This window comes from Neomonachus schauinslandi, chromosome 15 (genome assembly GCF_002201575.2).
Source record: "Neomonachus schauinslandi chromosome 15, ASM220157v2, whole genome shotgun sequence".
Classification (NCBI taxonomy): Eukaryota; Metazoa; Chordata; class Mammalia; order Carnivora; family Phocidae; genus Neomonachus; species Neomonachus schauinslandi.
This window is the reverse complement of record NC_058417.1, coordinates 23,065,536-23,137,624: the sequence shown is the minus strand read 5'-3', so window position 1 is coordinate 23,137,624 and position 72,089 is coordinate 23,065,536. Positions and strand designations below refer to the sequence as shown.

At 44.0% G+C, this 72,089-nt stretch overlaps 1 protein-coding gene across 1 annotated transcript; it reads right to left on the bottom strand.

Annotated features, from left to right (window-relative positions):
• Positions 1 to 20,600: 20,600 nt before the first annotated feature.
• On the bottom strand, positions 20,601 to 53,561 carry HEATR6 (HEAT repeat containing 6). Its single transcript, XM_021704000.1, has 20 exons — positions 53,355 to 53,561; positions 49,411 to 49,518; positions 47,145 to 47,285; positions 46,558 to 46,673; positions 45,394 to 45,508; positions 43,660 to 43,761; positions 42,614 to 42,751; positions 40,606 to 40,904; positions 39,583 to 39,760; positions 34,850 to 35,056; positions 34,321 to 34,420; positions 31,545 to 31,897; positions 30,574 to 30,696; positions 30,124 to 30,210; positions 27,639 to 27,773; positions 26,767 to 26,889; positions 25,941 to 26,065; positions 24,820 to 24,916; positions 23,549 to 23,753; positions 20,601 to 21,547 (listed from the first exon to the last, which is right to left on the bottom strand). Exons 1-20 carry the CDS (start codon positions 53,559 to 53,561, stop codon positions 20,976 to 20,978), a joined length of 3,531 nt encoding a protein of 1,176 aa, XP_021559675.1. The 3' UTR covers positions 20,601 to 20,975.
• Between the last annotated feature and the right edge of the window lie 18,528 nt (positions 53,562 to 72,089).

Here is a 72,089-nt window from a genome sequence, read left to right as displayed (position 1 = left end):
CCTTTCTCAAAGATGAGAGATCAGGGGATGCTGTGGGACATACCCAGGTTTGGTTTTACTCCAACTTGTTTGGAGTAAAAGGCCCAAGCTCCACCAGCACACCAGGGCCCTGCTCTGATTCAAACTTAGGATGTCGGCACAGACATCTCCAGCCGAGGCTGCACCTGCTTGGCTCCTGAGGGGTCCGGGCCGCCTTTCCTTCTCTTGTCTCCTAGTACTGTGCTTCTGGGGACAAGGAAGAGACAGCTCCCAACATTTCTTCTGTGACACTCTCCTACAGATTAGGCAACCGGGAGTTTTTCCTCAATATCCACTTCTCTAGTGAATTTCACCAAGCTGGAACTCTAAAAAACAAAACTCAACGTTTCCATGCCCTGTGAAGGGTGTAGGTAAATGGGGAAAGATAAATCCAAAAGGTGAGCGTTTCTAACTCCTGAGGGCATGTGCAGGAGTCCCGACCAGGCTGGGGGTGAGGAGACTTAGGTTTCGGTCCTCATTCCCTCCTGCTTCCTGTGTGATCCTGGGCAAGCTGATTAACCTCTCTGGGCCTCCATGCTTGCTAAGGCCTCTTTCAGGGCACACATTTCACTGTTATAAACATGGAAAGAAACCTCTCAGGAATGTGGTTCCTTTGTAGTGCTGAATTTTGCACATTCACCATGGCCAATGATACTTGAGGAGTTTAGAGTTTTCTCTTGGTGGGAACAGGGATAGGTGTTTAAAACAAAGACTTGAGTTCTTTCCAACTGTGGCCCCAAGTCTGTGGGTTTGGGAGGCCAATCAGGCTGTAGAGTCACATGTATTTTACATTGTAGAAATATATCCAATTTGCTTAGAATAAAATCCTGGAGATAAAGTGGTATTTCCAAACTCCATTGAGTTGCAGCCTCAGAACTAAGAGCCAGACCCTGTGGTCCAAACTCCTCAGCTGACAGGCGGGGAGGCCCTGAGTCCATAAAGGAAGGACCCCAGGACTCCTGGAGAATTTGAGACGGAACCGGAGCCAGAACCTAGCTGCCATCACGTCCAGTCTAACGCTTGCGTCCTCTCTGTTATGAATAAAAGCTGATCTGAAGAGTAAGGGATTATAAAAATCATCTTATTATCTTAAGAACAGCTTTAATATATGTAAATACAGGCCCAAAGATTTTTATTTTAGTTGCAATTTAACACGTGTCAAAACCCTGCACGTCTTCAGACACCACTATGGACGTTCGATTTGCATTTCCCGAAGCCACCCTGAGAGCAACTCTGAAATAAATTAAAAAGAATGGTCAAGCCTGAATGCACACTGAGGTTTCCATGTGCTCAACTCAGCAGATTCAGGTATGACCCCTACAGAGCTTGGACTCTGAACAGCCACTAACATTCTCTACGCTCAATGACCATTTCACACAATGAATTCATCTGTGTAATTGTGCTTAGCTGTCCCAAGATTAACTCCATGTTTGCATGAAGATCAAAATGCTTACTTTAAAAAGTTTGGTTTTCTTCCATTTCTGTCTTATCTGGGGAGGTAGTCATGCTTGGAATTTCCTGGGCTTTTCTTTTTTAAATCCCTTGGAGGGATTGAGAATGTGAGAGCAAGTAGTAGGCGGTGGGGTGCCTTACTGACCTTTTATTGTCTTTTTTTTTTTTTTTGAAACAACAGTAGGCACCCATTCTTCCTTGTGTTGATGTCTTCTTGTCAAATGCAATCCAGAAAATCGGGATCTTAAAGTGGGTAATGGCATCCTTGCTTGCCTCCACCCCTAAATCCTACACTAGTTAGAACGTGATCTAGAATTCTGCTTTTCCCAAAAGTTTTCTGTTGGGTTAGAGTTTACATGCAGTAAGAAGCACACATCCGAAGTGTACATCCTGATGGACTTTTATAAACGCATACCCTTCTGCATTTGTCATACTTCGTAGTGGAATATCTGTTCTGGGCTCTTCCAAGGCTGGCCGCTTCCTAGAGGGGGGGCAGAGGCCGACATCTGGAGCGCTGAAAGGGTGGTGGCGTGATTCGAGTCAGAAGGCCTTATTTTCTCCAGGTTCACCTCACTTGCACTCTAGCTGAAGCTCTGGGAGAAACGTTGGCCGACACACTGCACCTTCGCTCACAATGGGGATCGGCCGGGAAAGGGAGACGTTTGAATGGGGTGGGGTGTTTCCACTTAATCATTACCACTGCTGACATCAATGGAAACCTGCATGGGTACCCACAATAAGTGGAAAGGAGGCCAGACTCTCGGTGAGTATTGTGATGAGGTAGGGGACGCACAGAATACAACACCGAGCGCAGCTTGGATTGCGGCTTCGGTGCACGGTTGTTTTTTTGTGGTTGAAGGGTGCAAACTGCCTTGGCTATTTCAAAACAATGTCAGGAGAGGAATGGTTGTGTTTTCCGGCAGCCCAGTGGGTGCCCAGGACAGAGGCAGCCTTGAGAACAAATATGTCCTTTCCAGAAATAGGAAGTCAACTATTTACCTATGCAAAGCAATGCTATAAAAGGGCTTTATAAGTTGAGTTGCAGCTCCTGAGCTTTGGACTGAACCCTGGATTTGTCTCAAAAGGTTCCTTCCGGAGGAAGGAAGGTCCTGAAGCTCTGGCTCAAACAACAATTGAAGTCAAGTGGAACCTCCCCCATCTAACAAGCTGACGAGCCCAAGCAAAACACCCTCAAGACAGCTTTGGGACAAAGAAGACAATATCACCATTTCAACCTGAATCAGCATCGCAGCCAGGCTTCAAACTTCATTTTGTGAAGTTTAAAAAAAAAGTTTTTAAAAGAAGATTCACTTTTAAATCCTATGATTATTGCCTAACCCCTTCCTTGTGCACCCCCAACTCCCCGAACCCTTCACCTCATCACACTCTTTTGGCAAAGCCACAGCCTTGGTTAGATCTGACTCAGCTCACTTCACGCCTGACCCCGTGTAGCCGAGCCAGGTTCCAGAAAAGCGTGCAATCATGCTGGTGGCTCACACTTTAAATTCACAACCTCAAACCTCAAGAGGATCCTCCTTGATGCTGCCAGGCCATTATGCTATGTACCCCTGGTCAATGTATATTGGCATATCTCATTCAATCAGTATTTGTTGAATGAATGGATTGAATAAACGAATGTTATTTAGGGTCCTATTGGCACTATAGTTCTGCTTGCTCAAGTTTACAAATTAATTTTATTTTTTATTTTATTATTTATTTATTTATTAATATTTTATTTATTTATTTGACAGAGAGAGACACAGCGAGAGAGGGAACACAAGCAGGGAGGGTGGGAGAGGGAGAAGCAGGCTTCCCGCCGAGCAGGGAGCCCGATGCGGGGCTTGATCCCAGGATGCTGGGATCATGACCTGAGCCGAAGGCAGCCGCTTAACTGACTGAGCCACCCAGGCGCCCCAGTGAATTTTATTTTTAAAACTTTTTTTTTAAATGAGCACTGGCCTTGGACCCAGAGGACTCACATCCCAGTCTTAGCACTGCTGCTTCCTAGCTGGATGATCTCAAACGAGTTATGTTTCCTGCCTGGCACTCAGCCTTTTCTATAAAATGAGGTGGTTGGCCCAGGAACACTAGCAAATGGAGAGTCTCTTTAGATGTAGGTCAGATGAGTGATCTAAGGTCCCTACCTTCTGCTGAAGCTCACGGATCCGTGATTCTTCCTTGAGCCAAGCAAGCCCACAGCTGGGTGTCAGTCAGGAGAGGCGTGGGGTCGCTGGCATTTAAGGGACCCGAAGAGAAATGCTTGCCGGAAGACCTCTTCTCTTCTTTATTGGTCTCTGAATATAACTTCTGATCCTGCAGCTAGAAAGAGATTCCAGAGTAGGCAAACCTCTCCTGGTTCTGAGCAAACTTAAGGTGGAGTATAGTGGAAAGGTGACATTGGACTGGGATTCGGGTGCCTGGATGCTATCCCAATCCTGTCTCTGCTCATCAGCCCCTTCCTCCTGTTGGGTCTCTGTTTCCCGGTCTGTATAATGAGTGAATTTAAGTTCACTAAGCTTTTTTCTGTCCTCCACCACTTTCCAGCACTGATGGTATCTTTTTGCCCTTTTTATTTTTATTTATTTTTTTATTTATTTTTTAAAAGAATTTTTTATTTATTCATTTGAGACAGAGAGATACAGAGAGAGAGAGAGAGTAGGAGCAGTGGGGAGAGGTGGAGGGAGAGGGAGAAGCAGACTCCCCACTGAGCAGGGAGCCCGATGCGGGGCTCGATCCCAGGACCTGGAGATCATGACCTGAGCCGAAGGCAGACGCCCAACGACTGAGCCACCCAGGCCCTTTTTAACTTGCCCGGCCTGTTTCAGATCGGAACCAGCACAGCATCAGCAAGTTTAGGATGGAAACACCAAGGTCTTGAACAAGAGCAGGACTTTGGAATGGTAGGAGGAAAGGAAAGGCATCGATGGTAGAAACACCTGCCCTTGAGTCAAAAACCAGCTGGGCGAGTGACCACAGACACAGGAGACACCCCCCTGGTTCTAGAATACTGTACAGCACCTGCCCCCTGTGTGGGGTAGAGTGGACAGTTTGGGTGCTGCGTGGGCAAATCATTAAACATGAATCAAAACTTCTAGTGTGAAAATCATGTTCAATTAATTATCTTTTAATCTTTCTGATTCCTTTAAGGGGTCTGTTTGGGCTAGGACATTTTAATAACATTCAAACCTTTGCTAATCTGTCCCTTCTTCCCTGGCAACATTCTTCCCTGGCCTCCACTTTTTATTAAACAGAGAAGAAACAGGGCTGAGGCTCAGAAAGCTTTGCCAGTCTAGAATTTGGTAATGTTGTTTTGCTTTATTGCATTTATTTTTGTGGATAATTAATGGAAAGGGATACTACGTTCCCATGTAGAGTCGTGAAAAATTTACCTTAAAGTAATTTAAGTTAAAAAACTGAGTTGATTTCTATATAAATATTAAGTAATAATGTGTAAGGTAATGCCCTCCTTTATGACCACATGGAGCAGATACTTCCTGGGGTTTGAGAAACACTGGTGGGTGGCAGGTGGGTGGCATCCCCCAACATAAGATTGCGGGGGGAGGGGTTCTCTGGACATTACAATAGTGTTTCATTTAGTTCTAGTAGGTAACTCAGCTTCATGTCTCTCTGTGTCTCTTTCTAAGTAGACTCCATGCCCAGCATGGAGCCCAATGTAGGGCCCGAACTCACGACCCTGAGATCAAGACCCGAGCTGAGATCAAGTGTCAGATGTTTAACGGACTGAATCACCCAGGTGCCCCTCTTTTTTTGTTTTTAAATAAATGTTTACCTTTTCCTGATCACTATTGTATAAAACTTGGAAATACAGAAAAACATGTAGAACAAAAGGAGAAAATATAGAAAAGCCTATAGAATAGAATGAAAATTCGTTCATTCATTTATCCATTCATTCTCTGCTCAGAAATAACCACTCCTAACACACGGGTAAATTTTTCTTCCTCGGTGTACCAACACAGCTGTTATTATTATGGATGTATTTTATTTCTGTAGCCAATTTTATTTCCCTAATATTATAGTATAAATGTATCCCAATATCACTCAAAACCCTTTATACACATTATTTTAAATGGCTGTGAGGTATTTAACATGGAAAAGCCCGCAGTGGATTTAACCATTCCCCAGCCGTTGGGCCCCTGGGTTGTTTCCAGTTTGGGCCACGAAAATGTTGTGATGAGTATCTTTATGCATTATCAGTTTGTCTGCATTTTGGATGGTTTCCTTATAGTAATTCTGGAAGAGGCATTCCTAGGTGGGAAGATTTTTAAGGCTTTTGGGATATATTGCCAGACTTTTTTATGGGGCCTGAAAGTACTTAGATCTGAACCCATGTCCAGTGGGACGCACTCTGCTTTGCGTATGCAAGGTGGGGCTGTTCCTGGAAAGAGCTCTGCCTTTGCCCCTTTGGGCAAGTTACCCAACTTCACCACCTCCTGCTGGTACAGGTAGGACCAGTCACTCCCCAGGAACCCAGGAGCGAGCGTTCTTCATATCTAGGCTTGTGAGTGCCCGTATTTCAGCTGCAAAAGTACACACGTCATTAACTTATGTGTTTCTCCCTTTGTGTAAAGGGATCAACAACAGTTTTCTGGAAAATGACTTGTCGCAACAGCCTAAAAGGCTCTTTTGTAGCCGAGCTGGGCAAGGTTTGAATAAACATTGCTGACTTTCAGGGGAAGAGTGCAGACGGCGGCACTCATGCTCAGTGTCCTCTGTGTGGGAGCCCCAGCCGTGCGGGCAGCCAGGTGCTTAGCATCTCACTGAAGCCTCCACGACAGCTCTCCCCAAAGTGCATTACAGAGAAGGCTGGCTCCGCTGGAGGCTAGTACATGAGCCTTGCAAAAAATTTCTGTTGCTTGGAAAAGACTGTGTTGATCAAAGCTATACAGATTCTTTCACGGCTTTCTCAGAGCTTGTTTGATCTAATGTTTTTCACGAATCCCCCAGACGGGGACATGATAGTCCGCATTTGCCAGGCTCACCTGACAGCGAAACCCTTTCTCACACATCTCATCTGATGGGTGTTCCAAAGACCATGCTTTGAGAATCACTGCTGACAACAACTGTGCAAGAGAATGTTTGTCCTTGTAATGTACAAATGTACAAACTGAGGCTCAGATAAGTCGACCAGGGTGGCCCCGCTGGTGATTCCTGGACTCGGGATTTGAACCCAAGGCCACCTGACCTTAAGCCTGTGTTCTGCTCCACTGTCCCCTGCGGGGCCAGGGTGCAGGGTGCCTCTTAGCTAAGCATTGGGTGCATGAAACTGGAGGGTGAATATGAAATCAAGCTCGGAGCTTGGGAAGAGGATCCCATGCTGTGTGCATTGGTCATGGAGCCCGAGTCGATGGAAACTGATGCAATCTTAAGAAACCAAGGAAGTGGGAAACCCAGAAAGCTGAGATCAGGCAGTGGAAGACAGAGGGGTTGAATTCTGGGGGCCCTGCTATTAACACTTCATGGATTGCTTTCTTATGGGCTCGGCTGGTTTATGAGCGTGGAGGATTCATCTCTTGTGCCCAGTGTAAGGTGGAGAGTGAGAAAGGAGCATTATTCTGTTGTGCTGTGGTGTGGAAGAGCCCAGAAGGCTCTCACCTTACTACCTAGCAGCTCTTGACTGTGTTCATTGCTCCATGCCTCCCCTGATAGGCTTTTCCCTTGATTCCTGTCTCCTGCGGGGCCTCTGCTTGGACTGTTTCCTGCTAGGGTTCTGCTCTCTAGCAGCAGCAGGCCTACTATGTGTGCATTTCACTGGCTTCAGAGATGTGGAAGAGAGGAAACCTGGTAACCCAATAGCATAATAGCCAGAGCACTTCCATTCCATGCATTCAACGAAAATTCACACGCCGGCATTGTTCCAGGCTTCCGGCATGTATTAAGAAACCATCCAGACACAAACCCCCTCCCTAGAGGCATAGTCATTCTAGTGGGGGAGGGAGACAATAAACTAGATAAGAAACATGTTAGATAGTGATCAGCAATATGGAAGAAAAGGGGACATGAGCAAGGTGGGGATGGAACAGTGGGGGCTCACATTTTGGATAGGGATGGGCTGGGAGGCTTACTGAGAAGGGGCTTTTTACCCCCACACAACCCTTTGAGCAGGGAAGGGATCCCACATGTGTGGTACCTCTAGTAGATGCCCGGCATTGCCCATTTATACATGCCATGTGTATTTTTTTCCTTTTCAATGTACAGATGAGTAAAGTGAGGCTCAGAGAAGCCAAGTAATTTTTCCTAGGTCACACAGCCAGTGTATGGAAGAGCCCCCAGGACACTGGAAAGCCCATGCTTTCTCTGCAAACCCACACTTTCTCCCTGAAAGAGTTAGCCAGGCCAGGCACCACTGACTCACTTTATAGGGAAGGAAACAGATACCCGGAGAGTCTTAGGTAGAGATCAGGGATGCTGCTAAACAACCCACATGCAGAGAATTGTCTCCACAACAAGGAATTACCCTGCCCCACGGTCAAAAACATCGAGGCTGAGAAACCAGAGGTAGAGGGAGTCTTATACAAGGGAGGTAGCTCATGGCAATGCTCTGCTCACGACCCTCTCAGGCTGCCCATCTCGCTCACAGTGGGCCCAGAGTCCTCAGGGGCTGGGGGAGGACAAGGCCCTCCTGGCTCTGTTCCTGCTCTCTGTTCCACCTCCTGTTCCTCAGAGCCTTGCCCCTACTTGCCATCAAATGTCACCCTCGCAGGGAGGCTTCCCCACCGCCTCATCTAAAGCTGTAGCCTGGTCCAGCGTTCTCCATCCTCCTCCTGTGTTATAGGGGTCCCCACCTCACCGACGGCCTGACACACTAAGTTACTGTATTATTTTCTCTTCCCCACAGGGAAGGCATGTTTGTTTTGTTCACTGTTGTACCCCACTGCCTGGTGCTCAAAACACATTTGCCGAACGAATGAATACATCCACATCACACCGTCCCCGACTTGCTCCTCTCCTTGTGCCTGCGACCTGATTCCTGAGGCCACCATCTTGTCAGGAAACCAAGGATCATGCTTGAGCCTTCCCTTTCTCCTTCTGATAGCTTTATTGAGGTGTAATCCACATACCGTACAACTCATCCACTTCAAGTGTGCAATTCAGTAGCTCTTCCTAATCAGGTGGGTATTCATCATGTGACCATCAATTTTAGAACATTTTCCTTACCTCTCCCCTCAAAAACCCCATAGCCATTAGCCATCAGCTCCTAGTCTCCCCCGCACCCCAGGCCTAGGCAGCCAATAATCTACTTTCTGTCCGATACATGTGCCTATTCTGGACGTGTCATATATATGGAATCAGACAATACGTGGTCTTTTGTGACTTTTTCAGTTAGCATAATGTTTTCAAGGCTCCTTCATGTTGCAGTAGGTATTAGTACTTCATTCCTCTTTTTACTGAATGACACTCCATTGCATGAATTTCATCTTATTTATCCATTCATCAGTCGATGGACATTTGGATCGTTTTTGTGTGCATGTATGTTTTCATTTCTCTGGGGTATAGACCTAAGTTGCTGGGACATATGGTAACTCGATGTCCAACCTTTTGAAGAACTGCCAGGCTCTCCCTTTTCTCTAAGAAGTCATATCCAACCCTCCACCATGGGCTGGGGTTCTCCTTCTTGCATCTCCAGAAACCGCCCGGCCGCTTCTCACCTGGATGGCCACATGCTTCCTACCCGGGATGTCTCTCCAATAGGTCCCCCTCAGCTGCACATCGGACTCAGAGGGAGAAGGAGGTTCAACATCCCAGGGCCCAGGCCACCCCTCAGACCCATTACAGCAGCCTCTCTGGGCAGGCGGGGGTGGGGTGGACCCAGGTGTCCGCCTCTCCACGGCTCCCAGCTGATTACAAGCACAGCCATGGTACCTCTGTCTAACTCATCCTCCATGCTGCCACCTTAGTGCAAGTCTGGTGGTGTCACCCGCACTCTTCTTGAAAGCCCCTCATGGCTCCCTGTGGCCCTCCACAAAATCCCAACTCCCTGGGATGCACGCAGGTTTCTGTGACCTCCACCCACCTGCCTCCGTCCTGCCGCGTCCCCTCCCTGACTCGTGTGGCCCCTTGCCCCACCACTCCATGCCTTCAGACACACCGGTCCCCCTCCCCTGGCTGCTCTCTGCTCCCCCTGGGGGGCTGGCTGGGACCCCTCCTCCACACTGACTGTAACCTTATGTTTACTGGCCAGTCCATGAGCTCCTCCAGCCCAGGGCCAGTATACGATCCGTCTCTGGATCCTCAAGCTGCAGCTTGCCTGTGGGTTTGTCGGGTGGGTGGGGAAGGGTGATGAGTGAGGGAGAGAATGCCTGCTGGTCTCCGGAGGGACGGGAGCCAGGTAGGCAAGCCCAGCCGTTGCCAGACTGTCGTCTTCTGAGTCCCAGCACTAATCCTGGGGCGGCCAGCAGGCCCTGCCCGCCGCGCCTCCCGGACCAGTGAGGGTCAGGTGCGCGTCCACGCTGGTGGACTGGCCATGCCCCGCCGCGTTTCCCCACCTAGCCCCAACGTGCTTCATTCCCTAGCTGCGGCCCTGGAGCCGGCAGGTGTTGGCAGAAAAGGGGGCACTGTGAGTGACCGTCCTTCTGCAGCTAAAGGCAAAGGGCCCCAACCTAGACATCAATCATGTGAATCCACTTTCAAAGGGCCTGAGTGGAGTGGAATGTCCCTCGTCCCTTCTTCAGCCATAAATCTTCAGGCTGCGGAAGGTAATTGTCCTCCTCTTGAAGAAGCTATAAAGGGCATGGCCCATCAACAGTTGGCAGGGCAGAGACTATAACCGGCCCCCTGGGTGGGGCCCCGACTGTGCGCCCTCCACCCGCTGAGCTCTCCTCCCCCTCCACCCTGGCGTGGGCTGCGCCATCTCGGGAGGGCCTGTCGCGAAGCTCCACTGCTTGTTCTGGAGGCTCCCACGGAAGCCTTCCATTGCCCCGTAAATAACCGAGCCCCCTTCCACTGCTCAGCCATGCTGACGCCTCTTCACTTCCCGGGGTGAGAGGAGCACTGTAAAGGGAGTCCAGCTCTGCTGTGTGACTGTGGGTGACTGACTTCCCTCTCCGGGTCTTGGATTGCCTTGAGGTGAAGAGGTGAGGAGGGTGGACTGGCTGACGGAGAAGGGCCGCTGTCAGCTCTGACGTCGCAGCCCGCCCTCCTGACAGCAAGGCTGTAGGAAGGTCTTCCCATGAGGGCCTGAATTATCCCCGTAGGTGGGGAGACCAGGGTCAAACCCAGCAAAACATAACAAGCTGGAAAATCACTCCTCTCTGTATCTTCATTTCTTCTATATCTGGCCTCAGGGTAACAGCAGGGGAGAGGGACACAGCACTGGACGAAGGAGCCTCCAAGACCTGAATTCAATCCCCGCTCTGCCCCTTACTGACAAGCGTCACTTGGGGCAAGTAATTTTTCCCTCTGTGGGACTCAGTTTGCTCATCTGTGAAATAGGGATATTTCACACTTCATTCACACAGGCACTTGCCGAGCGCCTGCTCTGTGCCTGGTCCAGGGCTTGGTGGGGGAGAGAAAAAGGTGGGTAAGGCATGATGCTAACTCTCAAGTTGCTCACAGTCTGGTAGGAAGATGGCCAAGCAAAAGGGCAATTGTAATACAGTGTGGCGAGTGATATGATAAGGATCATAATAAACACCATGACAACAGCTAGCGTTCATTTATGTCTTGTTAGTGCTCGGCACTCTGCTAGGGGCTTGATCATTTCATTCCCTCCTGTAAAACCCTCTGGGCTGAGCATGGCAAACATCCCATGTCACCGGTGCTCAGGGAAGGCAGCCCGGAGGAAATGGTGTGTCTGCTGGGAACTGAAGCGGGTATGGGAGCTTTGGCAGGCAGAGACTGAAGGGCTGGGAGGGAGCATGGGGACTGACCAAAGGCCTGCACACGCCTGGAGCCCACATGGCTGGAGCCCACGCAGGAGCTGGGGTGGGGAAGGGGCTGGTAGGCAGCCAAGCCATGGGAAGGGCTCTGTGGAGCCCTGTGGAGAATGAGCCAAGCAGCCAGCGAGAAAGGCAAGAAGACCTACAGACCTGCTAGCGGTGGGACCCCCTTCTTTGGAGGCTGTCGTCATAGTCCCTAAGGGCCTGGGCTTAGGGACTTGTGGCCAGAGGGGACTGATGGCCATGTGCGTAGAGAGTGATGGAAGCTAATGAGATCCTGTATCCAGGCAGCCTGGCAGAGCCCTCCAGGTTGTCCCCGTTCTAGCATCAGTCTCGTTCCCAAAGTGACCACTGCCCCGCTCGCCATCTTGGCTGTCAATACACTGACTAGCACCAGGAGAGAGGGGCAGAATGGGGAAGAGACTGGGAAACCAACCACAGCCCTGAAAGAATATAAGCAGGTAGGATCTGAGCAAGGAGGCACGTCAAACCCAGGGGAAGGATGGTTTGATTATTAAAGCAGTGGTCCAGAGACGATCAGAAAGACATCAAGTTACATCTCTGCCTCATATCACACATCCAAATAAAATTTAACATCTGTTAAAGAGTCGCATGGAAGTCAACAATTGGAAAACAATGTCCAGCAAGAGAGAACTGGTTAAAATGTGATGTATTGCTATACTGTGGACAACTCTCGAGTCATTAAAATCGGTTTTAGGAAAATATTTAGTGCTCATGAGAGGTTATTAAGTAAAATAGCAGACTACCAAAAACGACACGGTTATGATCACAGTTTTGTAGACTGATTTCCCACAATATATATGGAAGAGTGCTCATGTGAGTCCACGTGGATGGCACATACTCATACTCACATGCGCACGTATCACCAAAAGTGTGACATGAAACATACCAAAATGATAATAGCAATCATCACAAGTCATTTTTACTTACACAGACTTACTGGGGTTTTTTGCAAAAATTCTACAGTGAAGACTCATTGCTTTTATAATATGGAAAAGAGATAAATGTTACTTAGAAAATTAATCTATGCTGGCTCTAATATTAAAATAATTTAAACACTTTGGTGAAAGAAAGTGAAAATAAATCTGGGGAGCCTACCTCATGAAGGCTGGAAATCCAGTCGCCCAAGGAGCTCAACATTTTCCTAATGCCCCTCCACAAAATGACCAGGTATGACTATTAATATTCCTGGAACCTGACAGAAACTTGTGCTTCTCTGGAGAGGAGACCTCTTCCTGCGTCCCACAAGATGGTCCCAGCTGACCCAGGGGAAAAATGAAGTCCATGATTAGCGTTTTTTTCAATTAAGATTTATCTCCTATAAGATTTTCTTAACATTTGATGCCTGAAGTTACTGATATATTAGAATCTAGTATGAGATGATATCAGATTCAGTCCTGATTATATATTTAACTCTATTAAGTTTAATATGTCACCATTTCAGTATGCACTGGTTCTCAAAAGAGTGAAGACTACAACAGCCTGAGTCTCTGGTTTTCACAAGTTCTCCAGGTGATTCTGAAACTCACCAGCTGGAAAGCCGCTGGTGTTGCTCGTGCTTAGGTAGGGGGTCTCAAACTTCGCTGTAATTAGAATCACTTGTGCAGATTTTAAACCTGCTCGTGGCAAGACGGCACCCCAGACCGCTAAACTCAGATTCTCTAGGTTTTAAAGTTCCTCAGGGGATTGCAATTCAGCCAGGTTTGCGAATCAGTGTTCTACTGAGAGCTATCTGAAATCCAGGTGCTAGGTGAGCCCGAGAAACAGCCTGGGGTCTAAATGACTTTGTGTGTTCTCTGTCTCCATCTGCTGGCCATTCTCCCGCACTGCCATATTTTACCGTAAAGGCGCGCGGCTGACTTCTACTTTTAAGAACGTTTGCCGCGTGAAAGAACCAAAAAGAACTGAAATTTTTAAGTAATAAAAATAGCCACAGAACGTATTATTGTATATAATCGGATGGTCTGAGTTATAAATGCAGTAGGATAACCCGTCTAGAATCTTTTCTGTCCTTAAAACTAAAAGCAGCCAGGGCGCCTGGGTGGCTCAGTTGGTTAAGCGACTGCCTTCGGCTCAGGTCATGATCCTGGAGTCCCTGGATCGAGTCTTGCATCAGGCTCCCTGCTCGGCAGGGAGTCTGCTTCTCCCTCTGACCCTCCCCCCTCTCATGTGCTCTCTCTCTCTCATTCTCTCTGTCTCAAATAAATAAATAAAATCTTAAAAAAAAAAAAAAAAACTAAACTAAAAGCAGCCAAAAATGGTTAGCCGTGACCATTACAATGAGGCATGTTGGACCCCATCTTCTGAGTACAGTGAGTCGTTTCTGAATGAATGGCTTTTCTCCATTTAAAAAATATATTTAGTGCTACTGTAGCTGGCCTCCTGTCAGCTGTGGGTACCTAATGGTAAACAGACACACTCTATACACTGAGAAAGACATCGAGAGAGAGAGAGAGAGAGAGAGAGAGACTGAGATTTTTAAAAACTATTATTATAGACTTTTGAGGGAGTATATGTTCCGTGAGTTTCCACATAGAGTTATGTAACCACCACCACAATAAGGATTCCAAACAGGTCCATCCACCCCAAAACACTCCCCCATGCTTCCCTGCTGTTGAATGCTTCCTCCATCCCAATCCTTAGCAAACACTGATTTGTTTTTCCTAACTATGGTTTTGCCTTTTCCATAATGCCATGTAAGTGGAATCATACGGTATGTAAGTTTGAGAGTGGCTTCCTTCACGCAGCACAATTTTCTTTCTTCTGCTTGCTTTAGGTTTCTCTTATTTTTCTAGAGCTTAAGTTTGGAATTGAGATTATTGATTTGAGACCTTTCTTCCTAATTTCTCATGCTACAAATTTCCATCAAAGCCCTGCTTTAGCTGCACTTATACGTTTTGACATGTTGTATGTTTGTTTTTGTTCAGTTTAGACTATGTTCTAATTTTTTAATATCTCCTGAGACTTCCCCTTCGATCCAGGGATTACTTAGAAGTATGTTCGTTTCCAAGTATTTAGAATTTTTATTTCCCAGTTATTGATTTCTGGCTTCATTCCTTTGTGGTCAGAGATCATATTGTATATAATTTTAATTCCTCGAAATTTGTCGAGATTGGTTTTATGATCCAGAATATGGTCTATTTACTCTATGATTGGTTATGAGGAAAGAGTAAGTGTTGAATCTCCAACTATAATTGTATGCTGATCCGCCATCTCTCTTTGCAATTCTACCAGTTTTTGCTTCATGTAGTTTGAATATTTGTTGTTAGGTATATAGCCATTTAGGATTACTATGTCTTCTTTGTGTGTTGACCTTGTCATTCTATAGTGTCCTTCTTCCGTGCTGGTAAATATCCTCGCTCTGGGGTCAGTTTTGTCTGATATTAATATAGCCACTCCAGCTTTCCTTTGATTAATATCTGCATGGTATTTTTTTGTTTTTTGTCCTTTTATTTTTAACTTACACTATTTACTTAAAATGGGTTTCTTATACACAGCAAATAGTTAGGTTTTAAGGGTTTTTTTTTGTGTTTAATTTTTTTTTTTAACATCCTGACAATCTCTTATAACTAGCATAATTTAGGTCTTTTGAATTTAATTGTTGACATGTTTAGATATAGGGCTACTGTTTTATTATTTGTTTTCTATTTGTTCCCTATGTTTTTCATTCCTGGTTTCTCTTTTCTTCTGGTTTAGCTGAGTATTTTTTTGTATTCCATTTTAAGTTACCTATTAGTTTTTTTACTGTATCTTTTGTGTAATTTTTAAATGTGGTTTCTCTAGGGATTTCAAAACACTTCACTTTTCATAGTCTGTTTAGGATTAATATTTTATCACTTCAAGTGAAGTATAGAAATCTTACTACCATACAGATCCCTATACCCTACCTCTTATAATTTTCATATGTACTGTATCTACATTCACTAAAACCTCATCAGACAATGTTGTGGAAGTGAAACTTACATTATACATGTTATAATGGGCTCAAGATGAGAAAATAATCGATTATATTTACCCAAATAGTTCCCATTTCTGTTGCTCTTCTTTCATTCCTGAAGTTTCAAATTTCCCTTTGGGGTCAACGTCCTATTAATAAAATATTATCATATCAAGAGGTTAAATAACAGGGCGCCTTGGGTGGCTCAGTTGGTTAAGCGACTGCCTTCGGCTCAGGTCATGATCCTGGAGTCCCAGGATTGAGTCCCGCATCGGGCTCCCTGCTCAGCGGGGAGTCTGCTTCTCCCTCTGGCCCTCTCCCTCTCATGTGCTCTCTCTCTCTCTCTCAAATAAATAAATAAAATCTTTAAAAAAAAAAAGAGGTTAAATAAGAAAAGCAAGAGGGAGAGAGAAAGCAATTGTCATCACTCTCTTGCTGCCGGGACCACACTTCCTCTGGACAGAGAGAAGAGTTTTCTCCCTGTAGTGTTAGGCACCGGCCTGGCTGCAAGAGCCCCTGCCCCAGTGGGCTTTCCAAGGGGCTGCTGTGGGGGAGGGGAGAAGCAATAACAAACGGAATTTCCCCCACTGTCTGACCTACAGGGCCCTCTTCGCTTTTCCTAAAGCAGGAAATAGCTTTTCTCTTTTGGTCTGCATCTGGTCTGCAGGTCCAGGTCTCTGTCTGCTTGGAGTCCAGGCCAGGAGAGACCAGAGGGGGGAAATGGCAAACTTAGTGCCAGGTTGGTGGTGCTCTGAGTTCTCCTGTCCCTCGCTCATGGTCCTGTTTACTCCTTCCCTTCATGACAGCTGCATCTGGAGTGGAGAGATAGGACCAGGACTGGAAGGAGAGATGGATTTGTATTTAACAGACAGGGGCGTGGATTTATAAAGGCTGGAAAAGTGCTTCCATGGGGCACGCTAATTTAGGGAGAAATTCTCTTTTCTTCTACAGTGTGGTGGCTAAAAGGCGGCTTCCTTGGTTTGAATTTTTGCATTCACTTTTGTAGATGAAATTTAGAATCATTTTGTCATTTAAAAAAATCTTATTTTGATATTGATGGAAATTTAAATTTATAGATTTGAAGAGAGGTGGTCTTTTTATAATAATTGAGTCCTTCCATCTAGAACATGGTATACCTTCTCTTTTTAATGTCTTCTTTTGTGACCATTGAAAAATTTTTAGTATTTTTTACAAAATATTTGCATTGGCTTTGTTTAAATTTATTCCTAAATATTTTATTTTCTTGTTACTCTTGTGAATGGAATCTTTTTTGACATAAAAAAAACACATTCGTTATTGCTGACATACAGAAGAGCCACTTGTTTGGGCATATTTGTAAACGGCTACCTTAAGAATTTTTTTTTTTTTTAAAGATTTTATTTGACAGAGAGAGACACAGCAAGAGAGGGAACACAAGCAGGGGGAGTGGGAGAGGGAGAAGAAGGCTTCCCGCCGAGCAGGGAGCCTGATGCGGGGCTCGATCCCAGGACCCTGGGATCATGACCTGAGCCAAAGGCAGTCCCTTAACAACTGAGCCACCCAGGCACCCCCTACCTTAAGAATTTAAGAACTTTTATGAGGTCTATTATTTTCTGAGTTGATTTTCTTGACTTTCGGCAAATAGTGATTTGTGAATTCAGTCTCTCAGACTGGTGTTCTACAAATAACGGTAATTCAGAAACTCTCTTCGAAAAAATTTCTTGGAAAATTCTGTCACTGGTTTAACCATCTCCTTGGCCATTAAATCTTGTATAGTGTTAGGTAATAATCCTGATGACTGGCTTGCTTGTGTCGATTCTGACTTTTTAAGCAAAGGCACTGATAGGTATATTTTATGCTGTTAACGAAGTATTTTTTATTTTTAAAAAAGAATTTTGATCAGAAAAGGACATTGAACTTTATCGAATGCTCTTTGGGCCTCCATAAAAATGACCATTTGGGTTTTCTTATTTGACATGTTAACGTGATAACATTTTGTTAATAGATCTGCTCGTTCTAAAAATGCCAGCATTCCTACAGTAAATCCTAGCTGGTCACAGAACCAACTGCAGAACAGTAGTTCACAAGGGAAGGCTTCTGCAAATGATCCAAGCTTCTGCAGCTTTGCCTTCTTTCTGCAGAGGGGTCTACCACCCCCACCCCCCGCTCCCCGCATTTGTGCCATGAGCTGTTGTTGCTGATGGCCTTGCTGTAGTCCTTGGGTGTGCTGGACAGGAAAGGCAAATGAATGCTGAGTATCCAAGACTTTGGCCCCAACCCGAATATAATGCCCTTGTCCACGGGAGCTGAGGATCCCTTTCGTTTCGACCTGAAGACTCAAGCTTTGTACTAAAAGCAGACAGAGGCTCCTTCCCCAAGATCCCACTCCAATCTCTCTCTAATGAGGAGACAGACATTCAAGCCCAGGAAAGACATCAAAGAAAAGCATTAACGAGGGCACCTTTTCTTACTGAGCGCCTGCTCTGTGCTCCAAGCCAGATGCTCCACTCATATCACGTGACCTACCCCTGACACTCTGAGGTACCGCTCTCCCCAGCTTCCAGAGGAGAGGTCAAGTAACTTGCCCACGGATGTCGTTATTAAGTTGCAGCTTTGTCCTTTAAAACTCAGGTGTAATTCCAAAGCTTGTGGAAACTGGATCGGTAATTTCTCACCGGCCCTCAGAGATAGGTCATGAAGCAGAACTAGGGAAGGGGTTACTGCTGCCCTGTTAAAACTGTGGCCTCCCACACATCTGGTCCTTTCCCTGGTCCATGGGGGACCTGTAGGGGCAACATGCACGGCAGGATACCAAGGTCCTGGGGCAGTGCCTCTCCCACACGGCTGGATTCAGCTTCCCGAGGCAGCCCAGGTAACACCTCACCTGAAGGAGCAGTCAGGACAACCCAGCTATTTGTCATCACGAAAGGTCATGGTGTGTTGAGAGTATTTCTGTCTAGCCCTCTGAAAATTCAAGGAAAATAAATATCTGACGTTTATTGAGTACCAGAAGCTATTCTAAGAACTTTCCACACATTAACTCATTTAATCATTGTAACATCCTTATGAGGTAGTCACTCTTATCCCCATTTTACAAGATGAGAAAACTAAGGCACAAAACGTTCACAGATAGAAAGCGGCAGAGCCAGGATCTAAGCTCAGGCTCTTGACCACTGCACTGTATTAAGGAAGTGAAGGCCAAGTGAACCAGAATAGCTAGAACTCACAGAGCTCTTATGTGGGGTTCTGCTCAGGGTCAGCATTCATGCACAAATGTCAGAATCAAGGAAGCCCTTGCCCTGGTATCCCATGGGAGGTTTCTGCTGCCCTGTAATCACCACAGGACCCCTGCTTTCCCATTAACTAATACCACAGGAGAGGTTACAACGTGTGCCTTCCTCAAGTTCTAAAAGTGGGTAAAAATTAGGGAGTTTCTTTTAGTGGTCACAGAAAAGGTTCAAAAGTAAGTGAGGTGTCCTAATGCAGTCAGTTTGTTAAAAACGAAGGCTCTAGCCATCTGTACCTGGATGACCCCTTCTCCAATTTTTTTAAATATCAAAAGACAGTTCAGAACTTAGCATTCTGAATGAGGATTCAGAAGTGGAGCTGAACTTTCTATTGTTTCTGCATCAGACTCAGTTCTAACTCTTCATTGTCTGCATGGCCTCCCTTCAGGATGGCAGCTTTCCTGAGGCCCCGGCCACGGGCGTCTGAGGGAGCTCCGGCCCCTGGGTTACCCCCGCAGTGCCACAGAGAGAAGTCAGCAGCCCATCCAGGCAGGAACTGTACCCTGATACCTAGAATTCCTAGCAGCTGACCGCTGGTCTTTCCCTGCATATGGACTCACTAACATCTGGAGACCTAGAAACCTTTACGGAAGGGAAAGGTTTTGTTTTTGTTTTGTTTTTAAATGAGATTTAAGATAAATAGCAAATCATCAAATCAAACCATTCAAAGTCTTTTCACAAATATTTTATCAAGAAACTCACCAGTGAGAGCCCCCCAAATAGTGGCTATCTACGCCACATTTTTGCTTTTATGGAAGTGACAAGTAAATGAGCTGCTACTAAGGATGTATCCCTTCAAGAGAAGGTTTTGAGATTCATCATCAGATCAGTACAGTTCAACTTGGGCCCCAGGCCTCTGTAACAATTCGTGTCCAGAACCATCCCCAAAGAAAAGCAAATTTAAAGAATGTTTTATAGGGGTGTTTTACTGTACCTGTGGTCTATTTCTTTGGAAACTGATTGGTATTCTACCAATAGAAAAGTGGGCCTTCAGTTGCCGGACTACTCTGTTTCCCAAACTGCCTGGGCAGCACTTCCTGAGCAACCAGCAACACAGTGGAGGGAAAAGAGCAACTTAGGGGCAAAGGAGAAATGCTGAGGACACATGTATGGCCTAAAATAGATATTTTAAGCTAAATAACAATAGTTAAATAATGTATCGCCAAAACCTTTTCAACGTATCTTGATTCTTATTTATCCCAGATCAAATATAAGTATGGAATAATTTTAATTGGTTCTTTTATGTATCTAAATTCTTACCTGAAATCAATTCTCACAAACTGTTGGAGGCTAAGAGATGAATGCAAAATTTAAATGTAAATAATTCTTCAGTGAGAAGTGACTTTTATAAGTGCTTAGACATGATCAAAATGTAATTTAAAGGGCGCCTGGGTGGCTCAGTTTGTTAAGCGACTGCCTTCGGCTCAGGTCATGATCCTGGAGTCCCGGGATCGAGTCCCACATCGGGCTCCCTGCTCAGCAGGGAGTCTGCTTCTCCCTCTGACCTTACCGCCTCTCGTGTTCTCTCTCTCATTCTCTCTCTCTCGCTCTCAAATAAATAAAATCTTTAAAAAAAAAAAAAAAATGTAATTTAAAAACCTTTCTTTCTAACCATCTAAATTAAATAATTCTTTTTTAAAGCACAAATTCAAAGGTGACAAAAACCACCATCAATTGAGGATAGGACCACACTTTCCCACGGGACATCAGGGAACAGAGACAGAAATAGGTGTTACAGCCAGGGTGAAACAGACACGGGCCTATTCAGGCAGCCTCTCTGTGCCGGGGGTCAACGCTTCTGTGAGTGGGTTGTGGGGAGGCGTGGAGAGGCTTCCAGGGTTGGTACTGGGGAGCTCAGTGCAGTGGCTATTTACCAATCTGTAAGGAACTTTTCAGTATTTTAGCAACTGAAGCAGCTACCCCAGTGCAAACTGGCTGAACTCAGCTCTGTGGGAAGCTTTCTATAAGTGCAACTTGATCTGAAAACAGAGGAGACTGCGGACACGCTATTTTTCATTACTTTATTATAAAAGAAAAACAATTCCCAGAGACACAATACACAACATTCTAATCCCTAAATTCCTTTGTTTTTTGTCTCTACCTTCTGAGGCTAAATGCCCTTCACGACCGCCCAGTCTGCTCGGCCCACACTCAACCCTGTCTCCCAGCTCCGGCTGCACAGGTCAGAGGCTCCAACAGTCTGGACTGTGGCCAATGCCGCGGAACCACTCTCTAAAGTGGTTGAGCCCTTGAGAAAAATTTAGATAGACACTAACCTATTCTAAAAAAAAGTGAACGGGTTGTTTCTGCCCCTAAAATTAAATCCTGATACTCAAGCTTGGGTCTTTCTATTACCACTCGACACTTGGAAGTATGGCGGACTATTCACCGACTTGTTAATTCTGGGAGCGCTATTTGGGATCCAGACGAGTCAAAATAAATGGTGAGGATATCTTCTAAAAAGCCCATGATGGCCCTCCTGGCTGTGTCGCCCGCCAGTGCCTGGATGCTGCTTACGTGCTCCAGGGCCCTTCTGACCAGCTGGTCTCTTTCATGCGAGCTGTGGGGTGCTCCAGGGTCCTCTCCTTCTGCTCCTGATTTTAGAAACTGTAGGATAAAGGACTGCACCATGTCGCCATTCAATTCAAGGGTTTCTCTGATGCAGGGCAGGTCTGAGGCGCTGGCCAAGCTCAAGAGGTGAATCAGTGCCTGGCAGATCTGGGTCCGTAGGCTGGCACAGTACTTGAATTCCAGAAAGTCTGTGGTGTCTTCACTCTTCTGCAAGGCAGTGACCAATGCATTCCAGATCTGAACGTACTGGTCAACAGACCCATAGTGCTCTCTCTTGCTCGGGATGGAAAGGGCAGTGGCGGATCTGATGCGCACTTTGAAGTTCTTGCATGATGTCACAACTGACGTCAAGGCGTTGTAGGCCTGGGAGGTCCACGGGGCTGTTCCTAGAAAGAATCCACTGGCATTGAAACAAATGAAGGCTTAGAAATAAACAGGGGAGAGGGAGGGGGCAGAGGAAGCACACACACTAGTGCTCAAGCTAATCACTATGTTTTCACTTAATTCTCACACTAACCTTATAGGATTAGGGTGACCAATGCTGACTGTGTGATTCTGGGGAAGGCGCCGAGTAATGACTCCCAAACTTTCCATTTCCCTAAACAACCCTGCCACACGCTCGGGGCCTCTGCTACTCGCTCCTCTAAATGGGGACTTTGGCAACCATGGAAGAGGCTTCTTCTCTGGGAAGAGGCTGTCCTGAGGGCATAAGGCTTGGTGGAGGAACACAGACTGAATTGTAGCCCCACTTGTTCTCTCAGTCGGATGCTTCTGAGTAGTGCGCACCTGCACAATTGTATGCCCAGCCTTGTTCATGCTGACAAAAGAATATTTCTTCACCCACATTAGCATCCAGACACTGCTCTGGACACAGCAAGTCATGCATTTTATTGCAAAGAGAAAGAAAATACTATTTAGGCAGTGACTGGGGAACGGAGTATTCAGATTAACCAAAGGTGCAACTGTCTAATTTTGAGATCATGATGCCCAGATTTCTGTCTTCTCTCCCTTCCCGATGGTTTCAGGAAATCAGCCTGCTTTCTTCCTCATCAGCGCTACCACTCCCCACTCCATTTTGGCGGGGCGGGGGGGGGATTCTTTTTCCTCAAGATGGGAAGCAGAATAGATTTCAGCTTCCCTAACTCTCCTAGCCCCTCCCAACTTCTCTGTTGCCTTTGAAGACAGGCAAGCAGACATGCACCTTAACGAGCTCCAACTCCACAGGTCACGTTAGGCTATTTCTTCCATGGAAAAGCAGAGAAGCTACTTCTCCATTGGCTCCCTTTTATTTTTTTAATTAAGTTTATTTATTTATTTAAGTAATCTCTAACACCCAACGTGGAGCTTGAACTTATAATCCTGAGATCAAGAGTCACATGCTCTTCTGACTGTGCCAGCCAGGTGCCCCTTGGCTGGGAGCTCTTGGCAATAAAGGGGAGCAGAGCCAGATTTCCCTAACCTGACGCATGCCCTGCTGGTCCAGAATGGATTTAGCTCCCCAGGAACACACCTTGTTTCAAACCCTGTCACAGAGACAAACGTATAAAGCAAATGCTGGTAAGGAAAGTGAATGGGCTTTGGAAGCTACGACCCACATGCCTAAGCAGCTATTAGCCACCGATGTTCTATCACGGTACACGGCAGGTCATTACTTCGATGCCCTCCTTCTATGCAGCAGCCCACTTCGGTACCAAGGGCTGACATGGGATTTCCAATTTCTACCCTTTCTTCCATGCCACTTTTTCTCCTTCATTTTTACCCCCTGCTGTTAAAACAACATACGCCCTTGTAGAAAATTTAGGAAGTGAAAGCAGAAAAATATCCTACTCATCATCCCTTCCAGAGGCAACCACTGTTATTAATTAGGTTAATTTCCTTTCAGTCCTTTTTTCTACCCATTCATTGAGATCATGCTGTAGAAACAATTTCATATCCTGTTTTAATTTGCTTAACATCAGAACTACTTGACCAGATTATCAAAAACTTGTAAACATAATTCTAAAAGATCCCTTTGAGGGGTGCCTGGGTGGTTCAGTTGGTTAAGCATCTGCCTTTGGCTCAGGTCATGATTTCAGGGTCCTGGGATCAAGCCCCACATTAGGCTCCCTGCTCAGCGGAGAGTCTGCTTCTCCCTCTCCCTCTGCCCTTCCCCCTTGCTCGTGCTCTCTCTCTCTCTCAAATAAAATCTTAAAAAAAACACCCATCCCTTTGAATATATATACTATGATTTATCTCAACCATTCCCCTAAACTTGTGTGTTCGGAACGGTTCCATTTTTTTCTAACACTGTGATAAGTAGCAATGTGAGGAACATCTTCAATAACAATGTAGACTGGTGTGTGTTGTCCTAGGGCCCTCCACCAGAGAGAAGAGGGAGACTTTCTTACCTAATGGAAGAGCAGGATTTTTAAATACATTCCCCATTGCATAACAGGCATTCCATCGGACTTTCATGGCAGCCTCAATTAGAACAGTAGAAATTAGGGCCTGGATGGACTCCTCAATGATTTCAGCAAACCTGGGCTTTTCTATATGAGATGGCTGCAAAAAATGAAGCAAATTTCCAAGGGCCCGGACTGCATTGCTTTTTACCTAGAAAAAAATGTAAAAAAAAAAACAAAAAACAAAAAACAAAACAGCATTAGAAATCTGCTTTGCCAAAATGATGTTACAGAAAGTATTTTAAAAAAATCCAGGAAGTCTTAGACATCTTAAAGCAAGACAGCCAATGAGACAAGCAGCGTGTAAAGGTGTAGCTTCTTGAGACTCTGTAAAGGTCTTGTGTGGTGAACAGCCTGTGCCATCAGAAAGGTGAGGTCCTCCACAGCTCCTCACTGATGTCTTTAGAGTAGACTTCAGAGAGCTCTGTCTTCCTCGTTTTGCAGAGATGGTATGGAAGGCCCAGGGGCAATAGGGCAAAGCTGGCTTACAGCAAGGTGAGGAGGAGAGCTGAGGTTTCAAAATTCCAGTCTAGTACTTTTCCATTAGAGTCTCAATCTTTGTAGCATACTAGAATCATCTGGGGAGCTTTCTTTTTCAGAAACCAATTCCCAGGTCCTAATCCCAGAAATTCTGAACCAATGAGTCCAAGGCAGGGTTTCGTAGGTTTTCAGAATCACTGTGCTAAGTTAAGTACTCAGTACGGGTCAGATGCTATGCTAGGTGCTTCAACACAAGCAGCTCCAAGGCCACTGAGATTCCACGTCCAAGATGAGGAAACTGAGCTTCAGAGAAGTTCAATAATACACCAAACGTCACCCAGCTACTAAAGGGCAAGCCAGGATTTGAACCATGTCTGCCTGACCCTAAAACCCATTTCTATGCTTTCAATTTATTAGTCCAACCAGGGATATTCAAAGCCAAGAGTTGCTCATCCTTCTGACTTGTTACTTCTACTTAAAGATTTTTTGGAAAAAACCAAAACAAAACAAAAGCAGATTAATCTTAAAACAAACATGGGCAGATCATGGAGTGGTATTACAAACAGCAATGATATTTTTCAGGACACAGGAGACAGGAGAGAAACCGTGCAAGGTGGAGTAGGCCACATTGTACCCTCAGTACTCTCTCAATCTCCTCTGAACAGGGATAAATTTGGTGGGACAAAACCATAATACGATAAGTATTGAACTGAGAAATACTAGTGCTGTGAGTCTACCTTGTCTTTATCCCTGGATGCTTCTATAGCTGATCGCAACATCTTCAGGAGCAGAAGACCAGAGAACTCTTCTTGGAAACTTGGGTCTGGTGTCTCCCTATTCCATCCAAAGCAGGCAAAACATGTTGAATGGTAAAACCCAGTTAAACATACACATATACACATACATTCACTTAGTATAACTATCAAAAATTTGGGAAAACAGCTCAACAAATCTGTTCAGATTATACCAAGAACTTATAGTTTATACCTTTTGACCCAGTAGGTCCACCTCTAGGAATGTGACCAAAAAGTGTATCTCAAAATAAAGATTTCATGCACCAAAATGTTCACTGCATATCAAAGCCTAAAATAATGCAGATGTTTGGTAACAGGGGAGCGGTTAAATGATCACTGCACCGTGATGACTGTCTAACAGTAATTCACATCTATAAAAGTTGGGAGAATGCTTATACACATTATACGTGAGAGCTCAGCAATGAAAAGCAGGACGCTATCATATGAGGAACAACAGCTGCCTCCAGGGAGGGGAGCAAGGTAGGAGCAAGGCTTTAGACTGAATGCCTCTTTTGTATTGTTTGAATGTTTTTAACCTATGAATATATTACTTTAAAAAATTATAAATTTGACATTTAAAAAGCAGTGCAACTATTACCATGGTTTTGAATTTCTACTTCTATATTGTCCACATTTTCTATAATGTGGATATATTACTTATATCAGCATACAGTATTAAATATATATACATACACACACCAACACACACATATATAAAGAACAACTTGCTAATTTTTGGGAGGAGGGGGGAGAGGGAGAGAGAGAATCCTAATCAGGCTCCACACCCAGCATGGAGTCCAATGTGGGGCTCAATCTCACAATCCTGAGATCATGACCTGAGCTGAAATCAAGTCAGACACTTAACTGACTTGAGCCACCCAGGAGCCCCACAACTTAATTATCTTATTACTTGAAGTAACAGAAAACAAAACAAAGCAGGAAGACTGACTACCCAATATGGGAGAATTACTGTTAGTTTTTTTTTTTTATAGTAGAGATCAAAGATATCTTCCAGGGACCTCAGTCTCAGAAGTCACCCAGGGGAAATGAGTTGAGTCACGTACATGTTGATAATCAGAGTGTCTGTCAGGTTGCCCAGGGACCAGGCTGCTTTGGCTCGGACATTCAGAGATTTGTCTTGAAGTGACATCAATATTGCATTTGCTGTGTCTGCAACAAATATGACATCCTATAAGATAAAACAAAACACCGTAGTTACTTGACAAGCTCACACGGCTGCTTGGAATTCTGATATTTATTTTCTGAGAAAGATTTAAGTCTTTACCACAAATTTCTATTTGAAAATCAACATTTATTTATTCAATTTACTGTTCAACTATATTACAATTTGGACACTCACTAAAACCTGAGAGGGGGGTCTCCCATGATTTTGGTATGTGCCATGCACACCCAAGGAGCCTATGGATTTTGCTCTTGTTGAACATCTTATAACCTGGTCCGTGACAGTTATCTGTAAATTCTGTGCTTAGACTGACTGCCACCTTGGGAAAGGATGTTGACAATGAAATGCATTTCTAAAATACACTCTAATTACACACTTCTCAGGGAGATAAATGTCACAGCTAAGAGTGAAGGAGAAATTTATTTCCTTCTTAGTAAAAATTTTATCAGCTCTCCAAATTATTACTATCACACGGTAATGTCCCATTTCTTTCTTTTTTTTTTCCCCAATTATTCATTAATTTAAACATCACCTGGGCACCGAGGGTCCTGGGCAGTACAGGCATTACCATATTTTATAAAGTTGCAATTAAGGAAACCAGATTAAAAGCAATGTCATGTCCTTTACCATCCAGCTCTATATGCACCCAAAGCACTCTCGCTCTGGCCCATCGCAGGCACGGGAGGGCAGGGCGGGCTCGCTCTAACCTGTCTGAGGCAGGGGAAAAGCACATAGACTCCAAGGGCCCGCGAGGTTGCAGCTTTCACTAATCGGTTCTTGCTGTCATTCAGCCCAAGCAGCATGGTGATGCACAGGATCTGCTTGTCACTCTGCAGTGAGAAAGGTTGGCAAAGGAAAAGCGAGACTGAAAGAACTATGAGCCACTGTCCTCGACAGGCAATCGTGATGAGTCTGTATCTGAGTTCATATTTGGGAGCTGAACACAACTGAGACCTTGAAGTTATCTCGGCAGAGAGCAGAGGTTCACTTCGGACCCCAGCATTGGGGAGTGTTTGCACACACGGCATCTGTGACCTTTAACCTTGACCACAACGCGACCCGGGTCACTGTATTCTGCTCCTTCGTGAAAGCTAAGAGCAGACACAAATGCCACTGGGGACTACAGAAAGGAAGCCGCCAGAATACCCTGTCCGGCGGTGGGCACCAGCCAAGTACGGCCACACACTTCACGTTATTCATCACGTTGTGCCCATTTTATAGAGGATAAAACTGTTTTACAGAAGTTAAGATCATCAGAGAGGTGGAGAGTGGAAGAGCTGGGACTTAGACCCAGGTCTTCTTAAGTTTTGGCTTCGAAAGCTTTCGGAAATGTCTCTCACCTCCAAGCCTCTCCCCCCACTTCCGCCACCCGCCCTCTAAGCACAGGGAGGAAAAGCTCTCCCGAGACGTTAAGATTCTAAGTTTTATCACCGCCCTTGCCCCCCACTCAAGTAGACTGAGCCCCCTTTTCTCAGAGAGCATGTTGAGTACTGGCTCAAAATGAGAAAGACTCTGAATCAGACTGAAGCTTGGATACTCATGGCGCCACTCAGGGCTGAGGAAACACTCCCTGGGTTACCGGCAGGCTGCTGAAGGCTTCGGGCAGGACGGAAGACAGGGCGTCACAGGCGCTCGCCTGCAGGGTCGGGTGCTCGGAATTCTGCAGGGCTCTGGGCAGAGGGCCGTTCAGCAGCATAGTCCAGAACGTCACCACCTGGAACAGGGGCACAGTCAAAGCCGTGGCCCAAGAGCCAACAGTGGACCCAACTCGACGCGAACACTACCATGGGGGCTGTAGTAACCAAACGTCCTTCTGTGAAGCAGCGGCTTTTTCTAATGCTTCCGGTAGTCCTTCCACAGCAATGGAAGGGGCTTCAGAAAACGATGACTGCATCCTTCCACTTGACCGACCAGGAAATGGTCTGCTACAGTCAGGCGGCCAAAGAAGATGATCGTGAGGAGAAGGGGGAAGATGATGGTGGTCACGGCAGCAGCCACTGCTCTCAGTGCCTCACACAGATCTACCCACTGCAGTCCTCAGCGCAACTAAACCAAGTACGTGTCATCATCTCCACCTTCACACAAGGAAACTGAGGCACGAAGAGATGGTGTAACTTGCTAATGGGCGTCAGGGTCCTGCAGAGCCCAGAGGCGGGTGCCAGAGTCCAAAGAGCGCGGGATCCAGAGGCAGAGCTGGATCCTTCAGCGGCTGCTTCCCGTCTCTGCAACCTCGGGCAAGTCACCAAACCTACGTGTAGCTTCCTCTTCAGGAGAACAGGGCAAAGCTGTCTACTTGGCAGAGTGTGGGTGAGAGGAAAATGTAACGCTATGTGTGAAGTTCCTCACATAGGGCCCAGTGCATAATGGAGACTCTTAAACTGAGCAGGGGGCTGTTGTGAGCACTATGAAAACTGAACTCACTTTAAAGATCTCAAGGTAGGCACCCGCAGAGTACCTTGAACAGTTTCCTTCCCATGCTTTCTAAAAACCCGGGGATTTCATGTGCATTTGCAAATCTGTCTGTGGTTTGGTACCTCTACTTTCTGCCCCATGGATTTAGTCCTGAGTTTTACCATGTATCCCACAGCCCAGTTCTATCCTCCCCTGAATTCCAACTCCTAGAAACCCAATCTGGACCTTTCCCACCCCAAACCAGAAGACTTTGGACAGGTATGCTTGCCAGCCTCCAAGATGGCCCACAGTGATTCTCGCCTCCTATGTTAAGGAGATGGCCCTCCGCCCTCACACTGGCTAGAGCTGACCTGTGTATCCAGTAGGGGGCTGTGGAAATGACAATGTGAAATTTCCAAAGCAAGGTCATAAAAACACTGCAGCTTCTGTCTTGCTCTCTCTTGATTCTCTTGCTGTGGGGGAAGCCAACTGCTGTGTCAGAAGGACACTCCTGCAGCCCTCTGGAGAGGTCCTCATGGGGAGGAGGTAAGCGAGGCCCACTGCCAAAAGCCAGTGCTAACGTGCTAGGTATGTGAGTGAGCCCTATTGGAAGAAGATCCTCGAACCCGTCAGGTTCAGTGAACTGCAGCCCTTGCCGGCATCCTGACTGCAACCTCAGAGAGACCGGAGCTAAGCTACTCCCAATTCCTGGGCCACAGAAACTATGTGAGAGAATGTATGTTGTTTTAAGCTACTAAGTGTTTTGATAATTTACTACTCAGCAACTGACAAGTAATATAGCAAGTGTATCCCTTTTATACAGATAAAATAATACACAAATGTGAATAGAAGAGTCTTGCCTAAAAGTCACTTGACAAGCACGGGGAGAAGTCTGGATGCAAACTCAGGTCTGTCTGAGCAAATCAACTCATCTCCCTGTGAATGGTGACATTCTAGCTTTAGTGGCAGTCTCGGGAAAGGACTAGGGCTAGGTATTCTTAATTCCTTGCAAGGATGATGGAAGTTGCAAAGGGAAAAGAAGTGGCAGGATGAGGAAGGCAGGAGGAAAACCCATCACTTATGGCAGGGTCACGTGTTCACACCTCCAGAGGACGGGCACAGTGTGGGGACAGCAGCAACCACCTAAGATCTCAGGACTTTAATGGGAACCACGGGGGCGCAGCAGAGAGGGAGTTAAGGGAACTGACGTCTATCGAGCACCTACTATGTGCCAGCATCTTTACATTTCAATCTTCCAACAGCCCCAGGAGTTAAAGATTATTATTCCTCCTTATGAGGACACTATGCTCATACACCCATTAATGGTGCTTCCTAGATTTGATCTCCTGTCTTCTGATTCCAAATGCTTGTCTCTTCCCATCTTTCCAGTCTGCCTCTTGGGCAGGATGAATAACCAAACTAGGTTTTATGCGGAAGAAACGTTGGTGTTTCAAATTGCTGGCTGTATGTTACACATAATTCGACCACACACGGAACTGCAAAGAAACTGAAGCGCAAATAAATCCTATTCGTGCTATTATCATGTCAGCACAGATTATAAACTAGTTTTTGATACTGGAAGAAGTCATGCTGTTTACTTCACTTTCTCACTGAGCCTCAAAACTGACTGAAGCACTAAGAAAAGAGAAAATGGTGAACTGACACGTACTCACCAAGGTGACTGGCACTCTCTGATCAGATGCTATGGTAGAGTCTGGTTTATACTGTTGTATTAAGCCTGTACCCAGTTCTTCCAGAAGCTGCCGAGGTAAAAGAAATAGATTATCAAAGCACAGTATTATAATTATGGAGGTAGAAAACCTCACTTGTTTGGAGATGACCTCAGATCAAGGGGAAAAACAATTTCCGACTGAATTTTCTTTCCTTTCTCAGCAACTCCTATGTCAGAGGCATTCTTTCAGGAACAAAATCACCAGAAATATATTGGTAATTTATCACCAGATGAATTCTTTGGGTTTTTGTATTAGAGGTGAAAATAAAGGAATGTATGACTTTCCCTACCTGAAACCTCTGTAAGAAACCTCAGAATGGACAGACATGCAGCAGAGGGAAGAACATAAAGGAAGAGAAGAAAAAAGCAGGTGGCTGTTCATGAAAGTTACCTTTGCTCCATGAAGCTGAATGGACGGATCTGCTTCCCCCATGCACTTGCAAATCACCTCTCCAAGCTCCATTAAGTACACTTGAGCCATTGAAAAGTAGCCCCTGGCCAGATGAGCCAACACCTGCAAAGGGAACAGAGGAATAACCCCCAAGATCTGAATGCCATGCGGGGCTGCAACATCCAGAAAAGTGCTTTCATATTAATAGACATCACTCACACTTAACAAGGGGCAGGATTCTAATGTTGAATGAAATGAACAACCATAATCTTTATTTTATGACTGAAATCAATTAACTGTATCATATAATTTCATGGTGCTCTACAATTTGTGAAATGTGTTTCATTAAGACTGGCAATATTATTTAAGCCTGGGAACAATTTTCTGAGACAGGGACTAATCGAGTACTTCAGCTGAAGGAGCTAAGGCTGAAAAAGTTTAAGGTTACAGGGCATATTTAATATCAACCAGACAATTAGCAGCAGAGTGCAGAACCAAACCCATGTCTTAGATCACAGCTGAGTACAGAAGAAGCGAGTACGTTAATCTAGGATCGTTTTCTTCCTTTGAAGGAGCAATTATCTTGTTGTCTCTAAGCAGACAGAAGATGAAAGAGAAGTTACGGAGAATTACACACTTACTTAAAATTGCAGAAATCAAAGACGAACTGTGCAATTTCTTTCGGAGTTACTATATAATCTAGCGTACCCACCTGTCACATAAAAACGGAGGTGACTAAAATGGCTTGCACCAAAAAGGACCGCATCTGACACTTACAACCAAGTCTTCTCCCAACCTCCACCAAAAACAAAACAACGGAGCACTCACACCTGAAATACAACTCCCACTAACACCACTGGCCTGCGGCTCGGTTTTACATTATTTTCATGAACTCACTCCTCACAATCCATCACCCTGTGAAGGCAGAATGATTACTTCCATTTCAGAAATGAGGAGCTGAAACCTCGTACCTGTAAGGCCTCCAGCCGCATGGGGGATGGTTCATAGGTGCTTCCTGCCGCAGAGCCAGCATCGCTACCTGAACAGGAATCCTCCTTGGGCAGTACAACAGTGGAAATGCAGAGTCGGATGAGCCAGCAGGGCTCCGAAGACCCCTTAGGGGAGCTAACTGATGCTTCCTCCAGAAAGGGTCCTGAGGAGGCTTTCTTCCACCAGTCAGGAGTGCCGAGGTGGGGAGTCGCTGAATTGCTATTGAGTCCGGAAGAACAGGGCTGCTGTAAGAGCAGCAGGACTTCAGGTAAAGGCGCGTGAGTGGACACGATGGCTCCCAAGAGAGTGAGGCTTGACACTCGAACATTCACATCTGTCAAAGTTAGCGGGAATCACTATCACTGTGGGGTCATAATTACCCCCGCAGGCTACGAAGAGTTAGAGCATCCTTGGTTAACCTGCATCGAATTAAACCTCTAGCCCTAACGTCTGGCTTAGAGAACTACATGGGACAGAAACAGAAGTTCAACAACACTGTCAAGAGACTATCTGGCAAACTGAGCACGTGAAACGTGCTGGAAGACAACCCTCTGGGCCTCATCCATACATCAGTGTGGTGAAAGAAAGAAAGGGCTGATGGGATGGTTCTAGATTAGAAGAGACTAGAGTGACAGGATAATGACACGCAATGCACGAACCCGGAATGAACCCAAGTTCTTACAAAAAACAAGGAAAGACTCTTTGAGACATATGGGGAAAATCTGAATGTGGAGCAGATACCAGATGATACTATGGGATCAATGTAATTTTCTTAGGTGTGAGAATAGTGGTGTGTTTTTTAGGAGATTGTCTTTATTCTTAAAAGATGGGTGCTGAGGTATTTAGGATGAAATATCATGTCTGTAACTGACTTTTTATTTTTATTTTTAAAGATTTTATTTATTTATTTGACACACAGAGAGAGATACCAAGAGCAGGAACACAAGCAGGGGGAGTGGGAAAGGGAGAAGCAGGCTTCCTGCTGAGCAGGGAGCCCGACGAGGGGCTCGATCCCAGAACCCTAGGATCATGACCTGAGCCGAAGGCAGACACACAACGACTGAGCCACCCAGGCGCCCCTGTAATTTACTTTTTAAAAATTGTTTAAAGATTTTATTTATTTGAGAGAGAGTGAGAACATGAGCAGGGGGAGGGGCGGAGGGAAGAGGGAGAAGCAGGCTACCCGCTGAGCGGGGAGCCCAAAGTGGGGTTCGATCCCAGGACCTGAGATCATGACCTGAGCTGAAAGCAGACGCTTAACAGACTAAGCCACCCAGGCGCCCTGTAATTGACTTTCAAATGGTTCAAAAATACACATATTTATACGCACATATGTATACACAAGGACACAGACACACATATGCAGAGACAAAGCCAACATGACAAATGTTAACAACTGTCAAGCCTAGATAGAGGTATGCAGATGTTCACTGTACTAGTCTTTCAAATTTCTGTGGGTTTGACCATTTTAATAATAAAAATGCTGGAGGACAAAGCCAGACACTTGGAAGGGGCTTTTGAGACCTGATCCACTCCCCTCAGTTTGCAGATGAAGAAAAGCTGGTGCAGGGGAATGATCAGGAGGACACTGAGCCCAAAGACTTGGGTTGTTTCAATCTTACTTCTGCCACTAACATGATGAGAGACCTCAAGGCAGGATTTATCTTTCTGGGTCCCATTTTACACATTGGTGAAACAAGTGAATTGGACTTAGTTTACATGTGATTACCTCATTTAAGCCTTATAAACATCTTATGAGGTGGGTCTACTTCTTCCTGTGAGGAGGAAACGAGGCTCTGACAGAGCCGCAGTTCTGAGATGGCAGAAGTGGGACTGGGCTGCAGACCCTCAGCCTGACTCCAGGTCCACCAGCCCTCCCACAACGCCACAGAAACATCGCCACCTCCTTCAAGTACTAGAATTCACACTGAAAAACTTAACTTACCAGAATGTGGTCTGATCCTAAAGCTTGCAAGCAAAAGGAACAACTATTCTCCAGGCAAGTGCTACAGCACATATATATTTTGTGTGGGAGTAAGCCAAGAAACAACACGAAATAAGACTCTGTAGCCAGTGGGGACTTGAGGCTCTGGAATTTTATCCGAACTTCAGAGGAGATAATGTTAAAGAAGTTAGGTTTTATATTCCAGTTTTTCTTTCCAAAAAGAGAATGATGTCTCTGACTGTCCACCCATCCTTACTTCTTCCTATTTTTTCTTAAAGATTTATCTATTTATTTTAGAGAGAGAGTGCATATAAGTGGGGGGAGGGATAGAGGAGGGAGAGGGAGAGAGAATCTCAGGCAGACTCTCCACTGAGCATGGAGCCTGATGTGGGGCTCAATCTCATGACCCTGAGATCAGGACCTGAGCCAAAAATCAAGAGTCAGATGCTTTACCAACTGAGTCACCCAGGCACCCCCATCCATCCTTACTTTTGCCTGAAGGATATGAACTGTGTATTATATACCAGAGGGGGCTCCCCGGCACTTGGCTCACCCCTAATTCTAAAGTCACTGCACTGAAGTAGCGAAGAGCCAGTAATCTTTACAATTAATTCTCCACCTCACTTCCTTCCAGTGGTGTCTACTGGGGCTTCCGAGGTCAAAAGTGGGGTTCTGGCAATAGCTCGTTTCCCCAAAAACTTGAGAATAAGCAGGGATATCTTAGAGCTATAAAAATGCTCTAAATACTTTTTAAACTAATAATCTAGATTTGATTGATATAAAAAAGCAACTGGCTTTAAACTACCACCAACCTTTGTGGCGAATATAAGGCTTTATCTGGTTCCAGACTTTGGTCAACAGGCTGAGTTTCAGACGGTTGTACGGTGAATTTGATACTAAATTCGCAAGGCACTGCAAAATACAAGAAGAGCCCATCAACAGGTCTGATTAAGCCACAGCACAGACACAAACTTTACAGCATTAAAGAAGAAAAGTCTTCATCCTTATTTGAAAATCAGTCTTTTTCTTTTTTGTCCTTTTTTTTTTTTAGGGGAATAGCACTTGTATTCTCATTGGTACAACTTAATACTAAAAATAGGAGTATTTTTAGTAAATCATTTATTTGGATATACAGAGATTATAGGTAAGATCAAACAAGTAGGCACAACAGGATAGCTTTAAATAAAATCACCAGTTAGAGTTCCAAATAGGATATCTTTAAATAAAATTAGTACTTAGTTATATTCTTAAGTCAAATTACTTTTGGACAATATAAAACATTATACGAAATTGAAACAGACAAAACCCCTCCAGAACCTATGGATAACTTGGCACGTTTACCTTAATTATCTGAGTTAGGGTCTGTGAGGATGACTCAGCCACCAGGGCTAACAAAAGACATCTGTGCAATTCTCTGATGCTGGATGCAATCATCACGGAGAAGGGAGTGAAAGCCCTTCTGTGGTCACTGGTATCTTCAGCAACAGAAAGAAACTGCTTTGAGCCTTCCAAGATGGCAGATAAAACTTGCAGAGCACATGCACGTGTCTGAAATTTCAGGATGATTCCCATCAGTTAGTTAATAATCAGGAGTCAAATCCCCTTCTTCCTATTTTCGTTTTTAATTTTCAAAGTATTTTGGATCATTTTCACTAGGAAAAGAGGTATTAGGATTATCTATCAGGTCCTAAAAGTAGCCATGAACTAGGCTCCTTGCACCCCCACTTTAAAAAAAAAAACAACTTATATCACATTGCTGTTAGGTTTCCTTACAGTAAGGAATAAATCTAAGCTACACCACAGTACAAAAACCTGAAATCATGAACATGAGAATAACTTAAAGAAAAATTAGAGGCCTTGTTTATTCAAGCATAAGGCCAAGGGAAAAGAGAAAGCGAAATAGCTCATGGGGTAGAAAAAAAATACATGAGTCTAGAGTCTGTTTTACATCAAACATGCTGCTTTATATGGTCTCCTGAAGCATCCATGAATGCTCAAAGTTAATTAAACAGGATATTAGGGACTTTGTGTACATTCAACTTGGCAGGCATCATTAGTGATCCAACTTTTCAGAAACATTCTTAGGTACAGAAATGAACACTGCCTGCAGTGAGTCTCTGATAATCAAAGAAAGGAAAACTATTAACTGTAACCTTACAGAAGGAAAGGAAAGTATGTGCCCCTTTGTCAATGATCTGCTGTACTTGTCAGGAAAAGGGTCACTGGAGCAATATTGTGTTTATAATGTTAAAAGATGACTTTCAATTGGCACTTGGATGATTCTGTGGTATTAAAAATCAGGAAAGAAAAAAAAGAAATAAAAAGAAAGCCAATTAAACCAAAATGGAATGTAGGTGATAAATGTAGGACTAATAATGCAATATTGTACCCTCTTTGGCCAATCCCCCAAAATGCCAATTAAACACTGTCAGATATTTTTAAAATGGAGACTCAACATAATCTAGGGGCACCTGGGTTGCTCAGTTGGTTAAGGGTCTGCCTTCGGCTCAGGTCATGATCCCGGGTTCCTGGGATTGAGCCCCACATTGGGCTCCTTGCTCAGCAGAGAACCTGCTTCTCCCTCTGCCCCCCCACCTGCTTGTGCTCACTCTCTCACTCTCTCTAATAAATAAAATCTTTAAAAAAGATAATAATTCTAATCTAAATATTTGCTCATCATGAAGCATATCTGAGTTTGGTGTGAAAAAGGTTTTCCAGAAAATCTTCAACTATATCACCTCCAAGGAACAAGGAAGGAATAAATCATTTTTGCACGCCTTTTGTAGAGTGGACTCACAAACAAAAAAACTGCAAATTTACTGCTTTGAAAATAAATCTGTAGTACAGCAATATGAGTCTCTGGAATTAAGCATAATCACTGAAGTTAGGAAGTTGACAATGTATTAGGAAATTATGTGTGTGCACACACGTGTGTGTTTGAGAGACCATGCATGAGAAAGAACTCGTGCACAAGTCACAAGTCAGCTCACCCAAGAAAGACTTAGATCAGGGGCTGGCAAACTTTTTCTGCAAAGGACCAGTAGCACATACTTTATATTTTAGACTTTGTGGGCCCAAGAGTCTCTGTTGCAACCACACAGCCATAGTAGAAAAGACACTAAATAAAAAATAAATAGGACTATGTTCCAATGAAGTTTTACTTATGGACAATGAAATCTGAATTTCATATAATTTTACAATCATGAAATATCATTAAAAAAAAAAACATTTAGGGCGCCTGGGTGGCTCAGTTGGTTAAGCGACTGCCTTCGGCTCAGGTCATGATCCTGGAGTCCCGGGATCGAGTCCCGCATCGGGCTCCCTGCTCGGCAGGGAGTCTGCTTCTCCCTCTGACCCTCCTCCCTCTCATGCTCTCTGTCTCTCATTCTCTCTCTCTCAATTAAATAAATAAAATCTTTAAAAAAAAAAAAAAACAACATTTAAAAGCATAGAACTATTCTTAGCTCATGGGTCATACAAAAACATACCTTGCCAACCCCTGATTAGTTGGCTGATTTGAACTGAAAAAGGTAGATGTTGTTAAACCTCCATTTCTTCAGACAGCAATTAAAAACCACGATTCCAACAGCTCGCAAACCAATTACAATTAAAAACCAAGTTGTGGAGAGAGATGAACTTATGCTCAAAAGTCAAAGAATTTTAGCTCAATTAACTTTGGTACCCTAAGAGGGAAAAAAGTTTCCATGACCATCACAGATGAAAACAAAAGTAATGTCACTGAAATATATCACTGAGGTATGAAATCTATAAAAAATGTGATATATCAAATTATACTTCTCATAGTTCTGACTTAAACCCTGTTTAACATATCTTTGTTCCTAAAAAAAAATGCTATTTATGACATTGAATTTCATTCAAGTTCTGCTTCACTGCCTTTTACATCAATATTTCATATACTGTTTAGCAATTCTGATCAGCACTTTCAGCAGAAATTACTGATGTGCAAGCAAACTGTAAGAGGTATAGCTCTCCAGAGAATTCATTTTGTTAAGTTTTTATTATCTGAATATTTGCAATTATGGATGAAGACTTTTCAATCTGATAAACATCAGCGTGCTCCATTTCACCAGTGGGTGGTTTCACTCCCTTGGACATGTAGTCTTGTTCAAAGGTAATGAAACTGGAAAGCATTTTCCCTTTTTTGCTACCTATGGATGTAGCAGAAATGTCTGCTAAGGTAGCTCAGTCAATCCTTATGCTTTCCTTTTCTCATGTTTGTTTGGTCTCAATCTTTCTGGGAGGGTGATAAAGAAGTCACTGCTGGGAGTGGGTAGCAGTGAGGTTTCGAAGCACCTGGATGTTCCCTTCTTTGGCTTCGTCCCAGAACTGATTATTCTGCACACATGTTCAAGGTTAATTTTATTTGACTCCATTTCCAGAGTTCGTTGCCTTTAGGGTGGAGGCATTTGAACACTGTGTCGGGGTCTCTAGATCTGGAGATATCCAAGCCAAGGTCATCTGTTCTTGGTTGGCCTTATGAGAGAAAACCTGATTATTTACCAATCCGTGCTTTACTAGTTATGCTATCTACTACTCAAGATTTTGATTTGTTTCCACATTTCATAACTCTCTAAAAGAGAAATAATCATTATGGAATTTCAAAATCAGGAAAATTCTCAAGGTACCAAGAAGACAGTACGCCCCATAGTTTGTTCCTTAGATCAAGCCTTGATAATAATCTACCTTTTTAACAACTGAGGAATTTATATAGAAGAAATCTGCAAATTAGTCACAGTATTTGTACTGATAATCTGCTATGTGCTGCCTGGAAACATACAGGATGTGCTTTCTGAAGCACATTTCCAACATGTAAAAATGTGACCATTTCCCAAGTACTGCTCCACAGCCAAATCTTAAAGGAAGTTTCTAAGTTTTCTCCTTTGCGATTAACTGTTTGTAGCATCTCCTACTGCAATTTCCTGAAAGTAATCCATTGTCTGAATGAAAAGGCCAGCCCCCTTTCCTTCTGTCCGTTTCTCTTTGGCAAGTTTCTCAGTGTATCAGTGGAAACTGTGCTTCCAGGTGAATCTACTCTCGGTCGTATCATTACAGCACTTTTTTCTCATCACATTTCTTGCATTCACCAAAGTTAAAGACCAAGAACCCAAAAAGATACCAAATCAAGGAGTACTTTGCAGTACGTAAAATTTCTCATGACACTCTAAGTCAAATGTAAACATTATAAAGACATGAACTCCAGCACTTTCATGAGATCTGACTCCATAACCTCTCTGTCCGCATACCGCAGACTCACGTGCCCCTCCCCCCTGAGGGGTGCGGCTGCGGTGCGGGCACTGTACTTGGCCTACTTGCTCAACAGCACCGTCTCCTCGGCTACTGCCGGGCTCCCCTCAGCTGGAGGCTCTTCAAATATTACGTATTTTTATCCTTTATAGTAGTTTTCCTTTCAATTACCAGAATGGCTTCACTACTGACTTATTTGCCACCACTCATTCCCATTTTCCTCCCAGGTTCTCCTTTGCTATTGAGTCAGTCAATCTGAAAAATTTCTGCCACTTTTAACTACTCAGGATATTGGGCATTTGCAATTTTTTTGTGTACAACTGAGGCCCATTTATTTTTCTTGACCCTATAAGAGCTTTTGAAGGGTCACCAGAAGTTTTCTTATGTTTTCTCATCATAAACATTTTCATTTCCTTCATAACCACTATGGACCAAGATATTCCACTGAGTGTTTAAGCCACTTTTAATTTTTTCCTATTACAAATACCACACAATCAACATTTTCATCGGAGGGAAGGAAGCACAGCTGCTTCAGTGCAGCTCAAAAGGGACACTGAAGTTATAACACTCAGTGTGCTCAGGCTTGAAGCGAGCCCTGGGCAGGAGGCGACCTCACTGTGATCTTTCTCAACCTGTTATTCACATAAGCCCATTTCTAGCCTCCTGCCTGTCCAGTGGTTCTCAAGTCAGAACTTGGGCTGGTATTAATGAGCACTGTATTCAGATGAGATCAGAAAAGGTAGAGAAAACAACGAAGATGTGTAAAGTTCTTCTTCCTACTATCATGCTGAGAATTTAAATGCTTTTACCTTCGGAGAAGGATCTTTTAATGTAAGAGTCATCAAGGACACGGACTGAGGGCTGCCAAGCTCAGGCGTATCAGGAACAAAGGCTGACCAGTAGCCATAAAGAACTTTTTTTTCTACCGATTTTATAGTAGAAAGAAAGCAAGCTAATGCTCCTTGGCGAACTTTGGCTTGGTAAGACCTACCCAAGAGAAGGAAGAAAAAAGTCTTAATAGTTTTAAAAAATATAGACATGAAAGGCTATTTATTCCAGCCAACTCAAATGATACATTGAGAAACTCAACATTCTGAATAAACCCTAAGGAAAAGATGCCAATGTGATATTAAAAAAAATATTTTTCAATCAAAACTTGTTAAAGCAATTTGTTTATATAACAAGTTAATAAAGTCGACAATATAAAACACAACTAAACAGACAATAAAAGGGCAACAGTTTGAGGTCAGGAAACTAGTGTTAGATATGAAACACTGCAGAGTATCCATTCATCCAACAGAAGATATGAAACACTGCAGAGTATCCATTCATCCAACAAACAAGTCCAGAGTACTTAAGTATGTGCCAGGCGCTGGGCTGAGGCCGACAGACATAAGCCTGCCCGTGTCCCTGACAAGCTCATGAATGGCAGAGACAGAGAGTTAAAGAGGTAACTGCAACACAGCATGATCAACACTAAGGCGGGGATAAGTCAAGGGGTCATAGAGTAGGGACCTAAGCCAGAACTGGGGTGGGGGTTGGGGGGAACCGTCAGAAAAGGCTTCTCAGAGGACGTGACTGCTGAGCTCATACTGAAGATGAGTAGTGGTTAACAAAGCAAGAAGGCAGAGAGAATGAAAGGAAATTCCAGGCAGAGGGACCACATGTACAAAGGCAGATGAAGGGAACGAGGCAAAATGCAGAGTAACGCAAAGCCCGCATAAATGAATCTTCAAGTTAAATCCCATGCACCAGTGAGGTTTCTAAGCAAAGTTATAAACTTACAAGCAACAGAGATTATAAGGCATAACAACATAACAAAATACTACTACCTCATTTTACTCTGCATGCCTCCTTCAGCATCGGAATAGTCGGACTCACTACTGCTGACCCTCTTCCAGCCGGCAGACCGGATGGGCAGGGGGACTCGGTCTTTTCCTGCAGTGCCGCTTCCCTCCACCGGCAAACTCTGGCCTCCCAGGGAGGAGGAACAGGGAGTGTCCCCCTCATGCAGGTGCTCTCTGCCCAGGCCAGCAACGGGTGCTACTTCTCTTTCACCACTGGATTCTTCCTCTTCCTCTTCTCCTTGCTGGATTTTCTTCGATTTTACTTTCGATTTTTTCTTTTTACTCTGATTTTAGGAGCAAATGAAAATGTATATATGACAGCTATTGGTGCCTTTCTCATTTAATAACTACTAAATATGTCCCCAACATGTAGTATGAGGAAAGAAGAAAAGAGAAGAGAAAAAAGTGGCACTTATTTCCTACTCTGTGTGTCCGATGCTATGCTAAGCGCTTACACACACCCCACTGGACCATGGGAAATAAGGCGTGAAGTGCGTGCGACAGAGCCACGCTTGTAGCCTGGCTTTTTATATTCTACCCCTGTGACTCTGAGCACATCACTTAGCCTTTCATTAGCTTGACCTTCCTCATCTGTAAGCATGAGGCTAATGCTACCTTCCCTGCACAGTTGTGAAAGCATTCAGCCGCAACAGAATTAAGAGTATAGAAAAGGACTTGAGTGAGAATTTTCTCAGTTCTTCCAGATAAGACACGTAGCTAGTGCCTCTCTAGATATAGAAGAGAGATGCTAATCCACCACATACAGTGCATGTTTTAGGGCACTGGGGCTTTGTAGATACGAAGTAAAAGCCAATTTTTTCCCTTTCTCCTATTTCCTTTCCAAATATCTTTGGAATCTGTGCCACCCTCTGCAAGGTCCCTGACTTTGAGGAGGAAGGTCCTCATCCCTTCTATTTTGCATTATTAATGTGGCTCCAGACTCACACCCTTTTACTTGCTACCTTAGTGATTTTTCTAAGATGTGTATCTGATCACCTCACTCCCCTATATCAGAGTCTTCATCTCTACCACCTGTAGGATAAAAACTAACTCCTTAGCATACTGTATAAGACTCTTAGGATGTGGCCTATGCTACCTACGTGTCCCATCCTTCCCCTGCACACACCTGATAAACTCTAGCCTACTGGTTAACAAATGGGCTACGCCCATGCTCATTCTCTATGCTTACGCACCTTCTGTTCCCTCTGAATAAAACGCTTTCCTTCCTTTTTGTACTCATTCTTAAGTCTCAGTTTGGCCACCACCTCTTTTAAAAAGCCCCCTCTTACTCCTCTATTTGGACTGGGTACCCTGAATGTGATTCCAGTATACCCTGTGAATATTCTGATGAAAGAAATCACAATACTGCACTTTAGTTGCTTATTTATCCACCTTCCCCTTCTCTCCCAAACTCCAAAAAGCAGAGTCTATATCCTTAATGCTTAACATAATGTCTGGGATGTGGCAGAAATTCAGTTAATGTTGCATAAGTCAATGAGTGAAAGAATTTCTAATTATAAGCATTTTGAAAGTAATACCGGATACATTTCTAGATGTAATACCGTGGCCCGTATATCTATATGCTCTAGGTTCTCCAATGGAAACATAAGGGAGATGGCAGCTATATGAACAGGCTGGGAAATCTGGCAGTTGTAACTGAGACCTACAATATTTACCAATTAGCCTTTTATAGAGAAAGCTGGTTGGCCTGTGGTCTTGAGCATTTGGGGAACAAGGATGTGTGGCTTTGGGTATAAAATGAATGCCCACTGTTACATCTGTTCTATTGTCTAGAACGCTTTAGAAATATAAGAGACTCTAACTGGTGTTTCCAGCAGTCTGATGAATTTAAATTTACTATGCTAAAAACCCTAAACTGAAATCAAATTCAAGGTGAGCCTTTGGAACAAGTAGTGATGCAAATCATAGAAAACACACATAACAAGCAATTAAAGGCAATCCACAACTTAAACCTAAGCAGACACAGGCGTACCGCAGTTGGTCGGGAAGCGCTGGATTCGGATTGCTGTGGTTTGACAGGTGGTCGCCCATCGTACTGAGGAAGTGGAGTGGGGTATAACACTGTGGGCAGCTCTATGTTTAGTCCCGGGAGTCCATGAAACATAGATTTCTAATAATGATGATTAAGGAAACACACACACAAAACTAATCATAAAACAGAATGATTCACCATATTCTGGATCACATCAATGAACAGATTAATGTCCAGAAGCTTATTAAGGAAATTAAAATGGACAGAAAATTGATACCTTGGAGGTTTAGGGCTTATAGAAGAGTTTAATCTCATCTGGATGGATCTGGTCTGGCCAAATTAGGTTAGGCTTGATTTTAGTTTATTTACTTATGTTTTTTATTTATTAATTTTTAAAATTTATCCAATCTGTTTTATCCAATCATTTGATCTATAATTTTTTAACCAATCAATCATTCTTATTTCGCTTATCCATGTCCACGCCTAGCTGTCTGTATATTTGGGAGACGGGACAAGGAAAGATTTGAAGTTTTAGTCATGATCAATCTAAGTTATCATACATGGCTTTGACCGGAGGCCACCTCCTGGCTGAACTAAAAGGTGGGTCCCCAGAGAGGCTGATCTGACCTTCCCACTGACCGGCAGGCTCAGAAGCCAAAGGATGCAGCCTACTGATGCCATCTTGACTGGCCCACCTACTGCATGGGCCAAGAGCCAAAGGGAAGCCCTGGTTCTTCTTTCAAGTATAAACAGGTTTGAGACGATCTAAAATTAAGTTATCTACAGATCATAACCTATTCCTTTCCTAAGTTAAGATTCATAAGTAAAGTTTTAGAATTTTGATATATTTACTTAAAACAAGGTTTACTGTTTTCAGTTCTTAATTTTAAGTATGCTTGTATATGAACATTTGAATGATCTCTCCTAAAATATAATACCCTAAAGCCAGCCTTGGAGTGGTGATGTAAAGTGGTCTTATGCCTGGGTTTAAGTAGGAAAGACACTCGCCATAATGAGGACTTGGGTTTAAACGGGCAATGCCTTACCTTTAGCACAGCCAGAAGAGCTCCAAGTTCCTCTGTCTGTGTCAGTTTCATCTTACCCCCATTTAGAAGAGACTGTATACCTTTTAATGCATTTTGTAACAACTAGGGGAAAGAAGAGGACAAGCTTAAAGGTAAAGGAAATGTGGTTATCCAGGGATCAACTTTCTAGCACCACTGAGGTTGGAGGAGAAAAAGTCTCTACATGATGGAAAAAACCATTCAAAAGGAGGGGGGAAAAAAACAAAACAAAAGAAGACCCAGAGGAGAGAGATCTGATGAACCACTGCTAATTATTTTTTAGAAGAATAGAGTGCCCTCACGGAAGAGTGGTCTTATCGTACATGTTTATAAGCTAGTATGTACAAACGGTGAGCAAGAAAAAAAAAAAAAAAGAAGAGGTCTGTAGTGGGAAGAAGGTGATAGGGATGGAAAAGTGGCAACGGAGACCGGAAGTGGGGAAGCTCTCTGATGCAGCAACCTCACTAGTTCTTAAAGGCAAAGGCATGTGTGTGGGAGCAGGTTTCTAGAGGGCAAGTCTGATCCAGATTGATCTTCTGACCCAGCATTCTCATTAAGAAATACCATCCTAAAGAAATACGCACCCCGCCAAGGAGAAGATGTGGACCACAGCCTTTTTCTGAAATAGTGGAAACACTGAAAAAAACTTCCATTTCCACCTACTATGACAATGATTGTATAAGAAACTGACCCTCTGCTACATGGGCAACTCAACCATAATAACAGCAAGCATCTGCCAAGCACTCTAAATGCTGTATTTCATATACTGCTCGCAAGACCCCTACAAGGTAATTGCATCATTTGTCCCATTTCAGAGAGAAGGAACAGGGAGGCTCAAGAAGTTCAGCAACTTGCCCAAGGTCTCCCAGTGACAGCAGTCAGAAAGCATGAGGTACATCAATAGGTGCCCAAGAAATATTCACTTTAAAAAGGAGATAAAATTGTAAAACAGCATATTTAATATGACCCCACTTGAAAATTATAAACTATGCTCATCTACGTACAGAAAAAATATTTGGGGGCTTGTAGAACAAACTGTTCCAGGTGGTTATATCTGAGCAGGGAACTTTGAGGAACCTTCGCCATCACAGATCTGTAATTTCTGATATGTGTCACTCTGAATTTAAAATATGTTAACAAACTGTCATATTTCTATCAGATTTTTAAAAAAGAAATAATATTGCAGATACTATTGAAATCTACTCCTTTCCCTTCCAATCTAAAAGATAGTTACTAGGGGCTCCTCGGTGGCTCAGTCGGTTGACTCTTAATTTTGACTCAGGTCATGATCTTGGGGTTGTGAGATCGAGCCCCGTGTCAGGCTCCATATTGGGTGTGTGAAGCCTGCTTGGGATTCTCTCTCCCTCTGCCCCCCTCCCCCTGCTTGCACTCTCCCTCTCTTAAAAAAAATAAATTAAATAAAATAAAATGACAGTTACTAGTTTGAAATTGTATTGCTTTCATGTCAGGAGGGAAAAAAATACTTTTCTTTAAAAAGCTTTAAAATTGCAAAACAAAATAAATAGAAACTGTCTTGTAATTTAAACCTGAAAGATATGATGTCCATCTTTGTAAGTTATAAACATTCCACGTATGCCTATTATCTCTAGACAAAACAAATTCAGCAACCACATTATACTCTTCAGTAACAGCCTCTGTTCTGCTGCTTCTAGACACACCTGTAACAGGCATAAGATCAGTGGTAGCCCCACCTACCATGCAAAACGTGATATCATCCATATCAGATGATTTCGGAGACTGTAAAGCGGTCAGGAAAGCCCGGAAGCAGATATCTGGGTAGGGCTCCTCCAAGTATGGCTGCCCTGGCACACTAAAACACACACAAAGAAAGTAACGGAAACTCAGTCTTCTCTGAAATGAGGCTCGCAAGAGTAAGAATTAAAAACAGCAGTAATACAGACCAACGGAGTGGGAATACACCCTTGGATGAAACTGTATTAAGGAAGACTGTGCACTCTGGGTAATTAACTATGGCTGCAGGACAGCACAAGCATGGAATGAATAGGAAAGAGGAAGAGTGGTTTCCATAGGGAAAAGTTAGAAGTTTGTGGTGGAAGAAGTATAGAGGAAGAAATCCTTTTTAGTTCTGCTTTTCAGTGTTTAGAGGGGAAAGAATGAAGACAGGGCCTGTCAAGCTAGAGTCACACAGCTGAGCCAGCCCTCCTACCCATTGGACGTTGGACCCATTGGACAATACAGAGACCAGATACCACACAGCAGCTCAGGTCTGTGCTCCTCATTTTTCATTGCAGGCATCTACAACTGGGTGGCTGAGATTGGTTCCAATTTCTTAGAAGAAACTGGCCTTGAAAGACGCCTCAACAAAGCTTAAATTCATATGACTATATTCTAAAAGACTTAGTATGGTTAAAATTTATATCAACAGAAAACAAAACCTTGACATATTGCACATGGACTCCTTTTACCCTATTTTAGGGATAAGGTCCTAGTCTAGTTTTTCCTTTATCTTTTCTATAAGCAATATTAAAATTAAACAATATAAGATGATCTTATTAGTGAGGCACATGGGAACCACACAGTAGGTTCTTTTTCTTTTTTTTTTTTTTAAGATTTTATTTATTTATTTATTCGAGAGAGAGAGAGAGAGAGAAACAGCTTGAGAGGGGAGAGGGTCAGAGGGAGAAGCTGGCTCCCTGCCGAGCCGGGAGCCTGATGCGGGACTTGATCCCAGGACTCCGGGATCATGACCTGAGCCGAAGGCAGTCGCTTAACCAACTGAGCCACCCAGGCGTTCTTTTTCTAAGTTGGCTCTGGCTTCAGACAGATTGAACCACCTACAAAGGGCCCACGAGAGGCCCTATCTTACCATGGCTGGGAGATGTTACTGGCTCCACATACCTGAGACATAAATTTGCCATACAGTGTACTGCAGCTCTACGAACTTCAGGGTCGGGCTGAGCCAAGTCACTCAACTTCATCAAAATCCCGCTCTTGCCTAGCAAGCCTGGGAGGTACTAAAACAAAATAACAGCTAATGTTGGTCAAAGAAAGCTTCTAAGAAAATATTACTCTTTAGACATGTCAGTTTTTAAACTGAAGGGCAGTTAAGTACCAGACGACTAGCTGCTAGGTAAATCTTCCAGATGGGCATGCAAAGATGTGCCCCAAAACACCAGTGGGGTTCACTGCTCCCAGCCCAGGTAGTTGCTGAAGCTCTTTAGTTGTGGGTACATAGCTGAAGAGTAGTAATAATAAAAAATGGTAATGGTATTTACTGAGTGCTAAGCATTTTAGAAGGACTGTCTCACTTCATCCTCAGACGAACTACTGTATACACGAAGAAATGAGGCTCAAAGTGGTGAGTAAGGGTTGCTCAAGGTCACACATATCATGAATGACAGGATAGAAACCTCAGCACAGGCCTGTTGGTTCAGAGCCTGTGTTCCTAACCTTTTGAAGGAAAGACAGAACACAGTTTAAACTACCTTTTGACATTTTGAGCCATTGCAGTAAACCAGAGCTGCCAGGGCTTGAAGAATTTCCATGTGTGTCCAGGAACTACACTGCTGAATAGCAGAAATAGCATACGCCAACAGGAAATCCAGGTTTTGTTCATCCACAATCACCTATCAAGAGAGGAAAAAATATGCATGATCTAACTTGTAAAAAAATATTTTTATCCTTTCGGACATGTATGCTCACCTGAATCAGACTATGAAAAGGAGAGCACATGAGCTCATCTTTTTGGGATCAAAAAGATCAGCTCTAAAGGCCTTGAAAGTTTGGTCAAGACAAGGCCTTCTCCTTGCCCCGCGGCCTTGCTCATTTCCTCCCCCTTACTCCCTCCACACAAAGTAGAACCTGGCCAAGTCCTTGTAAGTTTTCCTTGAGCTAACCAGACACTGGCAGCTGTAAATCCATATATATGTGTAAGACTCAATCCACTGAAATTGCCTTCTACATAATAAATGCTCAACAAATACATTGTGAACATATATGTCTGCTAAATAGCTATTATGTCTCACCCTGATGTAGGGAATAAGACAGGAAGAGAGGGCATATTCTTGTCCTCAAGGAGTTTATAATCTTGTTGAGACAAAGTAGGCTAATTGAAGTATCAATTCATGAATTATTGAGATAACCTGTCATCAAAAGCTAGAAAGTTGGCTAAGGGCTGTAGGTACCATATGTGATCAAGAATTTTTCCAACTGCCCATGTTACAAAGGTAATATACCTGAGAACAGTAAACATTTAGAAAACACCATATCAGTGTGAAAAATTCTAAACTTGAAAATAGCCTCATTTCATTTAGGAAGACACACGTAGCAGACACTGCTTACCCATCAGCATTCATCTCCTATCTCCTGTTGGCAGAGTACTGATTTTATTTGGGTGCTCATCTCTTGTACATGAGACCTGAGGGTAAATCCCAATTAGCTAAGACAGTGGTTCTCCACCAGGGGCAATCTTATTTCCCAGGGAAATAAGATTTTTTTGCCCATTTGGCAGTATCTGTAGACATTCACAATTGGGGGGATGCTACTGGCTTCTAAGGGAGAAACCAGGGATGCTGCTAAAATCCTACAATGCACAGGACAGTGCCCCTCAACTAAGAATCATCCAATCCAAAATATCAATAGTGCTGAGATTAAGAAACTTTGATATAAGAGTTGAGCTACATTGTAATCATCTAGGGAGCTTAAGCCCTCCAGGTGATTCTAATGTGCAGTCAAGGCTGACCCCTGGTTTAAGCCACTCATGGTAGTACCATTCCCCTGATCAATGGGTGTAAAGGGGTTTCTCGTATGACCTAGGTCTCCCCAGCCAGCTATCAGGGGAGGTCTGATGGAGAGTGTAGGGGACAAGCTGCCTCATTCTTAAATCAAAGGGACACAAAATAAATTGTTCTTTTGCTTCTGCAGGATGTTATTTATTTATTTCACACAGGATGCCAAGGTGTCATCTTGACTATGAGAGATGCCCAAAACCCATGCACTGGTGGCAAATGAAAAAAATGCCAGTAAGTTTCTTATTATTAAGTGCCCCTTAGAGTGCCTCCCTTGGGGGTTGTGACATGAGATAATTAAAAAAAATTTTTTTTAGCTATTCTAGGCTGGCTTTTCTGTTTCTTGCAGCCAAAAGAATCTTAGATTGCATAATGCTAATTGTAAGGTTTGTGCTAACCACATTCACGTACTCATGTGGTATCTTATGGTAAGTAATAGCTGCAACTTCTGAACTGTTCCTAAAAAGATATGAGATTTATTTAGGAAGTTATAAAGGTTCTGGAGAGGGGAGCTATAGTACACATCTTGATATAAATAACAGGGGTCTTTTCATCTAATGTCCTCTTGCTCCCAAGCTACTTCTTATGTTTTATGACGAACAAAGTAGACCACAAAAATGGTAGCTTTGGGAAAGGGGAAAAAATATTGGTAGGAAAGGAGCAGGGGATTGTTTCAACTTATTCTTAGATATATCTTGGTCAAATACATCTTCCATGAAAAATCCTAAGACCTGGGGGCCTCAACGATATTGGTTTCTTGAACCAAACAGAAAGGGACACCTCTAATGGACAAACTTCTAGAATTGTGCAGCATAATTTTTTCGTCAGAATTACATTTAATATCATTCTTAGTAAGGAACTGCTTTTTGCAGTTTCTCAAAAGATCAGCCTATCACACCTAACACAGACATAGCATTTCAAAGGTTTAGTTTATGATGAATTCTAAGGTTATACACATGATTACCTGTAATCTGTTAAGTAAATGGTGGATAAGTTGAGACACTTTGCTGACAAGATGATTCTGATTAAGAGGCACCAGTTGGCAAGCTTGGACAAGAAGAGTACAGACATCCTACAAAAAAAAAAAAAAAGACAATGAAAAGGCAATATGCCTATTAGTCAAGTGAAGAACCACCCCCACCGGCCCACCAAATACAGCCAAACAGAAAAATGAAAGTGAATGTTCACACTCAAAATGAGGAAAGATGAAATCTGAGGCAGAAACTAGGAAAAAAAATTAAATGATACCACAGAAATGGGGTGTACTAAAAAGTAAAAGACTCAATATGGTTTTTGTCAGGCTAAAGACTCCAGAGTCTCTACATATGTAGACAGTGCAATTAAATAACCAAAGAAAGGCTTCCAGAATGTAAAAGCACACACTGTAGTTAAAGATAGCAAGAAGTAAGCAAACAGACACATGAAAAGATGCCGAACATCACTCATCATCAGGGAAATGCAAATCAAAACTACAATGAGATATCACTGCACACCTGTCAGAATGGCTAAAATCAAAAACACAAGAAACAACAGGTGTTGGCAAGGATGTGGAGAAAAAGGAACCCTTGTACACTGTTGGTGGGAATGCAAACTGTGCAGACACTGTGGAAAACAAAACAGAGGTTCCTCAAAAAGTTAAAAATAGAACAAAAACAGTACAATTCCTGTGATCCAGGACTTGTACTACTAGGTATTTACCCAAAGGATACAAAAACACTAATTCAAAAGGATACACACACCGCTATATTTATAGCAGCATTATTTACAATAGCCAAGATATGGAAGCAGCCCAAGTGTCCATCCATGGATAAATGGATAGACATGTGGTTTATATATACAATGGATTATTACCCAGCCATAAAGAAGAATGAAATCTTGCCATTTGCAACGACATGGATGGAGCTAGAAAGTATTATGCTAAGTGAAATAAGTCAGAGAAAGGCAAACACCGTATGATTTCACTCATCTGTGGAACTGAAAAAACAAAAAAACAAGCAAAAGGGAAAAAAAAGAGAGAGAGAGAGAGACAAATCAAGAACCAGACTCTTAACTATAGGGAACAAACTGATGGTTACCAGAGGGGAGGCAGGTGGGGAGATGGGTGAAATAGGTGATGGGGATTTTTTTTTTTTATTATTATGTTATGTTAATCACCATACATTACATCATTAGTTTTTGATATAGTGTTCCATGATTCATTGTTTGTGCATAACACCCATGCTCCATGCAGAACGTGCCCTCCTTAATACCCATCACCAGGTTAACCCATCCCCCCCACCCCCCTCCCCTCTAAAACCCTCAGTTTGTTTTTCAGAGTCCATAGTCTCTCATGGTTCGTCTCCCCCTCCGATTTCCCCCCTTCATTCTTCCCCTCCTGCTATCTTCTTTTTTTTTTTTTAACATATGATGGGGATTAAGGAGGGCACTTGTGAAGAGCACCAGGTGATGTATGGAATTGTTGAATCATTATATTGTATACCTGAAGTTAATATAACACTATATGTTAACTATATGGGAAATAAAAATTAAAAAAGAATAGAACTCATTTATTCCTATCTTAAAAAAGAAAAAGAAAATAAGCAAACCATATTTTCAATGCCACTGGGAACATCAGAAATGACACCTGTATAAATTTATTGTAAAATTAGGTAATTCTTCAAAAAAAAGAGGGCAACCTATTTGCAAATCACACTATTCATTCATCCACTGATGTTTATTGAATTAAAAGGTTTGGAGCACTTACTACGTGCTAGATAGTGTGCTAGATCTTTGGGCTCCAAAGGTGAACAAACATATTCCTGAACTTTAAAAAGAGCTCATAGTGAGGAAGACAGAAATACTCACAAATAATTAAAGTGAATTAAATGTTGAAAGAATTAACTGCAAACTCCGTGGGGAAATGGTAATTAGGGAGGTCTTACGGAGGTGATTTTTTTTTTTGATTTATTTATTTTACAGATAGAGAAAGCACAAGGGGGGGGGCGCAGAGAGAGAGGGAGCAAGAATCCCAAGCAGACTCTGTGCTGAGTGTGGAGCCTGATGTGGGGCTCCATCCCAGCACCCTGAGATCATGACCTGAGCTGAAACCAAGAGTCGGACATTTAGCCCACTGTGCCACTCAGGAGCCCCATGAAGATGATTTTTTTTTTTTTTTTTTAGATTTTATCTATTTATTTGAGAGAGAGAGAGAGAGCATGAGAGGGGAGAGGGTCGAGGGAGAAGCAGGCGCCCCGCTGAGCAGGGAGCAGGATGTGGGACTCGATCCCGGAACTCCAGGATCATGACCTGACCCAAAGGCAGTCATGCAACCAACTGAGCCACCCAGGCACCCCTCACGAAGGTGATTTTTAAGCATAATTTGGAATGATATGAAGGATGACTAAAAATCTGCCAGACAGACAAAGCAATGAAAGACACAGCAAGCAATGGGAATAAAGTGTGCAAAGACCTGGAATTGGTATTCCAGGAGTGAAACACTAGTAGATGCTTGAGGAACAGCAGGTTTTAAATGACTGTACACAGAGCACAAAAGGAGAAGTGACAGGAGACTCGAAAGGCACATATTTTTGATGGAAAAATATCAAATTGTACCAATAAAGCAAAAAGTTCCCGAGTAAACCCTTAATTCCACTCCACTCCCTAGTGACACACACTATTATTTTGTTGTAAACTTTTCCATTCGTTGTTGTGAACTCTTTATATCTATAAATGTACATACTCTGTTAAACACACTCCTCACCCTATATTGGTGTCGTACTGCAATGAACCGTTCTGTAACTTGCTCTGATCATCTACCAATATGTATTAAAGATCTTCCCAAATCAGAGTTTTGCCTTCCTAATCAGGTTTTATTCTCACAAAAGAAAAGATCACTCTAGTAGCAGGACAAAAAGTGGTTTGGAGAAGAGCTAGACAGGAGGCAGAAGAGAAGTTTGAGGAGACCAGTGGAAGAGTTCAGGAAAGTCATCTTGCCTGAGGGCTTAAGGCATTGGCAGTGGGAACACAGAAAAGGGAATGAGAAATATTTATGAGATGGAATCTGAAGAATCCGAATTGGATAGATCTGGGAGAAAAAGGGAAAACACCAGTGTTTGTGCCAGTGTGACTTGGCAGACTGGGCATGTTTCTGTGAGTTGGGGGATGGGATGGGTTGTGGATATAGTGTGTCTACAGAGATAATGTAACTTCATTTTTAGGAACTGTCCAGTTTGAGGTGCCTGTGAGCACCAGAGGCAGGGGTATGACTGGGTCAAGAGTTCTGGGAGTTCAGTAAGTAGTATCCAAGGCCTGATGTGACTATTATTATCACTCAGTGTCGGAGTACTTCTAAACAGGAGGTAGAGAGGGAAGTGCTAGCACGAAAGAACAGAAAATGGCAGGGAGCATGTGACAGCCTTATGTTCCAATTCTACCTCTGCCTTTTGCCAGCAACAGGACATTGGATTTTTACGTGCCGCAGTATTTTTATCAGTAAAGTAGATCTAAAAATACCCACGTTGTAAGATTCCTAGAACCGTACACCGTAAATTACAGTACACGATGGTCTGAGTGCTATGTATTCAATAAATGGTAGAAGTGAATTTTATATACAAAGTGTTTTGTATGCAGGGAGTGGAGCTGGGGGACGGGAAGGTGGGACCAGAGATGACACCTGCGGTGTTATCAGAGCAGAAGTCATCTATGGGGTTTTAAAGATGCGAGTTTGCCAAGCACTGCAGGATCTTCCAGATAGAGGAGGGCAGAGACTGTCACGGTCGGAGGGAGTCAGCGAGCCTAGAACTAAGTAACGCGAAGCCGGGCTGGGAAAAGCCGGGCGCGGCAGGCGGGAGCTACCCGCTAGGGCCCCTGAGGGCGGGGCCGGGGCCAGGAGGCGCGGCCCGAGTCCTCCCCACCCGGCACGCCGCCTACCTCCGGAGCCACGCCGCCGCCCTCACTGTAGTTCTCAGAGATGAGCTGGTCGAAGAGCAGGTGGATCTCGGTCCGGGCGGAGCTGCTGTTATCCGGGCGCAGGGCGCAGAGTCTGGCCGACAAGCAGCGAAAGGCACTGCTCTGGTCCGGTGGCACGGCCCGCGCCGGCTCGTTTTTGAGCGAGCCGCCGACTTGTGCCGCCGCCATCTTCCCTAGGTAGGACAACAGGGAAATAACTTCCGGGGTGTTCCCGGCTCCGCGCGCCAGTTCCGGAAATACTTCCTTAGACCAGAAGCCGAGTGAGACCCTGGACTCTCCTCTGCGTGGACCCTCCTCTGCCTGCTTTGCGAATATTTGTCAGAAATTAGCTTGGAGGGTTTTTTACCTTACATTTGTTTTTGAGTCCTGACTGAAAAGTGGGACTTTATTTGTCCTCTTAGAAAGTGTGTTCCTGGACAAGGCTGACATGGCTCTTTAGTACTAGCGTTTCAGGCGGGCCGGATTTGGAGAGGGGCTGTTTGTGGTGGCAGTGGCAGAAACTGCTAGTTGTAGAACATCCTTGGACTCTTCTTACATCGTGTGAGAGCCCTTGATTCTTACCCAGGCACAAAACCACCCTGTAAATAGAGGGTATAATTCCCAGTATTCCTTGCAGCTGGCTGTGCATCCGCCTGTGAATCTTGCACTTCATTACACAAGAAAAGTAATTTGGAAGTTCAAACTGAGCCATGTAAAATATAACCTGCCTAAGGGTGACCTGGTTGAGATTGGACACCCCAAGATTTCCTGTAGCCTTAAAAGCAAGAAGCTGGAAAAGAAAATAGCCATTTTAAAAGCCATAAACCGTTTTTAGTCACCCAAGAGGTGAAGGCATGAAATTTACATTTGGTCATCTCTTGGGCTTTTGAATTATGCAAATATAAAGCAGATTCTTATCAGTGATTCTTAGGGAAAACCTTGAAGTCACCTGAAGGCACATGTTTTATCCTGAGACTAAAACACTTGTGTTTAGCAATAACAATTGGGGGCTTGCTTTAGAAAAGCTTGTTTTCTGAAGACTTTGGGCTTTGGGGAGAAATACTAATTTTTTGGTTGAATTTAGATGTCCTATTATTGTTTATTCTTGGGATGTATGTGCATGTTATGTATGTGTATGTATTTGTGATATTCAAGCATTTGCTCAGGGAAGATCAGGAGCTGAGACCTAGTCATGGAAGTGTTAGTCTGATTTCTCCCAAAGCAGAGCGTTAGGTGAGGTTGATATATTAGTGATTTAGTCAAGAATGAACAGGGAAGAAAGGAGAATCAGTACACATATGTACTATTGAATTGGCCATTGCAAAGGGTGAGTGATTGCTCAATCCTTCAGATTTTCTGAGATGCCTTCTGGAATGTTCTCAGCACCCCCTCCTGAGGAATGGGAGATGGAAGCATGTAACTGTCAGCCTTTGAATTCTGTTGTCAAGCATTACCCCACCAAGCATCATTTTTCCAGTGTTTCTCATTTGAGCATGCATCAGTGGGTGGTGGTTCCTGCAGGAGTTTCTTCTTGTACAAAGAAGCCCTGAGGCAAAAGTGAGAGGTGTAGGGTACTAGGGTACAAGTCCAAGGCAAGTCTCTGACAAGTTATCTTGTGCTAAACTGGTAGGTGCCTGACAGAAACTGGTTACCTTGTGCTAAACTAGTAGATGCCTGACAGAAACTGGTTGCCATAGCGATGATTAAAATAAGAGTGTAAGGCCAAGAGTGTTTGAAGCAGTGCACAAGAGATATCCAACACACTGGGCTAGAAGGATGAGAGGCCTGGTCATCACCACAGTGGAGGTGGTGTGATATAGACTGGAAAGGATCTGGGTTCAGTGTGGCTCATCTTAGGTTGTAAAATGGATGGCCCACACATACTGTTACTCAGAACTGAATGACCCAGATATTGTAAAGTGTACTGATACCGGTCTGTTGAGTTCTGACGGAATATACCCTTGCAGATGGCAGTGTGGTTTCTACAAGGAAAGGAACATTCCTATCCTTTGGTTATCACCAACTGAAGAAAACATACATCAAGCTCTCAGGGAGGACTTGAGGGCCCCCTTCATTGGCTTGTGTTTAGACAATAACCCCCAAACTGTGGAACTTAAACCTTGGCAAAAGTTCTCCCAAGAAAATCTCCTCACACATCCTTACTCCTCCTCAATCTCAGCATTTTTTAATCATACATTGACCTTGGGGCCTTAAAGATGCTAAGCATGTTCACAGCCATTTCCCTTTATAAATTCTGCGTAAGGTGATCTGGAGCCTTACTCTGGAATATCACCTCTTTCATATTTTGGAACTCAGTCAAGACTTTATTTTAATCACCTAATTAGAGTCTGGATCATTCTAACTGAAGTAGGCTTTACCCCCTTCCCCTTCTAATTCGCATCCTTGTTTATTTCCTTCAGAACATTTACCATAATGTGTAGTTATCTTCTTTATTGTTATATTATCTGTTTCTTCCTCTAGAATGTGAGCTTTGTGAAGGCACACATCTGTCTGTCTGGTTCACTGTTGTATCCCTAATGCAAGCACAGCACCTGAGTCATGGTAGACACCTCCCAATACTTGCTGGCAGGATGAATAAATTCACTGTTTATTCAGAGCCCCCAATTTCCCATCTGTTGGTTGATGTGAAAATCAAATGGGATCTTTGTGAAAATACTTCATAAACTATAAAGTTCTATAAATCTTAGCATCCAAATGAGGTAGATACTGTTATTTCCTCCTTTGTACAGATAAAAAAAGTTTAATGGCTTAAAGAAAGACAATTTAAAGGGTTTAAATGGTTTATCAAGGGCCACACAGGCAGTAAATTGGCCAAAATCAGACCACAACCCAGGCCAGTTGCGATTATGAAGAACAGAAAATAAATGTAAGTCTATTTTTACCTCCCATATTTTGTAATGGGGAAAACCAGAAGAGAGGGGCTGGTTTTCAGGATCCAGATGAACTACGATAGGCTAGGAAGGAGGATTGTCTTAGGCTTCCATTCTAGAGTCCTGGAAAATCATCACTAAGCGACGTTGGCCCATCTATTTGATAATCATAACAATTGCAGTTAACATAATGAACTAACTGCTTTTGTCCTTGTAGCTCTATGAAGCATACATTGTTATACAAATCTGAAACCTGAAGCACAGAAAGGTTAGGACACACGCTAAAGGTCACACAGTTATGTGGCAGGCCTGGGTCTAAAATTCAGAATCAGACTTCCTAACTACTATGCTATAATGCATAGGCCCTGGAGTTGGACATGGGATTAGAGGTAAGGCCCTGACACTTACCTGCCATATGATTTTGAGCAAATTACTTAATCTCTCCAAACCTCAGCATCCTTATATATAAAATGGTATTGATAATAAGCATAGTCACAAGGTGATTATAAGGATAAATTAGATGATGCTTGTGGAGAATATAACACAGTTGCATACCAAGTGCTCGACAAATGTCATCTGTCTTCCACCCCGTCCTCCACCTCATCATCACCCTTAACCAAATAACTCAAACAGTGTGGGTACTTCTAACAATGATGATTTATTAAAAGAAATGACGCTTTTTCCTTCCCCACCACATCTCTTGTAATCTCCACCCACAGGCCCCCATTTTCATCTGTCTTCCTGGTCAAGGAGTTCCAGTTATATCTTTGAAGATAGGAAGCGATGAAAAATTATTAGAGAAGGATGATCCTCAAGATAAGTCTTCATCTGAAAAATGGACCAAAAAATTATACATGAGACCTGCTGTTTTGGGGACCTGGAATCACAGAATGCAATTGAGAGGTGACAGTTCTCAGTTCTGGGAATCAACAAGCACCTACAAAGAGCCAGCAAGGCCAAAAGCATCCCAAGGACTGTGGGTGGATTGGACAGATAGTACCTTCTGAACACAAATGGGTTACTTTTAAAGTTTATGTTGATTCTATTGTGTTAGTTGTATTAATTAATAAATACAGCTTAATTTATAATCAAGGCTGAATCATGGTAGCTTTTCATTATGCATTTTTTTTCATTTGATGGCTACTGAAAATAAAGAAACTATTATGTGAGGACCCTGAAATATTTCTCCAGGAAAAGGGTTCTCATAGGTCAATCTGGCAGTGTGCATCAGAGCCTGAAAATGGTCATAAATTATAATTCTTAGAATTTATCCCAAGGAAATTAATAAGGGTGTATGCACGAATTTAGTATTCATTATAACTATATTAATACAATAAGCAACGAATGTGATCAATGGGGGTTACTAAGTATGTGAGCATATATGATGGACTTCATTAAGGCTGTTAAAGGTGATGGTTTAGAAGATTGGTGTTTTTAAAAGTTGTTCACTAGCTATTTCTAAGTGAAATAATTAAGAAATCAAAATAGACACAATATTATCTCATTTCAATATATATATTATGTATTTGCCTGTGTGTTTAAAATATGCACCAAAGTATTAAGCAGGTATCATTTGGGGATGGGGGGTAATGTGACTGATTTTTATGTTCTTTTTGTTCAAATAAATAGTCTAATTTCACTGGGTAATGAAATTATTTTAAAGGTTTGGAAGCCAGCATCCTGTGATAGATGCTTCTTTTTCTTGGGAAGGGTGTGAAGAGGGAAAGGCCACAGAGAAACAGGTTTCTACCCCACCCACTTCTGGAAAATCCCATCAGAGCCAGCCCACCAGCCATCTGGGACAAGGTTTGAGGAAGCAGGGAAGGGCCTGATGTTTTTACCTGTCCCTAGGCTGCAGCACAGATGTGACCACACCCATTGCTGACGCAGTGCTCTCCTGGATCACAATCCCAGTCATCATTGCAGAGCTCAATGCAGGTGCCTATGTTAGAACAGACCAGCTGAAAACCACCCTGCTTTAAGCACAGGTATCAGAGAGGATAGCCCCTGACTGATTAAAAGAACCCATTCCACTTGTCTTTCAGTTCAGTGAATAAGGGAATTTGTAAATGATTACTCACAGAACAATACTCATTAACATCTTATATATTTCAGTTAAAAACAATGAATTCACATAATCACAATAAAGTAAGGCCTACTTTAAAGAAGAGCATAACTGTGTATGCAGAAGCAAAGTGCAAAGAAGCCCACTCAAATGTCCTCACTTCCATACTTTGCAGGGAAAGGGGCAGAAAAGGGGAGACTCATATCTACCAAATGCCATCAAGAGTGCCTTGCACTCACCCTGCAAGGTGAGTCTGACTAGTCTCATCTTATAGGCATGGCAGCTGGGGTGCACAGAGGTGAACTGCCCACTAGTAGGTGCAGAAGTGGAATTCAACCGAGACCTGCCTGGCCCCTAGGCCAAGCTCCCTCTGCCGTCCCACATGATGGAACAGACCCTGACATGAAGAACACATCACCAAATTTCAAGGAGTCACTCCTGGCCTGAGTGGAGGCCCCCCCAGGTTCCCAGAGGCTCAAAGTTAGTCTTTGAGAACCAAGGAAGTAGGTCCAAGAAGCTGGTTAAGACCTCACAGGAGCTTCTAGTTAAATGTAGGCAGAGCTCTGGACGAATGTGTGCTATGCTTCTGTTGTGCTGTGCTTTTGCTTCTACTCAGCTGTTATCACGAGTTTCTCTACCTGATTCCATGTCTGGACTTCTCTGGACCTTTGTTTTCCTCATATGTAAAATGGAGCTCTTGGATCTAGCAGGGAAAACGAAGTTCATTCTCCAGTGTCAATTCTGATCCACAGAGATGACTATCTGATGCTGTGTTGAGGGGGCTGGGACACCTTGTCCAGGCTCAGAAGGAAAAAAAAATGCTGTGATGACTAGCAATGTAAGACTCTAAGAATGGGCCTAGTGCAATGTCTACAATATACTTGCAGACCTCAGAGAAAGTCAGCACGATTTGCTGTTGTTGACTGATGGTGAGAAGGTTGAAGACTTTGTCTCCACTCATAGCAGTTTGGTCATTCAGTAAATCTGTTGATTTCTTACTAGGTACAAAGCATAGGGCTAAGTTACTGAGAAAATATAAAGATATAAGAGTCATTACCTTAAAGCAGCATAGAGTCTAACAATGGAGATAAGACTTGTGTTTAAAGTACGAAAAACAAGGCAGTATGTGACAAGTGTCCTGAGAAGAGGTATATCCAAAGGAAAAGGGGCTCAGAAGAGAGAGGACATTACTTCCAATTAGATGAACCAAAAAAGGTGAGTCTTGAAGTACAGGAATCTTTTTAAGGCAGAATTGAGGGGGGTGGTAGAGTCTTGCAGAAGAGAAAAAAATTACTAACAAAAGTTCACAAGGGGAAATGTAACAGGGCCTGGAGTAGGAAGAGGCATGCAAGGCACCTGCGGCACAAAGTTTAAGGAGGCATTTGCACAACCCTGAGAGTGAGCACTCCCTTAAATATGGCACCCTGGGTGCCTCATCTCCTCACTCCTTAGTCTGAAATACAAGGAATACAGGAGGACTTTCAAATAAATGCAAGGCTGGATAAGTATAAGGGGCAGTTGGAAGTCAGGCAGGAAAAGTAATTGGGGGGTAAAGTTACGGGGCCCAGACCTTGAGGACCTGAGGAGTTCGGGTTTCACTTGGTAGGCCAAGGGAGGGATATGACTGCAGTTCACTTAAGAAGATTATTCTGGCATAAGGGCATAGAGTGGACCAGGATTCAGTGAGCCAGCAAACCTCAGGAGCAATCAAGGGTCAGGAAGTGCTGCCAGAAAACCACACCACACTGGCCCAAGCACGGGGTCGTCAGGGCCGGACGGGCCAATGTGGCAATGGGGAGTGGAAAGGAAGGAGCACACGCAAGAGACAGTTTCAAAGAATGGATGGTATTTGGCAACAGGTTTAAATGTGGGGGGAGGACAGCAAAGAAGAGAGAGGAGTAAGAGCTGAATCCAAGAATCTTTAGGGAGAAGTAGGAGCTCCAGTGACGATCATCCAGGAGACAAGAAAGTTTGAGGATTGATGGAGTGGCAAACCATGTCAGGTGTTGCCGAGGTTACAGACTTGTAGCTGAGGAGAGTCAAGATATTTATCAGCTGATCCTGGGAGCGAAGTTTCTGGAGACTGATGGGGACAGGAATGGCAATAATCTTCAGGAGGCAAAGGAATGAGTTGTGAGGAAGTTAGGGCAGAGAATTAAGATTGCTCCTTTGAGAATGTTGGTGGTAAAAGGAAAAGCGGAGATTAAGATGACTCCCATATAACATGATTAAGAAAATATGTTCTCTTGTGATCTTATCTGTTTGTAACAAGAGACCAAGAAACCCATGGGGGAGAGAGATGCTGGGGAAGATGGCGGGTGGCTGATGGGGAAGCAAAAGGGAAGAGTGGAGAGTCCAGTTGAAGGGAAGACCCAAGGAAAGGAAGGCGGGGGGAAGAGTGGATGCAGAAGGAGAGAGGTGCTGCAGTCAAGGTGGCTCCTGGACTAGAGGATCTTTCCTTCTCACCTTTCTCCCCCACCCCCAACGGAGCACAGCAGTCCCTGCTGGCCCACTTTTCAGCTCCCTCATGCAGAGAACGGGCCGCCTTCTGCCCGGACTTACCCAGAAGTCGCAATGGTCTCACTGCAGCGTGAAGCTCCTGTACCTCCGAGCTGAGGATGAGGAGCATCACAAGAAAGAGGAAGCCCCCCAACTTCATGTTGCCGTCGGAAGTCTTCGGTAAAAATGCAGCAAGCCTGGGAACAGCTGCAATTTATGCTCCTCTGCCCACTGAGCTAGAATGCAAGCCCAGAGGTGGGACTAGGCACGTGAGAGCCTAAGCCCTGCCCAGAAACTCCTTCTGAAGAACTCACACCGGTAGGTCTCCTGAGGAAGGCCTTGCTGTTGCCCAAGCCAGTCTGAGCTGAAGGAATACTCTCCAAGGGCAGATGAGTAAGAGTCTCCTAAAGCAAGAAAGCCGTGAGTGACAGAGAAAGGGGGGGAGTGGGGTCGGGGTAAGCACTAACTTTTATTACATACTTTATCCACGCATTCCTTTTTCAACCCAAGTAAATGCCTCCTCTGGGCCAGGCACATGCTCGGCACGAATACATCCTTACAGAAATTACAATCTAGGAACTGGGTGTTAGCGAGTGTGCAGCCCCCTGTCTCACTTCTCTCCTCCCTGCTCTGGTCCCTAGGGTCTCTGGTACGAGGACAGGGAGAGTCAGGAGAGCTGACAGCGGTGCTCCTAGGTCACCTGCTGCTGGGAATGAGGCCCCCTTAGTCTCCTGGCTTGGTCTGATTTAGGCAGTTGTGGTGGTCTTTGCCTATATGGTATATGTCCTTTTGTGGCATAGAGTTGCACTTCATCTTGTTCACCTTCTTTTCTGAGAACCCTAACTCTCAACATACACGTTAGGCTCTTCTAGGATGTCCCTCATCAGGCAGCACTGGGGTGGGAGGGCGGGGGCAGGGTGGCTGCAGTAACCAACCAGCTGGGGAGTGAGATTTCATTTCCCCCTTCTTGTAAGCACTCCTAAGCTATAAGAATGATTTTTCTGAAATACTCCCCTTGGTTTTTTGGAAGAATACGCCCTCCCTCCCTCCCCAGTGGCAGTGGGGGCAGTGGAGGGCACGTGTAACTTCTGGCCAAGAGCATCGTGTCCCATAAGATGTCTTATTTAACATGGGATAAGGATGACTGGGCTGCTTGGGAATGGCAGGACCAGTTTGTAGATTCTTATAGCTCTGGGGAGAGGGTTGACTTCTCTTTGGAAAGTAGAGTCCTTGACGTTTCACTAGGGGCCCTGGTTCCTAATTCTAGAACTATGGAAAGAGACCCTCCCTATCATGCTTCCTTTGTCACAGTTCCTGAAATGCCACCAATGAGAGGTCCTTTGGACAAACACCTAACATCATAAACTGCTAGTACCCCTGGGTAGGTTAAGGGGTGCTGTTATAGGTTATTCACAAAGCAATTTTGCAAACTGCCTCGACTCAATCCTGCCTATCCCAAAGCTGAGGTCGGCTGGTGTCCAATTTCTGTAACGGAGTCAGAGCCAGAGAGAGACATTTAAGAGACCCTAAACACTGAAAAAATGATAGTGATGTTCTCCACATGTAATTCCAAATTTTAAAAAATGCTTCAACTTGAAATAAAGATATATTTTGAAATAATTTTGAAATTTCAACAAAACTCAAAGGTATATTGAAATTAAAACTTGTTTCTTTTTATTTTTTTTTAAAGATTTTATTTATTTATTTGAGAGAGAGAGAATGAGAGAGAGAGCACATGAGAGGGGGGAGGGTCAGAGGGAGAAGCAGACTCCCTGCCGAGCAGGGAGCCCGATGCGGGACTCGATGCGGGACTCGATCCAGGGACTCCAGGATCATGACCTGAGCCGAAGGCAGTCGCTTAACCAACTGAGCCACCCAGGCGCCCCAAAACTTGTTTCTTTTTAGATGTCCTGTTTTGCCGGTGCCCTAAGCACACATGCTTTGTCTGTCCTTTTCTGAGAACTGGGCTGAGCAGGGCCTTCAGAGCCTCGGCAATGGGGCCTTAGCCTGTTTCCCTGCCTCCTCCCTCTCTCTTCACCCTGGCACTCTGGGCTGCTCCGATTGCTGCCCCTTGCCAGGTACATCACACTCAGTTCAAGCTGTTCCTTGAACTTGGAACACCCTTTTCTTTTCTTTCCCTGCCACGTCTCACCAGGCTCAGCACAAACCTCACCGCCGAAACCCTCCTCAACCCCCACCCCCGGGAGATGTAACTTTATACTTGTTTGGTCATAGCACTTTTTATTATTTTTACATTTCTCTCTTGTGAATATCCTGATGGCAAGGATGGGGGAGTGGTCTCATGTATCTTTTGTCTTCCATCATCAGTGATTAGCGTTTACTGTGCTCAATAATTATTAGATGAACACATAGTAGAGACAGTGATAAATGAATGAGAGTTTTGACTAAAGGGTGGGGACAGAAAGAAGAGCGGGAGAGCAGAAGGGGTTTTGGAGCATGCCGTTGATAATGGGTCTGAACAGGACACATAGTGTGTCCTTTAGTTGTCAGAACGGAAGCCCCATAAAGGCACCAACAGCGGGAAGGACACGGTGTTGGAACTGGATAAACTGCCATTTGAATCCTTCCATGTGGCTACTTCCTGGGTGTGTGCATGGGCAAATATTAATATTAGTGAATGAAAACAATTGCATTCAGTTTTTGGAAAAAGCCTTATTGTATTTACTCTGTACCACGCCCTGTACTAAATGCTGGGGATGGGGTATGAACAAGGTGGACTTCCTCTTACAGAGGAGGAGGTAAACATTCTATAGCACCCAGGCTGGTGTGAAACAAAGAAAATACTCTGTTCATACAAGCAAATTTTAAGCTAATGTCATCTGGCTCCCCCAGGCCTACCAAGGGGAGTGCCATTTGCATTTAAACTTGACTGTGCTCCCAATCTGCCACCCCCCGCCAAAAATCAGCAACCTTCAAAGTGTTCCCCAGTCATGGTTCTTCCTGTTTCTCAAACCATACAATGGAGGAAATGTGACCATTCCGGAACTTTAAGTTTAAAATCAATCCAAAAGGGGCGCCTGGGTGGCTCAGTCGGTTAAGTGCTGCCTTCGGCTCAGGTCATGATCCCAGGGTCCTGGGATCGAGCCCTGTGTTGGGCTCCCTGCTCGAGAGGAACCTGCTTCTCCCTCTCCTCCCAGCTCAGTGCTCTCTCTCTCTCTCTAATAAATAAATAAAATCTTAAAAACAACAACAACAACAACATAACGTCACTGTGGTTTTAAGAGAGTTGAGGAACAGCAATATGGCCCTTATTTCTGGCTGTTCACTAAGACCAATGCAAGCACAGCCCAGCGCTTAAGACTGAGGACTCTGGGGTGCGACAGATCCGGTTTGCCTCTGGCTCTGTGGCTTGGGAGCTGTGTGACCTTGGGAAAATTAATTTCCCTTTCTGAGCCTCACTTCCTCATCTGTAAAGCGGGTGTTATAATTCCTACCTCATTGGCCTGTTGGGCAGATTAAAGGAACAGATATGTACACATATCTATTCCTGGCAGAGTCCTTAAAACTGGCAGCTACTATCATTATTAATTTCTGTGAAAGGGAATGTATGTCTTTCTCTTCCCGAAAGCATGTATAGACAGCCCATGCAAAAATGTATCAGTTCCCCAAGAAAATATCACAAAAGAAAGGGAAATCAGAACCTGTCCATATTTTATTCTGTTGGAAATTAGCAGCTGAATCATGAAGAGACTCCAGCTGAACCATCAACCCCATGAAATTGTCAGCTCAACAACTTTATGTGGGTTCAGGATTCCCATCTGGAGGTCAGGAAACTTAGCATGTGACCAAGTTTTGCCTAACGAGGGTCAAGGAAGTCACACTCTTATATCATTTCTCCTCAAGGTGGTAAAGAGCATAGCAATCATCTAGAAGGGACCATCCCCATTCAAGAGTCCCTGCTCCAAATGAAAGCTAATTATCAGCAATGCCTAGTGAACATTCACCTGCTCCAAATACCAGCTCTTCCTCTCCCTGGGATCTGCAAAGAGCATGAGACTGAGGTCAAGAGGATCCGGCAAGGATAACATCTGGTCCCCAGGAGAATGTTAAGCATGTGTCCTCCCACCTAGACCTCTATGCTGTGTCAAATCTAGATCACGTAGCAGGCAGGAGTCTGAGCTCAGGAGCCAGAGCACCTGGGTCAGATCCCAACTTCCGTTCAGTAGCTGTGCGACCGTGGACAAGTTACTGGACCCCTGGGAGGCTCGGTTTCCTCCCCGTGATGGGGTGAGAATGCAATGAGATAATTATGTTCATAATTCAGCACCACGTCTGGAAGACCGCAAGCACCCCATAATGGTTGCTGTTTTCAGGGTCAGTGATAGTATTATTTAAAAAGGAATTCTTGCTTGTAACTAAGCACACCCAGGTTTAAGCCCCAGACTGTGTGACCTTGGATAAGTCATGCCGTCTTTGTGGGATGCAAGGGTCCTCATCGCTAAGAGCTGTTGCCAGAGCAGGAAGCTCACAAGTACCTCTCCCCTCCCCCCCAGTTTGAAACCCCACCGATGTGAGTGCTTCTCCTTTACCCGGACATGGGTAAATGAAGTGAACTCTGGATAACTGGTGCTCTTGAGCATTGCTGTCTGTGCAGCAAGACGCTGTGGTGAATACCAGTGAATGCTGGAGCAGAGGAGGCCCTTGGAAGGGGCTCTGGAAAAGAGGACAGCATGTGAGCAGAGACAGAGGTGACACTTGAGATGCTACCCTGGGCTTCCTCTTAAGATACAATGTCTTGTGCCCCTGCCTTCCTCACTCTCTTCCCCTCCTGCTCATCTTTGTATACACATCCTTCTATCCAGTTCCTCGTCCTAACACAGGCAAGCAGTGGCTGACCAGACCTGCCGATCGCCTTGCCGGTTTGGAGGGCAGCCCAGTTTGGAGGACAGCTCCATGCTGAGAGTGGGGAGGGCTGCAAGGAGGAGGACACTCCCGTGCCACGTTGCTGTGTGGAGTCTCCTTTGATGACAATGCAGATGGGCAGAGATGGCCTGATGTTCATACACTTCCTCCCACTGAGCTGGGCCAGGGTGTGGAACCTGGGTGGAAACACAGGTATTTGGAAGCTTAAGCCCTGATATGGGCAGCTGACCTTCCTGGATTATACAGATCCATGTTTAATATTGAGTAATGGTGTATCTTCAAACAAGCTCTCTGAGCCCAAGTAAAATAGTTTCTTCTGCCTAATAATCAAGACTGCTAAAGAACAGAGGCCACTTTTCTTCTAAGTTTTATTTACTTAAGTAATCTCTACATCCCATGTGGGCCTTGAACTCATGACCCAAGATCAAGAGTGACACGCATGCTATTCTGATTGAGCCAGCCAGGTGCCCTAGAACAGAGGCCACTTTGAATGGCAGAGGGAAAGGGGGGTGAGCACCTCTGTGTGCCAGATTTTACAAACATATACGTATGCAAATTGGATATTATAGATACATATTTTTTTTTTTGCAGGGGAATTTTTTTTATTCTTATGTTAATCCCCATACATCATTAATTTTAGATGAAGTGTTCCATGATTCCTTGTTTGTGCATAACACCCAGTGCTCCATGCAGAATGTGCCCTCCTCAATACCCATCACCAGGCTAACCCATCCTCCCACCCCCCTCCCCTCTAGAACCCTGTTTGTTTTTCAGAGTCCATCGTCTCTCATGGTTCGTCTACCCCTCCGATTTCCCCCCTTCATTCTTCCCCTCCCGCTACCTTCTTCTTCTTCTTTTTTTTTTCTTAACATATATTGCATTATTTGTTTCAGAGGTACAGATCTGAGATTCAACAGTCTTGCACAATTCACAGCGCTTACCAGAGCACATACCCTCCCCAGTGTCTATCACCCAGTCACCCCATCCCTCCCACCCCACCCCCCACTCCAGCAACCCTCAGTTTGTTTCCTGAGATTAAGAATTCCTCATATCAGTGAGGTCATATGATACATGTCTTTCTCTGTTTGACTTATTTCACTCAACATAATACCCTCCAGTTCCATCCACGTCATTGCAAACGGCAAGATCTCATTCCTTTTGATGGCTGCATAATATTCCATTGTATATATATACCACATCTTCTTTATCCATTCATATAGATACATATTTTAAGTAGTATATATAAATTGACCTTTAAACTAGTATATACATGTATGCTATCTCCATCCCTTTTAAAAATAAAAACTACTCGCAAAGGTTATCTCCATACACACATGAAGAAAAGTCACTCCCCAGTAACTTCCTAATTATTCAGGTCCTCCTGATCCAAATCCCAACCTCGCTCCTCCCCATACACAGTTTATGCCTTTTCCTTACACTTTCCCATTCCCCAGACTTTAGATCCAAATATTAATATTGTGGGGTTCAGGGTCTGGTCTAGGAATGGAGACTGGCAACCTCTCTACTTCTCCCCCATTCTCTGCAGAACTACTTAGAATTCCTCATCCGGTCATGCTACCTGAAATGCTAACAAATAGAGATTCCCCGGAGTAAAGAAGCCTCCTGCCATGTTCAGGTGCAGGAAAAGCCCCATATCTGAGTATAACAACTTTTTTCCTCCTTCCACCTTATATAGAATCCTCGAGCCTTTTTTTTTATTACATCTTCTCAGAAATGTTGATCCGGCTTTTATGTAGTTTTTGGTTTTCCTTTTGCAAAGCTGTTTGGAAGAACACTCATCTTGCAGGGAGGGCTCTGCAGCCTCCGCCACAGTCAGGAAGGCCAGCCTCCATAGAAGCAGCAGGTGGACTCATGTGTCCTTCTTGAGAAGAGTACATTACAGTTCCCAGCTTGCCCTGCAGTTAGCTATGGCCATGTGATTGAGTTCTAGGCAACCCAAAAGAAGTGATATGCACCACTTCTGGGGTGAGGCATGCCCCTCCCCACCTTGTGGAACCTGCCTTACTTTCTTCCACTTGCTAGCCTGGAGCACATAGACAAATAATTCTAGAAGCCAAGTATTGAAATTGGTGAATCAAGGGGCACCTGGGTGGCTCAGTCGTTAAGCGTCTGCCTTCGGCTCAGGTCATGATCGCAGGGTCCTGGGATGGAGCCCCGCATCAGGCTCCCTGCTCGGTGGGGAGCCTGCTTCTCCCTCTCCCGCTCCCCCTGCTTGTGTTCCCTCTCTCGCTGTGTCTCTCTCTGTCAAATAAATAAATAAAATCTTTAAAAAAAAATTGGTGAATCAAGATGGAAGGTGCCTGGTCCCCAAATCACCACTTGGAGAAAAGCCATCTGCTGTTCCAGAATACACATTCTGGATTTCACACCAGGAAGGAGTAAACCTCAACTGAGTTAAGCCAGTCAGAGTTGGGGGTTTATCTGTTGTAGCAGCTAATTAATGCAATGTGAATTCTAAGTAGTCACATCCCTTTTGACAGATCAGTTTGATCTCTTTCTCCTGCCCAGCCCTTCCTGCTCCCAACTCCTCTCCCCTTCACCCCCACCGCACTCCTAAATGGAGAGCTGACCACTTTCTGAGATTTTGAATTTCCTGAAGTCCCTATTGACATTTCGTGAATAGTGTTGGTGGTGCAGCTGTTTTGGAATTCTAGGTTCTTACTGCATTTAAGGAGTACCAGCCCAGGCTGCCATTCAGATGTAATTTCATTTCTTCCTGGGGGCCAGGGCTGGGGGTGCTTGAGGACTTTGGAGCTATACGATTGTGCATGGTTTTGGTGTCATTGAAGGAGTATTTGTGAATCCTAGAATTTCACAAGACTGAGAAAGTGAAGCTCAATGAAGAAGAAAAAAAGGGTAGGGTGACACATATTTTAGAGTTGGATCATCTTGAAATATGCACCGATTTCTGGGCCATCAGTGACTTTCCATAGCATAGATCTCAGCAGCTGCTTCCCTGGGCAGCATCATGTGGCATTTAAGCCTCAGGGACATTGCAAGCCACTGTCAGTTGAGATGGTACTATCGTCCCAACCCAACTTTACAGGTCCCCTCTTCACCTCTCAGTTTCGGGAGGGAGCCATGGCCAACATTTTAGGGACTGCCTAATCAACTTGGCACAGAGAGGCTGCATAAGACCTTGATGCAGGTCTTTCAAGCTCTTGGTCTCCCAAATGTTAATCAAGATCCTGTAACAAGTCACTAACCAAGTGTTAGGAAACCCTCCAGTGTCTATTCCTAAGGCCCCAATACTATCAGCGCTTCCCACTGCAGTGGTTGACTGCAATTAAATTGCCAGACAATACACATCCTAATTTTTATTTGTGGAGGTAGTATAGTGTAGGAAAAAAGAGGGGGTTTGGGGGCCACTAAGATCTGGATCTAAAGGCGGGCTCTACTACATCCTAGTAAGAATCTACTACATCCTCGGCAATTAATCTCAGCAGGTTTCTTCATCATGGATGAGAGGCTCAGATTATTCAACTCATGGGGCTATTTGTAAGGATAAGGAAATAATGTGGAGAAAATATCTGACACCTAATAACATAGTATATAAAAGATTTTCCTTCTCCTCTAAATGCATTCCTTATCCTCAGTTGGGTTTCAAAATCCCAAAGCTAAGAGGCCATTCTTTACAATCTCTGTGGAGCAGTGGTACAGTGAATAGAACTGCAATTCAGTTGTGACTACCTCGGGCATTATCTTCCAGACTACTAACGAGTCACTCAGCCACTCTACTAGCTCCTGAAATCATTCACTTTGGGGTGCGCTGGCTTTCTGTTCCTGGTGTCCTGCTTGGGGGCTCAAGGGCTCCAGTGTGAGGTGATGTTCAGGTTACATGCGTGGCCCGAAGTTTCTCTGGCAGAATAGCAACTGCCAGCCAGGGCAGGCAAGAATCAGCCTGGGCGGGTGTGAAGACTGGTGAAGTGAAGGAACAGACCTGTGTGCTTCACACTAGCACAGACATGTGTTTGGGTGTGAGACAGGGGCTAACTCGTTCACACCCATGTTCTTTCTGACCCTTGCTGAGGAACGATTTGGTAACTTAATAATTTTTCCTTTTCATTTGAAGACTATTTCCAGCTTGTTCAAGGTTTGCAGATACTTCTAAAGCAAGATCTTATTTATCTGTCTTCACAGTCTTCTAGACCTGGGAGAAGGGACATCTTTTCTAATTTTCACAGAGGCTAACACTGGCCCCACCTGCTGCTGCCTTTCTCTCTCTCTCTCTCTCTCTCTCTCTCTGTGGTGGGCCTGACAGCCGTTGTCTGGGCAGGGCTAAGCCTCCAGGTGGCCTAGGATGCACATGCAGGACTTGCTGCTCTTACCGTGGTCTTGGGCTGGCGAGCAGATGTGGCTGTGTTGGCCAGTGACACGGGGATGTTCTACACCCACTTCCAGTGTCCTCGGTGCTGTTCCACATGGAGCCCTGCCACCAGAAGATGAGAACTGCCAAGCCTGGCAGGAGACCAGGGGAGCGCTGTGAGGGGGCTTACGTGTTTTAAACTTTTGTTCAGTTCAAAATATATAGATATCTACATAGTTTGCCTTATTATAAAAGTAATACATTTTCATTTTTTAAAAAGATTTTATTTATTTGTCAGAGAGAGAGAGGGCATGAGCAGGGGGAGCGGTAGGCAGAGGGAGAAGCAGCCTCCCCGCTGAGCAGGGACCCCGATGCAGGTCCCGGGATGAAGACCTGAGCTGACGGCAGACACTTAACCGACTGAGCCACCCAGGTGTCCCTATATTTTCATTTATAAAAGGCAAAAAACACTCAACTATATAAAGAACAAGTCAGTCTCCCTTCCCCTCAACCCATCAAGCCCACTTCCCAGGAGGTATCTACTATTTCCTGTGGCTCCTTCTAGGATTTTCTCTGTGTTTTTATAAATATAAACACAAGCCCATCAATAACATACATATATACACACGAAAAATGTTAGTAGACATTTGTCTACTAAATTACAAACATGTGGGGTGAGGCTACACATTTTTTTTCTTTTTTGGTGTTGAAGGATGTCTTCATTAGGCATTTACAATATACATGAAAAGCTTTCAAATGTATATTTGGCCATGCCACTTTTAGGAATTTATCTTAAAGAAATATGATTTCAGGGCGCCTGGGTGTCTTAGTCGGTTAAGCATCTGCCTTCGGCTCAGGTCATGGTCCTGTGGTCCTGGGATGGAGCCCAGCGTCGGGCTCCCTGCTCAGCAGGCAGCCTGCTTCTCTCTCTACCCTTCCCCCGTTCATGCTCTCTATCTCACGCTCTCTCAAAAAAAAATAAATAAATAATCTTTAAAAAAAAGAAATATGATTTCACTCAAGGACATTTATCTTTTACTTGTTACTGAACATTAGCCCCAAATGACAGACTTTCTAGTGTTAACAAGACAAGGTGTGGAAAATAAGACATATCTATATACTGGAAAACAATAAAACCATTTAAAACATGCGGTAGAACTGTATTTACTGATTAGGGCTGATATATGACATCACATTTGTAAAAATCATATACACACGCTCATTTTTTAGAGGTTTTGGTTGGTTTTTGTTGGTTGTGTTTGTCTCTATTTTGTTGGTTGTGTTTGTCTCTATTTTGTTGGTTGTGTTTGGTTTTACATGTTTATCTCTATTACTTTAAGATCTTTAAGGACACAGACCTCTCCTTAATTATTCTTCCAACACTCAGCACAGTAAGAGGCATGCAGTAACAACAAAATAAATCTCTATCCACTGTGAAATCTGCAAAAGTTTGCGTGTGTGTGTGCATGTACACGTGAATTATGGAAACATTTATTTAAATGTTAACGTGGTTATCCAGGTGGTGGGATGATGGATAATTTCTCTTTTTTATTAGTAGCATTTCTGTATGAGCATGCATTACTTGTATAATAAAATAAGAGAAGAAGTTTCTGTGTTCAAAAAGCAGAGACACACAGCGCTGTGTCATGCTTTTCCCTCAGGAATGACAAGCCTGAAAGCAGAGACCAAGGGTATTAACCACCCAAGGAAGAGATGTGTGGGCAGAGCTAAGCAAGTCTCCCTGGGTTCTGTGGGATTTGGGGACCTGGGCAGGGCTGGGGACTTTTACCTGGTTCCTGGGCTGGGGAGCAGATTCAATGACACCCTCTCCTCATATACTGTTCTCCAGCCCTCACAGTCCTGGTTGCCTCGGCAGAGACCCACACTGACTCCTGACATTAGAAAAGACCCACTGAAGGCAAAGAAGGCTCAGGTGTGGGTATCTGTGAGTAGGCCTACTTCTATGTGGTATATAGTACCTAATGTAATATGATATGAAACAGGAGATAATGTGAAAATAAGTCTAAATTGGCATTTTTTAAAGAAGATTT

Bases quoted from the DNA above. Each gene is read 5' to 3' on its own strand.
- HEATR6 (XM_021704000.1), bottom strand. From the start codon at position 53,561: ATGGCGGCGGCACAAGTCGGCGGCTCGCTCAAAAACGAGCCGGCGCGG. The intron at 30,211-30,573 runs GTAACTTTCATG...TTACCTCGGCAG, and splicing joins TTCAGCTTCATGGAGCAAAG to CTTCTGGAAGAACTGGGTAC. The intron at 23,754-24,819 runs GTAGACTCACAG...ATTTTTTTCTAG, and splicing joins CATCCAGGGATAAAGACAAG to GTAAAAAGCAATGCAGTCCG.